The 72089-nt window shown below is 32.5% G+C and overlaps 1 protein-coding gene across 3 annotated transcripts; it reads left to right on the top strand.

The window, feature by feature from the left end:
* Positions 1 to 1059: 1059 nt before the first annotated feature.
* On the top strand, positions 1060 to 54507 carry LOC124365166. 3 transcript variants are annotated; one of them, XM_046821119.1, is made up of 3 exons: positions 1060 to 1168; positions 2188 to 2325; positions 54259 to 54507. In XM_046821119.1, the coding sequence occupies exons 1-3, from the start codon at positions 1093 to 1095 to the stop codon at positions 54354 to 54356; spliced, it is 312 nt and encodes a 103-aa protein (XP_046677075.1). In that variant the 5' UTR covers positions 1060 to 1092; the 3' UTR covers positions 54357 to 54507. The 3 variants fall into 3 exon arrangements, with proteins under 3 accessions (XP_046677075.1, XP_046677074.1, XP_046677077.1); XM_046821118.1 differs by lacking the exon at positions 54259 to 54507 and adding an exon at positions 3026 to 3239; XM_046821121.1 differs by lacking the exons at positions 1060 to 1168; positions 2188 to 2325 and adding exons at positions 52762 to 52899; positions 53909 to 54042.
* Positions 54508 to 72089: the final 17582 nt, after the last annotated feature.

Genomic DNA, 72089 nt, shown 5'->3' on the forward strand with positions numbered 1-72089 from the left:
TGATAGAGCCGGACATTACCGTATTGTAGTAGCACTAGTCCTTTTGGAGCTAAGTAAATGATTGCTCCGTTGGGGTATCTCTCACTTCTATTAGCATAAGTTATATTTTGAGTGAGCATTGAGTTAAATTTGGAGTTTAAGAGTTAACTACATATTTAAAGATAATATGATATGAACATTTATATGAACGTCATGTAATAAATGTAAAATGTTGAGAATATATATATTCATTCATTGAAAGATTCATTAGTACCAGCGGTATAAGCATTTTCCCATATGAATCCAGCTTGACCCTCCAGTACGCACCCAGACCCATTCATAACAAAATTCCATCCATTCATTAAAAAGCCGAATTGTGTATCTATTATATTCATGTAAATTATTATTATGATATAATTTCATATTTAATTGTCATTTTGAAGGATGAGTAATTTTTAAGCCGTTTTCATATTTTAAACTCGAGCTTAATTTGGTTACCACGTTCTTCTTAGCACACAACAATGGTTATTTAAAGATAACAAATACATAGTTATGGTTCCAATTATTTTCCTGTTACTATATTGTGATCAAAACTGTAATGATGCAGAAAAGATATAGAGTTTTAGACCATGCAGTTCCAGAAAAAATTAGTATCTCTATATGTATGTGATATTTTATTTTAAAAAACTGATTACTTGATATATTATTTCATTATATTTCCCTATCTCTCATCAGGTATCCTGAAATAAAAGGTATCGTGTTAAAACTCGTTAAAATAAGCTATTTTTGAGTATAAATCAAATTTAGTTTTTTAAGAATATGTGAATACATTTTTAAAGCAATAACCTAGAAGGATTAATTGTTGGTTTTGTTTTATAAAATGCCTTTTTACCTGGTATCATCTTTAGATTCAAAACGAAAGACGTTCTATTTAACACAAGTGGTTGAGATGACACAGCCTTTTACACGTGCACTTACAAGTGTAGCTTGACAGGTCAAGGATTTGTCTGACATGTAGACATTCATATGCATGAAGCAGCATAAGTTACGTGGGATTATAGCTCAAATGCAAGCCTGTTTTCGGTAGTCTAACCCTACAATATAGTTCGCAATATGTTATTTTTGCTATGTTTATGTGTCGGATTGATTCTTCCCGTATCCATCTCACAGGTGTACAACTGTAGACCAGGTAGTATTTTAGAGATAAAATATTTTAGTACATTAAAAAAAATCTGAATTCACACTGTAGAAAAACATATATTGAAAGCTAAAAATAAATTTATTTGTTTTATTATTTAAGTTTTGAAGAAAACTATATTTGATTTTTACTTTTAAACATCTCTAGTATTCTGTCGATAGTTAATTTAATAATGTTAAAAAAGTTTTTTTATCATTTTAAAGAGCCCTCTAACTCCATTCATTCAAAGATGTGAATAAAATATCATTCACTTACATTTTATAGCTTTCAATAACATGTCAAGATGTGCAGTGTAGCTTATATAATGGGAAAAGTGGGTGATTATTATAGACTATCAATAATAATGCCTCAACTTCATTTCATAGTTGACCTAATAAGTCAATATTAATATTGTGTTAACAATTTTATAATCAATTATCATCCAAGGTTTTAAAACCAAAACATGTTTTATTGTTTATATTTATGTAAACATGTGGTTGTATATTCTAAGCTTGGCTGAAACCTTTGCCCACTGCTAATTTTTAATTACATTTATAAATACCTTATAACCAGTCAGCTGATATGAAATTGATTACCGCTTGAGAATAACTGCCTGAGCAACACTTTTTTTCAATCAGGTGTTTTATAATAAGCAAATATAATCTCATAAGATTGTCACAAAATGGCCCAGAAAAGCCAGCATAGCCTAGATCTGTGGATTAAAGGAGATAAAAAAGATTAAAATGTAGTTTTTTTTAAGCCAAGCTGGGTGTATTTCAAATCCACAAATATCTAGTTTTGATAGAAGGGTTTTCTACTAATAAAAAATTATTATTCTAAATATACCACTACACAATTATTAGGGGTTATTTTAAATACCTTTAATCAATATAAATAATAAATAAACTCTTACTTTAGATTTAACATTCATAAGAGTACAAACCTAACTAATGCTTTTAAAGAAATATAAATACCACATGCTGCTTTAAATAAGCTTTAATAAAATCTCCCTATAACTTGGTCGTTCTCAGGTACGAGTCCTGCCTCCAACCCCTACATAACATTGATACCAATCCGCCCCCCTGGCTGTGGGGCATGCCCTCCTGCCGACTGTAGGACTCTGCCTCCCATAGTCTGGGGCTTCTGCTGTGGCTGTGCTCTCCCTTTCGGTAAGATCCCAAGTAAAACTCATTGCTTTAAACTCTGGCATTAAATAGGTATACAATAAACTTGTCAATCACAAGGTTTACAAATTAAAATATGTACTCTTTTAAAATAACTAATGTCTGTAATGTTCCAGATCGTGTTCCGATAACGTTTCCCGCCAACTGTTATATCCACCTCTGTCTCCTCTGCTGTTCAACTACAACTATCTCATATCTCTAATGTTCCAGATCGTTTTTAAATAACGTGACCCGGCAAAATGTTACGTCTGCTCCTCTCTGCTCTGCTGTGTCACAACTACAACTCTTATATCTGTAACGTTACAGATCGTTTTCAAATAACGTGACCCGGCAACATGTTATGTCTGCCCCTCCCTGCTCCGCTGTGTCACGGACTACAACTATCTATCTCTGTAATGTTCCAGATCGTCTTCCTATAACTTTCTCAGCTAACATTTTATTCCCGCCTCTTTCTCCTCTGCAGTGTCACGACTACAACTATCTCATACCTGTAATGTTCCAGATCGTTTTCAAATAACGTGACCCGGCAAACATGTTATGTCTGCCCTCTCTGCTCTGCTGTGTCACGGGCTACAACTATCTATGTCTGTAATGTTCCAGATCGTATTCCTATAACTTTCTCAGCCAAAATTTTATTCATGCCTCTTTCTACAACTACAACTATATCCTATCTGCAATTTTTCAGATCGTGTTCCGATAACGTGTCCCGCCAACATGTTATGTCCGCCCCTGTCTCCTCTGCTGTGCCATGACTACAACTATCTCATGAACTGCTGTTGTTGACATTGGGGATTTCTTTTAGTACACTATAATTATTGGAAATAGTTACAGCTATTTTAAGTAATTTTCTTCTTTTCAATAATTTATTTTATGAAAATTTACTTTACAAAATATTAAAATGTGGACAATATTTCACCTAAATATATTATATAAAATAAAGTTAGCAACACTACCAAGTTACTCACCAGTCCCCTCACCCCCCCCCCCTCGATCACAACAGCACAATTCGGAGACTCTTTATCATTATATCTTCTGCTTCTTCATTTTATCATTATATTTCTCCCATTATATATTTACTATGTACATCTATAACAAGATATTTAGCGCTGTAGACCATTGGTCTTTTGCCTTCATTTGTTAGATGCATTTATATATATATATGAAACATATTACTTATATTTATGTATATATGAAACATCATAAACACATTCAAAATGTATTATTTAATGGATGAATAATGCAACCCGCTTTAAAATATCGCTCGTTATTTGTTTAAGATTTATTATCGGCAACGAACACTATTGTTTCCGGAGTATCCCATTTAGATATACCTAATAACAGGTTAGATATATCTAATAATAACATGCGGAGTCACAGTGTGGCTTTAAGAAATTCTCATAGGATAAACCAATAAAATCAAAGACACACCCCCCTCTATTTATTCCGCCCCCCTTTTCTGCCATATCACCACTTGCTATTGGTGGTGGTTCGGCAGTCACATTTAAGCTGTTTGTCTCAAGATTAAATGGGAGAAATGGCTTCTTAGCCCTAATTTTGCATGGTAATCAAATCCATTACTTTACTTCACAATACGTTTAGTATTAAAAAGTACTATGCGGGCAAGCAACTACACAAACTTTTAAGCCTCACTTCATGTATTTGTGAAAACATAACTTTAGTAGGAACGTACAAGTGTTTAGAGATAACAGCAGATACCAATACCACATTGAAAAAAAACAGAAAATGAATTTTTCGTGTATTGCTGTATTTCGTAGGTTAAATAAATATTGAGAACACATATCAGAACACCTACGGAAACATAAATATCTTACGTCCAGTATGCATTGTTCAATTACATACATAAACGCTGTTTCATATTTTATTTAAATTCCATATACCGATTCTTTGTTTAAAGGTTATTTTTGACGATGCAAGGATTGTGAAGGAAACAGGGTTTTTCCGGACATTTGCCATCGTTCAGTGAAACAAGAAAACAGTAACACTACGTTTCGAGATCTGCAATCTGATCTCTTCTTCAGGTAAATAACTAACCTAATACATAATTACAAACTAGGTTAAAATAAACAAATCTTACTACAGCGTTGTGGCACGCCTAAGTCAGGAATCACAACCTACATGTTGTTGTCAACTTCACTAACACTAAAGACATGCACTTAATACAAAACTATACAAAACACTAATCATTAAAACTAAACTACGGAATACAGGTCACAATACGTCTTCACTCGTCTACAAACCACCTACGACTGACCATAGGGACTAGCCAATGGCAATCGTGACGGCTGGCTAAAACAAGATGGCGGAAATACAAGGGAAGGGGAACAGGAATGGGCCCTTTCGTTATTATTAGTTCATGCGAGATGAACTTCTTAAAACCATATTGTGACTCCGCATTGGTTTATTACAAATATCCGATCCGTTTGATACTTTTGGTTTTCTCTTTAGTTCATTTTTTAGAATTGGCAACCAAAGCAGATCTCGAAACGTAGTGTTACTGTTTTCTTGTTTCACTGAACGATGGCAAATGTCCGGAAAAACCCTGTTTCCATATACCGGACGTTCAAAAACGCTTTAGTCGCATAGAAAATAACGTATTGTGGACTCACCTAGTGCATTGATGTGTATAAACAACAGTTGCCTGGTGATTAGGCACGTAGTGAGGTGTTAATGTGTAACTGTTATGTCAATTTGGCAACACTTACGGTTATTTGATCATAGAAATGATGTTTTTAATCTTTCTATTTGCAGTGAAATCAGTAAACAACAGTTGCCTAGTGATTAGGCACATAGTGGTGTGTTAAATGTATAACTGTTATGTCAATTTGGCAACAGTTACGGTTGTTTGATAATAGAAATGATTTTTTGTATTCCTTCTATTTGCAGTGAAATCAGTAAACAACAGATGCGTAGTGATTAGGCACGTAGTGAGGTGTTAAGTGTGTAATTGTTCTGGTAATGTGATAACAGTTACGATTACTTGATAATAGAAGTGATGTTTTGTAATCCTTATACGTGCACTGAATTCTATAAACATCAGTTGCCTGATGATTAGGGACGCATTGATGTGTTACACGTGTAATAGACGTGGTGTTATGTAATCCTACTAAGTGCAGTGAAATCAGTACACAACAGTTTCCTGGTTATTAGGCACGCAGTGAGGTGTTAAATCTCTAATTGTTCCTGGTAATGTGGCAACAGTTACGATTGTTTGATATTATAGGTGATGTTATACCGACTATCACCTACTATGCAACACAAGTGTAGCACAAGTAATAATATAATGAGCCATATAAACTATACCGTTATGTGATTTATAAAAATACTGTAAAAGAAAATAGTTAAAAAAAATTTCAATTTTATAAAATTCAAATGGTGTGCTGTTTCTTTAAAACATATCGCTTGAAGCAAATTCAGTACAAATTTCCTTTAACTTATATATAGACTATTTACTATTTAGGGTGAAAATGTATGAACCCCCTTAGCATAATACTATTAACGGTATTTAATTTGAATTAAAAAACACTTAACTTATGTAATACCCCATTTTTCTTATTTCAGATGTTAAACGTACAGTTATACAGTTTAACTTATATTAAGAAAAGTTTTTAAAACACATGCCAACAAGTGTTAAAATACATGTAAAAACATTTTGTATTATTAGATTTCTACTTTAATACTCTAACTTGGAGTGAACAAAGTCCTTTTTTATATTTCCCTGTATTTCGGAAAATTATTGTATAGGGACTTATATTTAACAAAGGAAGAAACCCCTAAATTTACAGCATCACCTGAAATAAAGCACGCTTTAGATATTAGTATAAAGTTATAACATAATTTTAAAAATTTGAATATTTTTTTTATAGCGGTATATTTTGAAATTGTATCAAAAAATTTAAAACTCACTATGATAGTAAGTTTCATAGTATTGTAAATATGTGGTATGAGTTTATAGATCTAAGCAGTTTTAGAGAAAAGTTTTCAAAAAATAAATAATTAATATGTCTTCAGGTCCTATAATAATTTGTAAATAAGTTTTACATGTGATAACGTAGTCCTGCTTAAAATTCAAGACGTACAGAATAATTATACAGGCCTACAGGCTAAATACTAAAGGAAGTTTAAAACTGTTATATACATTATAGTAATCAAGCTTTTTACATTTTAAGTATCTAGAGCTAAAGATGACATAAAGGTGGTGAAGTAACGTGAACCATTTACCTTGCCACAGCGGAGAGGCTTTGCAGTAGTTCCAACATTAAAGAGGAGTAGTGACGTTTGCAGTAATGGAGGGTTCCGGCTACCGTCTACCCGTTGATCGTATAATGCGTGCACTTAGCTTTGTCCCTTTCAGGAGTACAACCAACGTGATAAAGATAAATATAATAATATAATGCATTTTATAAGCTGAAGAATTCTTTAACTAAAACATTTTATCGTTGACTTTGAACTCTCCGGCAAGTATTAATACTGATTGTAATACCTTCACTTGGGATGTTACGAGTTAAACTACTTAGCTTTTATTTAATTTACTGCCGAATTACAATAGGAAAAATTTTATTTGGCAGCTTTATTGATTACAATATTGTTGCCAAAAAGTTATTTTGAACTTTTAAACGAACACAACTTTATATGGGATGAACGTTTTATGAATCACCCTATAAGGAAATGGGGAACTTGCGTAGATTATGCGTGTCCGTACTCAAAGTCCACTATTTTCTGACAATGAGTTCCTTATAGTGGTTATAGTAAATTTTTCATGGTTTTCAAAAGAACGGTGTCTTTATCGTCTGTTTCTTTCAATAAGATAGTCTCTCTTAGAAACGTAAAATCTGACATACAGTTAAATTTTTAACTTTTCCAACTAGTGACTTACGGAATCTTTTTATTTATTACACTGATATAAACATTTACAATCGGGCTACACTGTTCCCTCTCACTTTGAAAAACATAGCTATATTTGTTCACAGTCACTGAAGAAGATTCACGTTTTGAAATAACTGAAAAAAGTTCAAGATATTAACACTGGAACTGAATTTTACTCTTTACACACGCTAGAAGTACTGGAATAAACGTATACGTGTTATAGAGCTCACTGAAAGTAGATATTTTTACGTGAAAACGAAATATAAATAATTAATTATACAATTCAACTACGCCATTATAAAATTGAATAAAATTTTACTGGCTAAGTAAAACAAATGAAGTAATTGATAATACAAGCGTCTGAGACCAACACCGAAGTGCGAGTGACTCCTCGTGAACTGAAAACGCCGATATTCCAGGAACTCGCACGGGAAACGAGGAGTTTTCCTGGGTTCCTTTTCCCAATTGGTCTTAACCCAAGAGTCTCAATGTGTCTTACATACTGAAAAGTCACACAATTCTCGTATGCAAAATCCTAACTTATAGGTCATCTCTATTTTGTAATATAATACAGGAAATACGATTGCAAATTAAAGTTTAATAGCAATGTAAGACATATAAGCTGTTTATTTTAAGACACTCTACTCAAACCACTACGTAATGAAGATGGTTTTGATTGAAATAAGGCTGAAGAAAAAAATACAGTAGTTAAGATTCAAGTTCTCGAAACACTGAAATCTTTATTAAGGAAGTACCCAACATGCAAATATTCTTCATTTACTGTTAGTATTTTTACTATTCTTATGCAGGAGAAAATACTTAATTGACAGTTTTGATTTATTCGTTAGTAATACTATCCTAATAATATTTAAAATGCGAAAGTACCTTGGTTTGTTTGTTTTTCTCTCACGCATAAAACTTTTCATCCGATGGTACTGAAAATTTACGTGGACACTAGTAGAGTCCCTAAGATGAACATAGGCTTATTAACATGTCGTAAATACTTCTATGCTACGCCCTACTGGTCTTCAAAGCAAAAAAATCCCATCTTGGTCTTTAAAGTTGTGTGATGTGAATTCAAAGAGCCAGTTAAATGTATTTAAATGTTATGGGTAAAAATTGCATTATGCTCAATTATTTTAACCAAAACTTTCAATATTTTTTCATCTATAGAGTGAAAGAATAACAAAGTTAAACAAAACTTCTTATTTTAACAACGTGGCAACAAGGCAAACCAATGTATTTACTCTGGGTCAGAGAGCAATACACGAGTCACTAAATGCAATTTTTATGTCAGAAAATCGTCGAGAGGACATCCATTTCTGAGTGATAAGGTATACAATACTGATTGGGTATATAAATACTGATTTAATTCATAGACTAGACTAAGAAATAGTATGATATAGCGAACTTGGATTGGAAAGGAAGAATTTTACTGTATAGCAATATAATTACATATGGATGGCAACTGTCATAATGTCAGTTTCAAAATGTGTTCGTATTACAAATTTTGATTTTTAGATCATTAGAAATAATAAATATCACATTACCTAAGAAAGGTTTTGGTAAAAAATAAAGTAGTAAGATTTTGCTGACATAGACATATAGTATATATGTACATATAAATGCATTAGTATCTATATTAGTTTATAATTATGTAACGATTTTAAAACACTTAATGAAAAATTTAATGGTAAATTATATCAGGTTGCACAGCTAATTTCCTACTACGCTCAAATTTAATTTATTTGTAAAACCAATTAAATTGTTAATCTTCTAAGTTATAATGAACAATACAACTCAGCATAAAGATGGTTTCGTTATTGAGTTATATCATTAGTGAACCTAAATATATAAAATTAGAAAACATTTCTCCCAATATAAGCGTTGTATTATCCGGGTTACCTTTTGAAAGTAGCTCACTTATTATTTAACCCATACATTTAACATAGAAAACAAATGATGATTTATTGTTTTCAAACAATAAGAACTCTATTGAAGTATGTATGAATGTGATAATCTTCAAGGGACGCATGCCACACTCTGAGATGTTTGGTCACCAGAGTAAACTGTTTTATTCATTTTTGACAGCTTTTCAGGCCGCCATGAATAAAACATCAGCAGAACCTGTCACTCGGGGGAAATTCTGCCACTTCTTATGGGAAACGACTGCGGCTTAGAACTTATCATACTTTCATATAATAACACATATCAAAGGAAATCTTAGACTCTCAGAAGTAATTATTATTTTTAATATATAAATTTATCAAAGCTAAGTAGACGACTAATTCATTATTTGCTTAGCGTCCGTCGTTTTTGCATAAAAAATATTGATTTCCAAATATACAAAGTGTAAATAAATCAGGCTCTATAAAAGTACTACTACGTGTTTTTGTACGAAATGCACACTCTGCCTTTGTACATACGTCAATTATGAAAATATTCTTTTGACATTACAATTAAACATTAAACTGGCAGTAGCTTTTAAATTAATCCGTTAAAATATTATTGCATATGATTATTGTTCTGTATATAGTATATTATTGTATGCTTTTGATGACAGATTGCAGTCATCTCTTCAAAAGTCCTACGAATGTACCTTGATCGAGGACTAATTTGTAATAAGCACATTGATCATGTTTGCACTAAAATCTACTGAGGCATCTTAGTTCTTCATTTTTGTTAAGGCTTTTAGCAACATACTGCCCGAGTCAAGTATTTATTACGCTATTATGGCTTGATCTACCCCCATCTTGCTTGTGGAGATGTAGTTTGGGGAGCTTGCGCAAACACTTAATTCTAAACAGCATTCAAACTCAAAAAAGCAATTACAGTCATCGCAAAAAAACTCCGAGATTCATGCAGCCAAGCATTTAAGAAATTATGGCAGTTGACACTGCCATGCCTCTACATATTACAAACAACCTTATTTTGAGTGAATAAATGTGTTTTAACCTGAGGTCAAGACATACGCATGTATGAGACACGTGGCAGATCAAACTAGCGAACTGGGAGACACAGAACGGTGGTTTATGAACGCCTGCTCTTGCAAGTGCTCCTGGGTGTTCAATTCCTAAACATACTGCCCAAATCAAGGTAAAGATGCTCCAATTCCTAAGACTAAGTTAAAGATTCGCCTAAAACACTTTTTTGTGTGTCAGGCATTTTATAATGCAGGTGAGTTTTTGGCTTTAAACTGGGAGACCGCCCAAATCTGGGTCTGACCCCAAGTGTGTTGCATTGAATGAAAGAGGCGTGATTGTAAAGATTATATGTATGGATGTGTATTGAATTATGTGTAATGAGAGAAGTTTTAGGATATACTTATTAATTGCCGTTTGCAATATAATGTAATGTTATGGCAGAAATAAAAAGATTTTATTCGATTTGATAAATTACAGTGCATGACTTACAATTAATTGCATGTGCAATCCAGTGATAATATATTTTACTTACGATTAAATATTATTGTTTTATATTACTGTGCAGCAACTTAATTGTAACTAGCCAATACCTTTATAGTTTCAGTAACAATAATTAAACTCAAGAGACTGTTAAATGAGTATCAGTTTGATTTATTAAGCGTGACCCTCATTATGATTTCCCCTGGAGACCCTTCCACAACAGTAATCAGAACTGGCCTTTCTTTAGAGGTTACTTTTTCAAGTTACTTTAATTGAGACAATAACTAGTTAAAACTGATTACTGTTTTCATTAGACCCATACTATTCAAATTAAATTTTTATTTGGAAACAAAAATCTGGTGAAATTTGTGAAGGGATGGCTGAATAAACAACAAAAATAAAATGAGAGTAGTCTATGTAGGAACTAACACAGTAATTATAAATAGTCATATCTGTGTAATAATTTTATATTTAATTTTTTATTGCGAGGAAGTTTTAATACAATATCAGGGAAATTTAAATTATCATATTGCAATTATGCTGATATTAAAAATATTATACAATACACAGTTCAACTTAATATCTAAATACATGTTTTAAAACCGTGCTATTTTCGTCCTCCAAATGACAACACTAAAAGTAAGTTTTCTCCCGTTCAGACTTTTGTACTCAGGTCCTCGGGCTAATGTAATAGTCTGGGTGTTAATAAAAGTTAAATTTAAAGTTTATGTTTAAATTAGCCAAAGTATAAAATTATGCATCGATAACGTAATTGGTTGAAGGAAAACACGATAATAAAAAAGTGGGGAACAGGAGTGGTCATTAACCTTAAAATATAAACTTTGGTTAAAATAAGTTTTCTCGTCACCCTCAAGCCAGCCTGAAACAAAATAAAGACGTAAGAGAGAGAGAAATTTAATAGAGAATAATATAATAATATAGATAACAATAATAAATAATATAGATAAAAGATAGAAAAATAAAAATTCTTTCTGAGAGTCCAAGATTTCTGTTGGTATGTGTTATTGTATGAAAATATGATAAGTTCCAAGCCGCAGTTGTTTCCCAAAAGAAGTGGTAGGATTTCCCCCGAGTGACAGATTCCGCTGATGTTTTATTCATAACGGCCTGAAAAGTTGTCAAAAATGAATAAAACAGTTTACTCTGGTGACCAAACATCTCAGTGTGTGGCATGAGTCCCTTAAAGCTTATCACATTCATACATATGTCAATAGCGTGTCATTATGTGAAAAAAAAAGATTAACATGTTTTTATAGGTCGTATGTATAGGTAAAATAATAACTGGGCTACTTTCAAAAGGTAATCCGGATAATAAACTTCTTACATTAGGGGAAATGTTTTCTAATTTTCTATATTTATTGCAACTAATAATATAACCCAATAACCAAGCCATGTGTATGCTAAAGTGTATTGATCATTATAATTAGAAGATTCTAATTTTCTTAGGTTTTAAAAATAAATTAAAACTGTTTGGTTGAGATACGTGATGACATTACGTGTTAAAACCGTGAATATTTGCTACTTATTCGGTACCTTTTGCGCTAGTTATAATAATAATAAACATTGCGAATAATAAACATACAAAGTATAAACATAACTATACCACGTATCTTAAAATACAACTTTCATTTTTGGTATTGTTGTATAATCAAACAAGCAGTGTTGTAAACATTTATAGCAATTTGGAAATTGTGTTTTAGATTTACAGGGGGAGTAAAGCAAAACGTTCTTATATTATTTTATATGATGGTTTGAAAAATAGGCCATGAAGCCTACTATTAGTAAACTCTTTTAAATTGCGTACCTTGTTATTCGTAATTTTACCTCCTTCTTCTCTGATGTTAGCTAAAATTAAAACTACTACATAATAGAATTGATTTATACTAAAGACGACTAATTAAATGACTATTCTAAATCTTTCCTGTTTCCCCATTGAACTGTTGTCTTTAGTTTTACTCCTATATTCTTTATTAGGAATTTCTGGCATTTTGATTTTCAAACACAACTTAAAATTAAAAATCCAATCTTTTTGGGCTTTAATGGCTTATACGTTATAAATCCTAAACATAAGAAATAAATGTCTAGCCACATATAAAAGTGCCTAAAATATTGTTTGGTCCAAATTTAACCTTAAAAATTGCTTTTAAAGATATATTATAGAGTTTTAAGAATAAAAAAAATTGAGTTAATTTTTTCGTTTTACTTTCATGAAACACTCATATGATTACCCGTTTATGTAACTAATTATTCGCAAGAACAACATTGGAAAGAATACTTAGACACCTCCTCCTACAATAATTTGTAAGTCTACTGCGGGGGTTGACTCTAGGTGTGGGGACTGAGCCATTCTCTCTTCGTGTTAAAGGCTGGTGCTGGATTGGACATGAGGGAGTGCTATTCCCCTGTCCCTCCTAGAATGAAAGGTGCTTTGCGAAGTTGACATACTATCCCTCCTCATAGATCTCAACATGAGGCGGCCCCTAACCCAACCTGACATGTCATGAATATTTTATAAGTGCAAAGGAGTAATACTTAAATTGGGCTTATCCCAAAACACAACGTAAAACCAAAATCCAATGTTTTTGGATTTATAAGTTTTTAAAATGTTTGTCTTAGCCTATGGACTGCATTGATCAGTATTGATATAGGTTTTTACAAACCTTCAGTCAGATATTTAAAAAAATACTATTATGTTTCAAGTTTCAAGTGATTGATAGTTTAAAAAATTGCATGACCTAAATAGTATAAAATTAAGTTTTTAATTCCAGACAAAATTGCCGAATACTATGGTGACGATGTGACATATAATAAATAAATTGGAATATAGCTTGTACAAAGATCACATTACTCCCTTTCTCTTTTAATATTAATAATTTTAGGTCATCTTTTAAGTACACTCAAAACGTAAATCATTATTCACAGTAGAATATCATGTTACTTTTTACATCCTAAAGGTACTCTTAAATTTAAATACCTCCTTTGATTATTGATGCAGTTAGATTATAATCTATTATAATATAGGACATTGTATAAGCCTTGGTCATAAATATAATATATCCTTTATGACAACTTATACCAATGTATAACTACTTTTTTTAAATAACTGACTAGACGTTTATTGCGATGTGGATGGTCAACGAGTGTTTATAAAACACAAACATTTGACTTTCTATAGCAATATAAATTCAACCAAGAATTTTGTAATAAATAGCAAAGTAAAGCTGCACGCCTCAGTGGCCACAAACAGCTAAGTAACATTGTTAACTTACTTTGCCACTTGAGAAATTGTTAAACTTCGCCCGAGGAATGCTCAATCTTTCCCTCTGGAAGTTTGCAGCTCTTAAGAATTTATATCAGGAACTGAAAATGTTTTATAAATATTTCCGCATAAAGTAATTTTGTTACAGTCATAGCCATTGAACCTTATATTAAATTCAAATACATACAAATTATACTGATAGTTGCTTCTAAAAATTTGGACTTTTCGAAAGTTGCCACCTTTTATTTTGGTATCTTATGTAAATATATAAATATTTAAAACAATTCTTTTTTATCATTTAGACTATAGCTACTGAAAGATTATCCTTGACAATGTTAACGTAGGCTATGTAATTTTTGGCGCTTTAACGAATCTAAATAATGTTTAAGAGGATACGTAAAATTATTCAACTTAGAGAAAACTTCAGAGTCTTAGCAAAGTCTTCTATATGATTCTTTTCAACTTCCTTTACTGTTTTTTGCCTTTTCTGGTCTCCTTCATGCAATTTGCCGAATCTCATGCGCCATCCGACGTATTGTGCCTTTCGGATAAACTATTTTTTGTACAGAGCCACCTAAATATTTAACACTGCTTCTTTACAACTGCCACTGGTTAAATTCAAGATCCTAACTGATTCTACCCTTTTGGTGTTACCCGTGATAGGTCCCTTTGTTAGATGATACCTAACAAATATAGATGGTCTGATGAAATTTTGTTTTAATTAAATAATAAATCCCAAGTGCCTCATTGATTATATGACACACTATTTTCTGCCAAACACAGTATGATTCATCCATATGCGTGTCTTGTGTGTTTGGGGAATCCCACCCTGCGCGCTTTGTTAGTTGTCATCTCGACTCGGAACCGACCGCGTTAGTGCAGTTGTTAGACGGCATCTACGCTTGTGACCGATTCCGTTCGTGTTTTGTATTAGAGCAAGCGTGTTAGTGTCAATACAATATTTAGTTCGATATCGTTATTTCACTGTGTGTGTGTTTGTAACAAACTTTGTTGACTATGCATTTTATTTAGTTTAATATTATTATTATTATTGCTATTTAAATGTCAACAAATTGGACAGCATTATTATAAGTTGAATTGAAGAGGTTGAAGGATATTTTTTCACAATTTATGGTAGTGATAACGAATCTGATAATCCGTCAAAGCAATCAACATGCAATACGAACATTGAAAATTCTGGTGAAAGTGATGGGGATTCATAACGTTTTGCTTCAATCTTACAACCCAAATGCCATGTCAGGAAAGCCAGACTTTTTAAGGTCTACATGCAAGGAAAATATGCAACGAAAACTATAAACTGGCTCCATAATTGTGCAACCGAAGAAAAATGTTTATTCTGCATTTGCCTTTGTATTTGCTATACAATTTAAAATATTTTATATTTAATTTATAGTATTAATAAACAAAATTTGGCTTGGTAAATAAGTTAACTTTATTTAATTATTATTGTTAATTAAATTGTATTGTTTATTTACACTAGAATAAGTATAAACTCATAAAACACACATACAATACATGTAATAAATGTGAAATGGAATTTAGAAGCACAAAAACAAAGGTAACATATAAAAAAACAATGTTAGATAGCAGCTATACGGGGGACCTGCTATGGATGTAAATAGCACGGGACTTCTCACGGGTTAACGGAGTCAAAACAAAGTTTTTAGTTTCAAAATTATAGGAATGCTAAAGAATGATTTTATACTTACGGAAAGATCTTACTCTTTTACCAAACGGTATATTTCAGCTACTTATATTGAGTTTTATATTCAGAATTAATGTTATATTGATATTTGCTAATTTAATTTATCAGTTACTAGTAAGGGAAACTAACTTTGTCCGTCGTAAAAATAACAAACCGTCTCCATTCGAGTGATAAAAGTCCTTATGAAAGCAAAGGAAACGAGCCTATAACTCTTAGTGGCTAAGGAATTGCTCCTATACAAAGAAAAATCGATAAAGAAAGTCACTGCTTTTGCTGTAATACTTTTTCACTATTACATTAACTGACTTTTTTCGACGTTTATAAGAAATAGACTTATACTGTTTTGCATTCTTCACTAATATTTTACTGGAATTAAGAAATGTATGCGATAAGTGGGTTAGGCATTTGTCACTATTTTTTAATACAGACTATGATAAAGTTATACTTTAAAATAAAAAGTATAAGTGAACTGGAAGGTATAGTATAAAACCCATTTACATTTTAATTCATTGTGTATCAAGTAGTAGTCCTAACATAACCTAACCTATCCTAAACTAACCAAACCTATCCTAGCATATCCTGACCTAACAGAACTATCGGGTAAGTTTAGTTTAGCAGATAATTAAAGCCCAATTAATGATATATAAAATCTATCAGTGATAAATATACTTTCTTTATAATGGGCTGCAAAATTTTCGATAACTGATGGTACTTACTTTATAAGTTTTCATTGCTATTTATACTATGAAAAAAATTAAACTAATAAACGAATAGTATTTATGTTATCAGCAGTTACTCAGAGTTTTACTTTTCAGCGAGGGTGATTTTATTTGAACCCGAGAATGGAATGGTGTAATATTACGTTGTTCTTAAGAGAAACGCTGATGTAACTAATTGAAAAAAGTAACATTACCTTTTTAAATTTCATTCAAAATAATTTTGAAATATGTAAAGATTACTGAACGATATTCTAATTATTTTCTTTATTTTAAATTTACGTTAAAAAATGGGATTGTTGAATTACAGGTTGGAGATATAAGTACCTCAAAAATTCTAGAATATCTGTCTTATATTTTGTGGCACTTTGTTAAGTAGTTCAAATTTCAGTGAAAATAGAACTATTTTAGGCCAGAGCGGAAATATCCTGAGTTTAAAGGCAGCGTAAACCCGAAATCTATAGATTTTCACTTTACACACTTACGATATAAAACATTATGAGATTTTACTCTGGTTTATTTAAATACCTATTAAATCAAACCCAGATAAAGAAAAGCTTCTACGTGAAAAATTAATGTTGTAAAGAATAATTTTGATAGATAAATAACAGCAATCACTTACTAGCACCTGTTTAAATTTGTGTACATCCTTATATGTATGATGGAGTCCATAAATACAATGGATAAATGCCAAGGTAGCTTTAAAGACTAGTGAAGCATAGCCCTGAGGGATATTGTAGACTGAGACTCAGACTTCAGATTTTTATACATTATTATGGATAAAATATAAAAGGAATATTAGTAGTACTATTAATTAACAACATAATATGTACATTTTTATGACAAAAAATTATGTCTTCTAATATTTTCTTGTTGCTACCATATTTACCCATATAACCTCCGTAAATACCTAATACTCAGCCACATTCGAGGGATTCACATGCGTCACCATCGACTTCAGTTTTGATTATATAACAAATTCAACCTTATGCAAATTTCCAAATAAAATCTATCCTCGAGAGCTAGCCTTTGCTGATGCTCAATCTAATTTATTTATATATAAAGATCTTTCAATAAGTATGGCAAAACTGCATGCTTTGTGAAATCGGCTCAGCAGTTAGGATGAACAAATTAATAAATATATAATATTTATGGTTGTTAACTTGATATTCTTAACTTTTATAATATCTAGAGAAGAAGACTCTAACCCACATTCCTTAATTCAGCCGTGGTAACATTTAAAAGCTGTCATATAAATTGCTTCGTCACCAGTTGTAATTTGTGTTATTAAAACCGAAATATCGTTGTGTACTGTACTCGCACTGGAATTTCTATATTCTTATGACTAAAAATGGGAAATATGAGTTTTTTCATATTTCAGTGATCTCTGAAAATTTAAAACATATTTGTTTCAGTCCATGAGGAATATCATTTGAAGTAGAGAATAAATTAGAATCTGATACACATGTTCACTCAATGCTTGTAACTTATTGAATCAAGATGATAGGTTAAAATTTTCCATTCATTTTGAAGTTTCGTCTTTTCTGGATGTTCCTTGAAACCTTTTCTCTTGATCATGAATATTTAAACTGGGTTAAGACCAAATTTATCTTCAGAGTATCAAAGTATTTATAAAACATTACAAATATTACGTCATTCATGTTTTTTTGGGAAAAGTATTACAAAGTAGACGTTCACAAAGAAAGAGCTTTACATGATACGTTTCAGATGGATTAGTTTGATGACAATATTATGTTTCCGAGAATAGTAAATGAATTGTAACGAAAACATCCTTTGTCAGCGAAAACAATATCATTCTAACAGGACTCACGTTTTATTACTTCCTTTATACAAATACTATATTTGGATACAATGAAACCTTTTAAGGTTTTAGGAAAAAGAAATGTATATTTATTTCTTTGTAGGTTTGGATACAAATATTAAATTTGAAAATGTTGGAATGTAAATAAATGCGTATTAATAAATATAAATAAATGTCGTTTCACAGGTATTGAGTATTTTGATCATATGTTAGTTTGGTTATTTAAAGACATATGTGACAGGAACGGCCAAACATAAAAAAATTTAATCGTAAATAATGAGGGCTTTGTGGTGTAGTGGTTGCGAACTTGCCGGGAGAATGGAAGATCTAGGTTCGAGTCCCTGCAGAGCAAGTACTTTTATGATTTAATGTTTATTGATATTAAATTAGACTATGCTAGTTACATTCACAATCATCGAGATATGAGTACAAAGAGACGGGAACGTTTGACAGCTTTTTCGTCAGTAACAGGCTTCGCAAGCAGTCATACAATAATTTTAAATATTATGAAATAATCCATATGATAACAAAACAATTTGTAAAAGCCGATTGTAATCATAAGATTTATTTATTTTTCAGTAATATTAATTATTTTTATTTCTTACAACATATTCTTAATATTCTCTTGGAAATACGTAGGGCTAGGGTAAAAAATACTAGGGACTTGCAGCCCTTTCACCCCAAAATACAAGGATCATTTATTGTCCAAGGCTGTGTGTTCCAGACTAATCACAGAAGATCATCGCTCTCCTGCAGCCCGTCTATTGTTCGTTTTCTAACGACTTGTTTCGAAATATTAAGACAAAAGCCAATTAAAATATTTTTTTAAGAACATTGACAAACTTCTGAGTTTTTGACCTCAGAAGACCTCAGGGATAAAATGTTTCTAAAGCAACCACTGCACTGCGGATTTTTCGTAACGATGAGTTGCAAAAAAGTTTTTATAATTTTAGAAAATACACAAAAGTTTAAAATTAAATACATTTTTTGATTTTATAAAAGACTCAACGACAGAAGACGGAATCAATGAACTGACGCAACCTCGCCGAACACTTGTTCTCTCTAATGATCTAAATGGGTTCCACAGCCTCCATTACAGGCAATACACTTATCGTGCTCTCTATTACTCTACAGGGTTTAGTCTCTATGCATTTGGCTCATGGAGCTATGAGACTGAACTTTGGAAATAGTATAACATAGAAATATTACAAAGAGTTTGATCTGTTTTTGGTATGTCCATGTCAACATTCTGATTTATTAAACCTTAATATTTTTTTTAATTACTGATTTATAACTTAGAGCAAATTTAGAAAAAAACAATTATAATTACTTGATACTATTTAAAAATTAAAAATATAATATTAAAGTTGTTTTGTTGTTTTTACGGAAAACTGCATAAAATTATATGTGATTGATTCAAAATCTTAAATTTTGGAGGATTAATTCAAAGTAATTTATACATTTTTATTTTCATTAGCTGGGCGTTAGCGAAGCCTATCAAATGAGGCGATGGGGAAAACGTATTTGTTTATCTGGCTGTGCGTCCACAAATTATTTTAAAAACAAACAGACCTTTATACTTTAAATATTACATGAAGATTTATTTATTTACAAACAACTCTCATTTCGATGACGGTGCTTATATATCCATGACACTTAGTGAGTATTAACGAATATGCTTATCTTGCTCTTATGGATAACTATGATGGAAGTGATAAAAAAGAGAGTAAATACATTTTTGAACAAACTCGGTATACTCATATAGGTTTTAAAAATGACTTTTGAACACATGTAGCCTAATTGACACAACCCATCCCACATAATTTTATGTTCGTATATGGATATAAATATCCTGTCCCACCAGTATAGGTGAAATGGAACACCATCAAGAAAATCAATATCGTTACTTATTACAGCCTCGCAGCGTGTCATCTGAAACACCTGACGAAGAGGGTAGATTTTAATCCTCGAAACGTAGTGTTATACATTTTGTGACATATAACAATGGTAAATGTCCAAATACGTATTATCCTTCTTATTATAAAAAAACTTCTTATTCCTTTTTAAACATAAAAAAATATAAATTTATATTTTTATGGTTTAGACCTATTGTCGCAATATGAGCCATAGATACTAACTTGTCTGAATTGCTAGGAGAGCAAGAAAATTCTGTTAAATGAATTTAAGTATAACGAACAAAATCAATATTTTTATAGGACTTTTCGTTACACGTTTACGACGTCATCATTTTTCTGGACTTAATATCCGTCAAATTTTTAATACGGTAAAAACCATAAACGGTTTTTGACGTCAAATGTAAATCTAAATTATAACGTAAAAAGGTATTGTAGGCTTCGCACTTTTTCATAAAAACAACTATTTCATTATGTTTTTTTTTTTGTGTACCCTAAGGCGTAGCTATAAGCTTATGTATCTTAAAAATTAAGCAATCGTACACCTCACAGGGCACACTATAGTGGGAGGTATTTATTCAAGCGCGGGAAAAAATTTTTTAACAAACCACGAAGACAGGCAAACAATAAAAATATAACACATAATTAAATGCATAGCAACGAGTACCCCATCGGGTGCAATGGTGCACTTTACAAAAGTCCGGTGTGTACCTGGTTTGTTACACAACGGCACTTGCGTAAGATCTCGTGTACCTGATAGTCTTGGACGTGTTAATAATATTCTAATCTCTGTAGTTACAGCTTCCTGAAGTATTATCACACACTTTGTGGTATAGTGTTGAAGAAGGTATACAATTATAAAATTAGAAGATGAGAATAATAAAATAATAATACAAAGTGCATACGCTGAATAACTACGTACAAATCCATTGCATAAAAGGCCTTACATGACAAAAACTCTCTGCTGGACACTTGTGTCATATTTATTTGATTATAACTATATTTTGAGAAGCACACAAAGAAACTAGAAACATGTCTCAAGGCTGAGTTATTTATATAGAGATATGGTATGGATAGAGCCAGACATTACCATATTGTAGTAGCACCAGTCCTTTTGGAGCTAAGCCAATGATTGCTCCGTTGGGGTATCTCTCACTTCTCTTAGCGTAAGTAACATTTTGAGTGAGCATTGAGTTAAATTTGCAGTTTAAGAGTAAAAGAAATATTTAAAGATAATACGATATGAAGATTAATATGAACGTCATGTAATAAATATAAAATGTTTCAAATGTAAAGTATATATATATATATATATATATATATATATATATATATATATATACACACACTGTATGCAGAAAATAAATGCTCAGAGGCTTCTTTAAACAATATAAGAAAAATACTTCATATAAATCCTTTAATATTTCGACTATATTGTCGTTTTTAAAAAGGTACCTATAATATATATATATATATATATATATATATATATATATATATATATATATATAGACTTTTGTGGTGACTCATTGCAACATTCATTAATACTAGCGGTATAAGCATTTCCCCATACGACTCTAGCTTGACCCTTCAGTACGCACCCAAACCCATTCATAACAATATTCTATATTTTCAAGCCGAATTGTGTATCTAGTATATTCATGTACGAATATATTATTAATGTGATATAACTTAATATTTCATTATCATTTTGAAGGATGCGTAATTTGTAAGCCGCTTTCATATTTTAAACTCGAGCTTAATTTGGTTATCACTTTGTTCTTAGCACACACCAATGGTTATACAAAGATAAAAAATACATGGTTACGGTTCTATTTACTTTCCTATTACTATATTTTGATCAAAACTGTAATGATGCAGTAAAAATATAGAGATTTTAGACCATTGAGTTACAGAAAGAAGTAGTATCTCTATATGTATGTGATATTTTATTTTTTTTTTAACTGATTATTCGATATATTATTTCATTATATTTGCCGATATCTGTCATCAGGTATCCTGGAATAAAACTATCGTGTTAAAACTCGTTAAGATAAGCTATTTTTGAGTATAAATCAAATTTCGTTTTTTAAGAATACGTGAAAACATTTTTAAAGCAATAACCTAGAAGGATTAATTGTTAGTTTTGTTTTAGAAAATGTCTTTTTACCTAGTATCATCTTTAGATTCAAAACCAAAGACGTTCTATTTAACACAAGTGGTTAAGATGACACAGCCTTTTTACACGTGCACTTACAAGTGTAGCTTGACAGGTCAAGAATTTGTCTGACATGTAGACATTCAAATGCATGAAGCAGCATAAGTTACGTGGGATTATAGCTCATATGCAGGCCTGCTTTCGGTAGTCTAACCTTACAATATAGTTCTCAATATGTTATTGTTGCTAAGTTTATGTGTTGGATTGATTCTTCCCGTATCCATCTCACAGGTGTATAACTGTAGACCAGGTAGTATTTTAGAGATAAAATATTTTAGTACACTAACAAAATCTGAATTCACGCTGTAGAAAAACATATATTATTGAAAGCTGAAAAATAAATTTAATTGTTGTATTATTTAAGTTTTGCAGAAAACTATATTTGATTTAAAACATCTCCTCTAGTATTCTGTCGATAAATAATTTAATGATGTTTAAAAAGTTGTTTTATCATTTAAAGAGCCCTCCATTCATTTAAAGATGTCAATAAAATGTCATTCGCTTCCATTTTATAGCATTCAATTAATCTTGACATATGCAGTGTAGCTTATACAATGGGAAACGTGGGTGATTAGTATGGACTGTCAATAATAATGCCTCATCTTCATTTTATAGTTGACCTAACAAATCAATATTATTATTGTGTTAACAATTTTATAATCAATTATAATCCAAGGTTTTAAAACCTAAAACATGTTTTATTGTTTATATTTATATAAACCTGTGATTGTATATTCTAAGCTTGGCTGAAACCTTTGCCCACTGCTAATTTTTAAATACATTTATAACTACGTTATAACCAGTCAGCTGCTATGAAATTGATTACCGCTTGAGAATAACTGCCTGATCAACACTTTTTTTTCAATCAGCTGTTTTATAATAAGCAAATATAATCTCATAAGATTGTCACAAAATGGCCCAGAAAAGCCAGCATAGCCTAGATCTGTGGATTAAAGGAGATAAAAAAGATTAAAATTGGAGTTTTTTAAGCCAAGCTGGGTTGTATTTCAAATCCACAAATATCTAGTTTTGATTACAAGGGTTTTCTACTGATAAAACATTATTCTTCTAAATATACCACTACACAATTATTAGGGGTTATTTTAAATACCTATAATCAATATAAATAATAAATAAACTCTTAATTTAGATTTAACATTCATAAGAGTACAAACCTAACTAATGCTTTTAAAGACATATTATATAAATACCACATGCTGCTTTAAATAAGTCTTAATAAAATCTCCCTATATCTTGGTCGTTCCCTGGTACGAGTCCTGCCTCCAACCCCTACATAACATTGATACCAATCCGCCCCCCTGGTTGTGGGGCATGCCCTCCTGCCGACTGTAGGACTCTGCCTCCCATAGTCTGGGGCTTCTGCTGTGGCTGTGCTCTTCCTTTCGGTATGATCCCAAGTAAATCGCATTGCTTGAACCTCTGGTATTAAATAATTATACAATAAACTTGTCAATCACAAGGTTTACAAATTAAATGTACTCTTTTCAAATAACTAATGTCTGCAATGTTTCAGATCGTGTTCCGATAACGTGCCCCACCAAAATGTTATGTCCGCCCCTGTCTCCTCTGCTGTGCCACGACTACAACTATCTAATGAACTGCTGTTGTTGACATTGGGGACTTCTTTTAGTACACTATAATTCTTCGAAATAGTTACAGCTATTTTGAATCATTTTCTTCTTTTTAGTAATTTATTTTATGAAAATTTACTTTACTAAATATTAAAATGTGGACAATATTTCATCTAAATATATCATATAAAATAAAGTTAGCAACACGTTTACTCACCAGTCCGCTCCCCCCCCCCCCATCAACACAATTTGGTGACTCTTTATCATTATATCTTCGGCGTCTTCATTTTGTCATTATATCCTTACTATGTACAAGTACATCTGTACACAACATATTTAGCGCTGTAAACCATCGGTCTTTTGCCTTCATTTAATAGATGCATTATATATATATATGAAATATATTATTTATATTTATGTATATATGAAACATCATAAAAACGTTCAAAATGTATATGTAATGGATATATAATGCAACCCGCTTTAAAATATCACTCGTTTTTGTTTGAGATTTAGTATCGGCAATGAACACTATTGTTTCCGGAATATCAAACAGGTTAGATATTTTTCCGCCCTCCTGTTTCTGCCATGACATCAGTACTTGCTATTGGTGGTGGTTCAGCAGTCACAGTTAAGCATTTTGTCTCCAGATTAAATGTTAGAAAGGGCTTCTTATCCCTAATTTTGCATGGTAAACAAATTCATAAATTTACTTCACAATATGTTTAGTATTAAAAATTACTATGCGGGCAAGCAACTACACAAACTTTTATGCCTCACTTCATGTGATTGTGAAAACATAACATTAGTAGGAACGTACACGTGTTAAGAGATAACAATAGATACCATTACCACATTGAAAAAATCCTGACTATGAATTTTTGTGTATTGCTGTATTTCATAGGTTAAATAAATATTGAAAAAAACATATCAGAACACCTACGGAAATACAAATATATTACGTCCAGTATAAATTGTTCAATAAAATACATACACGCTGTTTCATATTTTATTTACATTCCACATGCCTGACGTTCGAAAACGCATTAGTCGCATAGGAACTAACGTATTGTGGACTCAGTAAGAGCAGTGATGTGAATAAACAACAGTTGCCTGGTGATTAGGCACGTAGTGAGGTGTTAAATGTGTAAATGTTATGGCAATTTGGCAACAGTTACGGTTTGTTTGATAGTAGAAGTGATGTTTTGTAATCCTTCTATGTGCAGGGAAATCAATAAACAATAGTTGCTTGGAGATTAGGCACGTAGTGAGGTGTTAGATGAGTAACTGTTAAGTCAATTAGGCAACAGTTACGGTTGTTTGATAATAGAAGTGATGTTTTGTAAATCCTTCTATGTGCAGGGAAATCAGTAAAAAACAGTTGCTTGGTGATTAGGCACGTATTGAAGTGTAAAATGTGTATTTTTAATGGCAGTTTGGCAACAGTTACGGTTGTGTGATAATAGAAGTGATGTTTTGTAACTCCTTCTATGTGCAGTGAAATCAGTAAACAACAGTTGCTTGGTGATTAGGCACGTATTGAAGTGTAAAATGTGTAACTGTTATGGCAGTTTGGCAACAGTTACGGTTGTTTGATAATATAAGTGATGTTTTGTAATCCTTCTATGTGCAGTCAAATTAGTAAACAATAGTTGCTTGGAGATTAGGCACGTAGTGAGGTGTTAGATGAGTAACTGTTAAGTCAATTAGGCAACAGTTACGGTTGTTTGATAATAGAAGTGATGTTTTGTAAATCCTTCTATGTGCAGGGAAATCAGTAAAAAACTGTTGCTTGGTGATTAGGCACGTAGTGAAGTGTAAAATGTGTAACTGTTATTGCAATTTGGCAACAGTTACGGTTGTTTGATAATAGAAGTGATGTTTTGTAAATCTTTCTATGTGCAGTGAAATCAGTACAAAACAGTTGCTTGGAGATTAGGCACGTAGTGTGGTGTTAAATGTGTAATTGTTCTGGTAATGTGGCAACATTTACGATTGCTTGATAATAGAAATTATGTTTTGTAATCCTTAAACGTGCACTGAATTCTATAAACAACAGTTGCCTGATGATTAGGGACACATTTGTGTGTTACATGTGTAATAGACGTGGTCTTATGTAATCCTACTAAGTACAGTGAAATCAGTAAACAACAGTTTCCTGGTTATTAGGCACGCAGTGAGGTGTTAAATCTTTAATTGTTCCTGGTAATGTGGCAACAGTTACGATTGTTCAATACACGTGTCGCACAAGTAATAATATAAAGATCCATATAAACTATACGGGTATATGATTGATAAAAATACTATAAAAGAAACTAGTTTAAAAAATAACAATTTTATACAATTAAAATGTTCTGCTATTTCTGTAAAGGATATCGTTTAAAGCAAATTCAATATAAATTTCCTTTAAATATAGACTATTAAGGGTGAAAATGTATGAACCCCTTTTAAAGCCTATTATTATTAATGGTCTTTAATTTGAATAAAAAAAAAGGTATTTCCAAGAGATAATATTTTTTATTTAATTTTGGACTCTTTACAAAACGGGAAGTGTTTAAATAGCAACGTTATATTTTCCAACACAAATTCCTCTCTGTTGGCAGAAAAAAGAATATGAACAAAATATAAAATCGTCAAAACGATAATATGTATTAACTTGTGACTTGTAAAACTCTTAAGCTGTTGATTTGTATATTGTCACTTTCAGTTTATAACTATAATTAACTGACTCTGATAATAATATAATTTACTTACTATTTAAAAGTTGGTTCCTGTTGTGTCAATATAAAACAAATATGTCCTGTGAATTGTTTATCATTTGCTTCTTTTAATCTGTACTGCCTTCCAATTTCGCTCTTTTCAAACCACTGCTTCTATTCACAACCGATGTCGTCCTCAAAGGAAAGTAGTCAATCGATTTCGCATATTAAAATACTGTGTATGCAAGATGTACCATCAGATGGCAAATAGTTATAAAAACTCGTGTCAATATTTCCTGCAATACTTTATAATAGGTTAGATAATTTGGTAACGAAATCCATCCATGGTTTCAAATCCAAAGGTCGAAGATCTGATCTCAACTCATCAATCTTAGAAAGTTAAATGTATCATTATAGAATTTCGCCCATAAGTTAACCAAAATATCTAATTTTTTAGTTATATGGGGTACATTAATATATAAAAAAAGAATTTAACACGACACATAAATTAAAGTAAAATTAATACAAATCGAAAATCTTATGTTACGTACTGTGGGAACTATTGCTATTCAATAGGGAAAAAGCTTTTGGTATAAGGTTATTCAATGCTAACTGTTATAATAAACATCTCTTTATTAAAGTAATAGAAGATACCTGGGGCTTTGCACGTAATTTCGTAACGAAAGAGGGAGAAAATGAGCATATTCCTCTTAAATTACATTTAAAACATTTCTGTTTCGAGTTAATTATATTTCCGACGCCATTGATGAAATTTCCTTGTTGCCACGATCAAGAAGTCGTGTAAAACGTGTATATTTCTAACCATTGTAATTTTCTCTGATTTAAGTAATTTTTTGACATGGTTGATTTTATCTTATTTCCCCGATCAAAAAAATATACATACAACATAAGTCTTAGAAATCTACTTTGGTCACCAAGCGTCTTTTTTTGATCATTTTAATGTACATCCAGAATAAGATATTTCCGTTGCCAACAATTTAAACGTTGCAATGATTATACTGAATATATGATTACATTTAAAATGGTCTTTCCGTAATACAATTTGCTTGATTTAATATATTTCTTATGGGGATTTTCGTAACTTTATAGACCAGTGGTACATAGACCGGTGGGATAATTTTGAAAAATGTATAGGCTTCAAAGTTAAACAGGGATACTAAAAATGTTCACGAACAGACTTATTATTATAATTTATATAATTTAAAGAACATTTTTAAACTAAATTTACTACAATTTAATAGATTTTTTATCTTATCTAATAAATGCTAGGATTGCATTATGCGTAAAAATGTTTGAAGGTCTACGTACTAGTTAAATAAACTTGATTGAAGCATTATTTAAACGAAGCAAATATTTATACCTATTCTGCTTTGGCTTCAAAATGCATTGAATTTAAAACTATTACTTTAGTATTGTAATGCTTTGAATATACGAATATATTCATTTGATGTTAACATAACTTTAATGAAAATACAACAGTGAGGAATAAAGCCGCCATAAAGGTAATTAAGTGAAGGTAGTTAGATTTTGGCACTACCTTGTTTCGGCGGAGAGGCACTGCAGTAGTGCCAACATTACAGCGGTACAGTGTCGTTGGCAGTAATGGACGGTTTCGGCACTTAACCAACGAGTGGTCTTAAACTTCTCTCATCCGAATACACTAGCATTCTTAATTGAATAAGTCAACACTTCTTTTTTCAAAGCCCTTCATATTACTGTACGTGCAGAATTCGTATACAAATATCGTGTGCATTCTAATACGTTGACTGTTGTACGATTATGAACTCAATAAATACGCAAGGGAAACATGTTTTGGCGAAGAATGGCTTGATTTTCCTAAGGACGTGCTGTTGTTGTTTTTGTCGTCGCCCCGGGCACACAATGGCAGTGATTGGAGACTATCGGGTAGGGTCACACAATATATACAAACAAGTCCATTGGAGCGAAAACACCCCTATTACTACCGATCCAATACAAAACAATGTCTATAATGAATAACAACTGGTGTGAATTAAATTACTCATACGATACATATTAGAAACTTCTTATTTAATGGATTTTATTAATTAATTTAAGTTCAAACACTGAAATAATAATAACATTTTATTTTTGTGAGGTCTATCGTTTTGATTGGAACATCTTTAAATCTACATAACTGAAACAAAGTGGTTACAGTATCAGTTATAACAAATTTTGTTTCAAATAAAAATATTTCATTAAAAATCAAGAGACGTAATGCTATATACTGTGTTGTACATAAAATTTAATGGAATTTTATCTTACTAAATGTATACCGTATAAAACCAAAATCTAATTTGTAACTATATAGTTATAATAACTGAACTATAGCTTAAAATATAACAATTAGAGTCACTAAAATATCACATATTTTTCCAAATTTAGGAGATTAACCATTTACTTATTTCCCTATTAAGTTTTATGTATAAACGTTACTAAGGTTCCAATATTATTCTTCTAAACATACACAAATTAAATTTTTAATTAATGTTTATAAGTATTTTTGAACATGCATAGGCAACAAAATCACTAACATAAATAAACAGGAATTTAAATATTCAAATTTTAATTAAAATTAAAGAATTTGCTGCAACAAATTTCAAATTCCAACAAATGTCCAATTGCTTGTTTTTATCCTTTTTATCCAAAACTTTATCCTTCTAATATAAATATAACTGTTGTCTTAGATTTTTTAATTGCTGTTAAGTTTCCTGCAAATTAAAATATATCTTTTAATTTTGCCATGAACTATAATTTTAAATAAATTATGATGTATTTAACGGTGTATTTAATGATGTATACTCAAAAACGTGCTAAGTAAGTTCTAAAAATATAATACCACCCTAATATATTTCTTAAAAAACCACGTGTATTTGCCTGACTTACGGTTACGCTTGACGTTGGCGTTATCTTTTTCCAATCAATACGTCAGCAATTGCAAATAAGTTTCCTTCAATAGCATAACTCATAAGATTACAGTTGTTAATTACTTTCTACCTTAGGTCCAGCCTCGATTGATTTAATAAGGATGAAACACTTTGATTATGCGAAAGGAAACTTTGCCAAGTTTTGTAATATTATGCATAAATTGTGTTCTGTGTAGTGATTGCAGATTGTCATTCGCACTAGTACTCTAAATATTCGAAGCATATCAATTGATGGACAGCCAACCAAATCTTCTAGTTTTATGTCTTACTAATGTTCATTAAAACTTGCAAAACTTTGCTTTAATCAATTGGGATTTGGTTTTCATGTTTGTTGTTTTTAATAAATAATAATCTGTCATCATAAGAAATCACGTACAGAAATGTTTATGCTTTTTGATATATTATATATTTACATTACATTTTTTAAGTATTTACTTAGTTTAACCGTGTTCCTATTCTGAAATAACTGCGAAATTGATATTAGGAGTCTTTCAAGAGGTGGTTTTTTTGACAACACCAAATATTACAGATCCATGCATTTTGTGATTGGTGCTAAAAACGAAACGGTTTGGGACAAAACGTATTCAAAAGTGATAGATAACGTTTGTTTATTTTATTGTATCGACACTTTTAAATATAATATAGGTGTATTGTTGTGCTGAAAATAACATAAATTAGACTGATTAGCCGAAACTATATTGTTTTATTCTGACAGGCTAACTGTTCTGGCTCGTTCACTAGGCCAGTGAAAATCTGGATTTCCATTCATTCAACGATATTTTGGACAATATGATGATAAGACCAGTGAATATCATTCCTATTGATTAGACACGTACCGATAGTCATGAAGCGTGATACGGGAAATGCTTCCTGATAATGGTTATACAATCACAGATTGTATCAATAATCACTGTGAAACATGTATAGCAGTGTCTTTTACTGTACTAACAAGCATGCTATAACCAAGTACAGAAATATTCCCTTTATGTACTTAACATTTCGTCAGCTTTGATAATCGCATTGATGGTTCTGTTGTACGAGTAATATATTTTCCACAAGAAGACAAAGTTGGAGCATACCCATTGAAAAAGGATCATAGCTGATGTAATATCTACTTGACATATGCTATCATTAGGTATCAATTTCATGTTTTATTCTTGAATTTTAATAGATACTAAAGGAATGCTCTAAAAATAGGTTGCAGTATGCATAAAGTTTCTATAAGACCATCCATACTATCTAATATTTTATGAACATATGTTCCCACGTGTTATCGTCATAGAGGATTGTTAGTTGGCTGATTATTAGCAAAGCGTATATTTCGAGAAAAATTTCAATTCCGTCTGTCAATTTGTTTGTGTATTTGTCCGCACAATGTCTGGAGAAATAGATTATTATACTTTGTATAAACATGTTATACAAAATTTTACATTAAATGGGATATTTCTGCAAGAAAGGATTATAATATAATGAATGTTTTGTATAAACATTATTCCCAGAAAAAGCAGCAGGAATCTGGCATTTTAACTTAAAATCTAAGACGAAATTCAGTTTTTCCTTTAATAATACGATTTTGTAAGCATTTTCCTCGTCCAATTTTTTTCTCATATAACGGTTGTTGGAACTCTTCTCATTCCAAAATTCTTTTAGACGTTTGTTGATTTATGGTTTAAGTGCGTGCTAAACACAGAACAATATTCACATACGACTGGAATCTTTCTAAGTAAACTGTGTTGGTGGTTTACAATGTTCTTATAAGTTATACCATTAATTAACGAAGTACAAAAATATAAACTTGTTATATCTGCTTGTATATTTACGTGATATATTGATCGTTTGATTATTAATATAGTATTACTTGAACAATGAGGATCTACCAGGGGCCAATGCACTGTAATTGTTTTGTCTGCTTCCTTTTTTGTATGGCATGAACTGTGTACCACTACTGTTTGTAGGAATAGTAGTTTTAACAGTTGTTGACGAGACCTATTGTAATTTTCATAATTTATTAATGATCAATAAATATACAATCTCATTTATATATATATATATATATATATATATATATATATATATATATATATATATATATATATAAATGTGTGTGTGTGTGTGTTTGTCTGCCTGTTATCTTCATAATATCTTTGACATATCTAAGACATAACATTTTTGCAGTAATTCTACATTTAAGATAAAATCGACTCTTAATGATGAATGTAAGTCCATGCTATTTTATTGGCTGCTATTAAAGGGATATCTCAGAGGGATATGTCGAGAATTAATTGAGTTAGGGGCTTGACATCCTGATAATATCTTTATTAAGGAACCAAAAGGGCCTTCGTAAATCAATGTCTTTCTCTGTCTGTCCTCTGCCTGCTACGTTTTATAGAAAGGTTCCAGAGACATGAACCTTGGCATATACATACTACGTGTTGCTATGCGTTATTGAACACTGGACATTGATATTATGGGTAATCATTTTCTTCATCCAATGTTTTTCTCATAAAACGGTTGTTGGAACCCTTCTCATTGAAAAACTCTTTTAGATTTTTTGACTTATGGTTTAAGTGCGTGCTAAACACAGAACAATATTCACAAACGACTGGAATCTATCTAAGTTAACTGTGTTGGTGATTTACTATGTTCTTATAAGTTATACAATTAATTAACGAGGTACAAGAATATAAACTTGTTATATGTGCTTGTATATTTATGTGATATATTGTTCGTTTGTTTAGTAAAATAGTATTACTTGAATAATGAGGATCTACCAGGCGCCAATGCACTGTAATTATTTTGTCTGCTTCCTTTTTTGGATGGCATGAAATTTGTACCACTTCTGTTTGTAGGATTAGTATTTTAACAATTGTTGACGAGACCTATTGTAATTTTGGTAATTTATTAATGATCAATTAATATATTGTCTCATTTATATCTATGTGTCTTCTTGTCTGTCTGTTTTCTTAAGAATATCTTTGACATATCCAATACTTAAAATCTAAGACATAACATGTTTGCAGTAATTCAACGTTTAAGATAAGATCGACTCTAGATGTCGGATGTAAGTCCATGCTATTTGATTGGCTGCTATTAAAGGGATATCTCAGAGGGATATATCGAGAATTAATTGAGTTAGGGGCTTGACATCCAGGTAATATCTTTATTAAGGAACCAAAAGGGCCTTCGTAAATCTATGTCTTCCTCTGTCTGTCCTCTGTCTCCTGTGTTTGATAGACAGATTCCAGAGACATTAATCTTGGCATATACATACTAAGTGTTGCTATGCGTTATTGAACACTGGACATTGATCTCATGGGTAAATATTATAGGAACAATACAATGATAGAACATAATAATGTTAAATAACACAGGCCAACGAAACATTTTTTTGTGAAAACTTTTTTTACTTTAATAGCTGATTTTTATAGATTTTTATGTGCTGAATCCAAATCTGGCCTTAGTTTTTTTGTATCACCCATAGTTTTTTCTGCAATTTGGGTTTTTATGTAGTATAAATTTTTATGTAGTTTCTTATGTAGTATAAATACGGTATATGGTGAAATTAATGAAACATTATGTTACATCATAATTATGAATATATTAATACAATAGGTTACTTGAAAAAGTTATACATGTGGTATAATACAGGTTCCATTAGTCATCTGGGATTGGTTTGTATTTTCTTTCCCTTTTTTCTTTGAAACTTCTTGTGTAGCTTTTTCTACGATGAGTCGCCTGCTGAACTTCTCTGTGAAGTGACCAACAGTAGTCCCCCATCATGTTAGTGTTCCAGCGGCCCTGATAGCGTTTTTCCATCAGTTTAATGTCCTGGTGAAAACGCTCTCCTTGCTCCTCACTTACATCGCCCAAGTTTTCCGGGAAGTAATCAAGATGACTGTTCAGGAAGTGAACTTTCAGGCTCATCACACATCCTAACTTTTTAAAGTTCTTTAACATGTTAGCAACAATAGCAACATATTCTGGATCTTTTTTATTCCCCAAGAACTTGGTAACCACTTGCTTGAATGACACCCATGCTTCTTTCTCATTTGAGGTCATTGTCGATTCAAAGTTAAGGTCTAACATCATTTTTCTAATGTCTGGTCCGACAAAGACGCCTTCTTTCAGTTTAGCTTCTGAAGGGTGTGGAAACTTTAGGCAGAGATACATAAAACATGGCCCATCTTTAGGCAAAGCCTTGACAAACTGTTTCATGAGGCCTAACTTTATGTGAAGAGGTGGTAGGAGCACTTTTTTGGATCTACGAGGTTTTTGCGAAGAATGTTCTTTTCACCTGGTTTTAAAGATTCCCTAGCAGGCCAGTTCTTTTTGCACCAATGTTGATCTCTAGCCCTACTGTCCCATTCACACAAGAAACATGGAAACTTGGTAAAACCACCTTGTTGACCAAGTAGCATACATGTTACTTTTAAATCACCACATATCATCCAACCATGATCACAATAGCCTATTTTATTCATCACTATTTCTAGGTTTTCATAGCTTTCTTTCATGTGTACAGAATGACCAACAGGTATAGATGCGTACTGGTTTCCGTTGTGTAATAAAACAGCCTTTAAACTTCTTTTGAATGAGTCAATGAACAGCCTCCAGTCTTCCTTTTTGTACTCAACACCAAATTATTCATTCATCAGACCTGGAATGTCTGTACAGTACACCAAATCACCATCTTGTTCAAAAAACTTTGAAAATTGTTGCTCTCTCTTTCTATACACATAAATGCTGGTTCCAGCACCCAACAAGTTCTTTTCTTTTAGTCTAGAGCCAAGCAATTCAGCTTTTTCTTTAGTTAAGCCTAGATCCCTAACCAAGTCATTAAGTTCAATCTGAGTAAACAATTTAGGCTCTAAATTTTCTGTAATACATCGAAATTCTTCATCATCTTGTTCATCTAACTCAGATTCTACATCATAAGATGGTTCAGTTTGAATGGAATCCAAATCATCTGGAGGTTCAGGGACCAGCAAATCTTGACCGTGTTTCACTGGTCGGATGGCAGACATAAGGTTAGGGTAGCTTATTACCTTCTTATTTTTTGAGTTGTGACCAGTTAAATCAACACTGCAAAAGTAACAATCATCAGAATGATTTCTTGGCTCTCTCCATATCATAGGAACAGCAAATTTGAAGGATTTTTTCTCCTTTTTTGACCATTTTCTTAGATCTTCAACACATACATAACATACCTTATGCGGCGCCCAATATTTATCCTGATCTCCAAGTAAAGTTCCAAAGTATGATCGATAAACCTATTTCACAAAGTCCGTAATGTTTCTTTGGTGTTTTTTAATCACAAACTCACCACAAATATAACAAAAACTGTCAACAGAATTTTTACAACCGCGGTTAGACATTGTGTTGAGCACGTGTACAAAAACCGTGAAAGTGAGGTTAGATTGACAGTAAACAAACATCAGCTGTTAACGTTCAAATGGAATCTACCTTTTTTGATCTTTTAGTGTGTTTCAGCAGTGCTACCAACACAATTTAAGTCCATTACCTCTACTTTTTTGATTATATTTAAACTCTGTAGAAATCGCTTAGTTCAAAAAATGTTACTTAAAATTGTGAAGAAATTGTGGGTGATACAGCTTTGTAAGCATCATATTTGGATTCAGCGACCTAAAAAACATTAGAATAAGGTATTTTTAGTAAAAAAAGTTTTTTCATCGTTGGCCTGTGTAATTACAATGCAGTCATATTAAATTTAACAAATGACATATTGATACATATGTCCTACCAATCTGTATATTTGAAAAATTTCATGAAATCTTAACCTCGTCTGTTGTGACAAGTGGTGTTGCGTACCATTATGTTGAAATTAAGAGACGCATTGTAAAGGAATATCATTTTTTGTATCTATCATTACTGTTTTTATTTGCTTACACTCATAGTTTCCAATGTGAGATATATAATAGCTGTTCTTAAATGTATAGAGTAAGAGTTTCAGGAGTACTAGTAGAAAAATCACGTCCTGTACTAACCTTATACGACGACTGTTGTAGCAGTGTAATGGTCACTTGGCCCTCCTTAACATCACCTTAGTGACCACGTCCACTATGTGCACGGCACTACAGTAAAGTCCAGATTATCTTTCTCCAGTTAGATCTCTCAGTGTAATGCTTACTTTAGACGATGACTGTTGTAGCAGTGTAATTGAGTCTTGGCCCACCTTAACATCACCTTAGTAACCATGTCCACTATGTGCACGGCACTACTGTAAAGTCCAGATTATCTTTCTCCAGTTAGATCTCTCAGTGTAATGCTTACTTTAGACGATGACTGTTGTAGCAGTGTAATGGTCACTTGCCCCACCTTAACATCACCTTAGTTGACCATGTCTACTCTGCGCACGGCACTAATGTAAAGTCCATATTATCTCTCTCCAGTTAAATCTCTCAGTGTAAGTCTTACTTTAGACGATGACTGTTGTAGCAGTGTAATGGTCACTTGCCCCACCTTAACATCACCTTAGTTGACCATGTCCACTCTGTGCACGGCACTACTGTAAAGTCCATATTATCTCTCTCCAGTTAAATCTCTCAGTGTAAGTCTTACTTTAGACGATGACTGTTGTAGCAGTGTAATGGTCACTTGCCCCACCTTAACATCACCTTAGTTGACCATGTCCACTCTGTGCACGGCACTACTGTAAAGTCCATATTATCTCTCTCCAGTTAAATCTCTCAGTGTAAGTCTTACTTTAGACGATGACTGTTGTAGCAGTGTAATGGTCACTTGGTCCACCTTAACATCACCTTAGTTGACCATGTCTACTCTGCGCACGGCACTAATGTAAAGTCCATATTATCTCTCTCCAGTTAAATCTCTCAGTGTAAGTCTTACTTTAGACGATGACTGTTGTAGCAGTGTAATGGTCACTTGCCCCACCTTAACATCACCTTAGTTGACCATGTCCACTCTGTGCACGGCACTACTGTAAAGTCCAGATTATCTTTCTCCAGTTAGATCTCTCAGTATAATGCTTACTTTAGACGATGACTGTTTTAGCAGTGTAATGGACACTTGGCCCACCTTAACATCACCTTATTGATTATGTCCACTCTCAAAATGGACAATAAAAACAGAGTAGTGCTAATTGTTTCCCTCATAATAAATTGTTTAGCCTCTTAATCGTGCCAAACGTTTACTCAGGTGTTGGCACATTTGGGGCCAAGAATTTATGATAGGTTCCTTAGTACTCTTATGGTATTTATGTAGTGTTCCATTAAATAACTCCAAATTTTTCAATTGTAAATGTAATATGTTTACAAGTGAACATACAACTCACTTACGAGTATTCCAATCTAAAGCGTTGTTCCCCAGAATAGTGCGCGAGGTTACTTTTACTAATGTAGGTCACTGGTATTAAAACTCAGATAGCTTAGATATGCAAAACACCTCTTATGTAAGTACGTAAATATTCACTCGTTCTTATATAATATTTCTTATGTTATTGCATGAATATAATTGGCTCAACTTAAGTTACTTGATAGTATAGGACAGTTTTATTTCCATGTCCTCATTTGTCTTTTGCTGCGCACAATATCTCGAAAACTTAATTAACTACAGTTTTCGGATTTTGCATTACGTTTGATTTTTATATGACCAACACTTACTTGGATGATGTGCAGGTAAATCCATGGGTTTTGGTTGAGTTTTGGCGAACATTTTCCATTGGTTTTTAGGTAATTATAATGACAATGAGAGACGTTAGTAATAAATAAACTTGTAAAAAAATCTGCATACAAATGAGTTAATTAATTTTCTGAGATATTTATTCATAGATTAAAACGAAAAAAACTGAGTTGAAACTCAACCATTTCCAACGTCAATTTCTTTTACTTTAGGGCACTATTTCAATATAGTATCCTCCATAGCCCACAGAAAGTTTTGCTAGGATTGCCTCAAAGATGTTTTCTCATGGCATTACGTTTCTTTCGAATTTACCTTTCAAACGATATGTCACAATATAGGGTTTGTAATTTGAAACCCTTTTCTACCCGCTAAAATCGGGGGATATTTTTTACTTTCTAAAAGTCAAAAAAGTATTTTAATAGATGTGGTGAAGACTTTACATCGATAACTCAATCCGTTAGGAATACATCTAGTCGTACCAGGACTTAATACACCCTGTACATCCCTGAATGCCGGATTCAATGCTGCCAGCATCGGAACGCGTTTTTCACTTCGTAGTTGTACTTTTGTCTGCTAGATTGCAACACTGAGGTAGGCACTAAACATACTGTGCATTCTTTCTAATCTTTTGTATAATGTACAGATTAAAAGTGGAATATTTTTAGTCAGCTGAGATTTTATGTTATTTTATTAGTGGAATATAAATACCGTTTACATAAGATCATTAGAAATAATAAACATCACATTACCTAAAAAAAGGTTTTGAAAACAATAAAGTGGTAAGATTTGCTTACATAGACATATCGTATGTACACATAAATACATTAGTATGGTTATTAATTTAGCCCTTTAATAATAAATTTGAAACGCTGAATGTAGAATGTTAATAAAATGGAAAATTAATTTCCTACTTAACTCAATTTTAATTTATTTGTAAAACCAAAGAAAATTAGAATCTTCTAAGTTATACGGTCCAATAAAACTCAGCATATAGATGGATTGGTTATTGGGTTATATTATTAGAGGCCCTAAATATATAAAATTTGAAAACATTTCTCAAAATGTAATATATGTATTATCCGGGTTACCTTTTGAAAGTAGCCCACTTATTATTTTAGCAATACATACAACATAGACAACAAATGTTGATTTATTGTTTTCAAACAATAAGAACTCTATTGAAGTATGTATGAATATGATAATCTTCAAGGGACACATGCCATACACTGAGATGTTTGGTCACCAGAGTAAACTGTTTTATTCATTTTTGACAGATTTTCAGGCCGCCATGAATAAAACATCAGCGGAATCTGTCACTCGGGGGAAATCCTGCCACTTCTTTTGGGAAACAACTGCAGCTTAGAACTTGTTATATTTTCATGTAATAACACATTTCAACGAAATCTTAGACTCTCAGAAGTAAAATTTATTTTTAATATATATTTTATCAAAGCTAAATAGATGACTATTTCATTATTTGCTTATGTCTGTGACATAAATCTCACAACGTTTTTGCATAAAAAAATATTGATTTGTAAATACACAAAGTGTTAATAAATCAGGCTCTTCAAAAGTAGCACTACGTGTTTTTGTACTAAATGCACATTCTGCCTTTGTACATACGTTAATTGTAAAAATATACTTTTGAAATTTCAATTAAACTGTCAGTATTTTTTTAAAATTAATCCGTTAATATATTATTGTATATGATTATTGTACTGCATATAGTATATTATTGTATGCTGCTGATGAAAGATTGCAGTCATCTCTTCAAAAGTCCTACGAATGTACCTTGATCGAGGACTAACATGTAATAAGCACATTGATCTTGTTTGCGCTAAAATCTACTGAGGCATCTTTGTTCTTTATTTTTGTTTAGGCCTTTAGCAACCTACTGCCTGAGTCAACTATTTATTACGGTTATTATGGCTTTATCTGCCCCCATCTGGCCTATAGAAAGGTCGTTTAGGGAGCTTGCGCAAACACGTTTAAACAGCATTCAAACTTAAAAAAACAATTACTACAGTCATCGCAAAAATCAAATTCCGAGAGTCATGCAGGCAAGCATTTAAGAAATTATGGCAGTTGAATCTGCCGCTATGCCTCTTCATATTAGAAAAAACCTTATTTGGAGTGAATACATTGTGTTTTAACCTCAGGTCAAGGCATACACATGTATGAGACACGTGGCAGAGCAAACTAGCAAACTGGGAGACACAGAACGTTGGTTTATGAACGCCTGCCCTTGCAAGCGGGTGCTCAATTCGTAAACATAATGCCCAAATTCAGTCAAAGATGCTTCAATGCCTAAGACGTTAAAGATTCGCCTAAAACGATTTTTGGTGTCTCAGGCATTTTATAATACAGGTGAGTTTTTGGCTTTCAACTGGGATACCGCCCATGGAGGTCTGACCCGAAGTGTGTTACATTGAATGAAAGAGGCGTGATTGTAAAGATTATATGTATGGATGTGTATTGAATTATGAATGAGAGGAATTTTAGGATATACTTATTAATTGCCTTTTTCCATACAATGTAGTAATATGACAGAAATAAAAAAAGATTTTAATGATTTGATAGATTGCAGTGCATGATTTATAATAAATTGCATTTGCAATCCAGTGATAATATATTTTACTTACGATTAAATTTTAGTGTTTTATATTACTGCAGCAACTTAATTGTAACTAGCCAATACCATTATCGTTTCAGAAAGTATAATTTAATTACACGCAAGAGACTGTTAAAAGTGTTTCAGTTTGATCCATAAACGTGATTCTCATTATGATTTCCCCTGGAGACACTTCCACAACAGTAATCAGAACTGGCCTTTCTTTGGAGGTTACTTTTTCAAGGTACTTTAATTGAGACAATAACTAGTTAAAACGGCTTAGTTTTGTCATTAGACACATACTATTCAAATTAAATTTTTATTTTGAAACAAAAATTTGGTGACATTTTTGAAGGGATGGATGAATAAACAACAAAAATTAAAAGGCATTTGTCTATGTAGGACCTAACACATAAATGATCATATTTGTGTAATAATTTTATATTTTATTTTTTATTACGAGAAAGTTTCAATACAACATCAGGGCATTTTGATTTATCATATTGCAATGTTGCTGAGATTATAAATATTATACTATACACAGTTCAACTTAATATCTGAATACATGTTCTTATATCGTGCTATTTTTGTCCTGCAAAGGACAACACTAAAAGTAAGGGTTCACCCGTTCAGGGCTAATATTATAGTCTAAGTGTTAATAAAAGTTTTAGTTAAAGTTTGTGTTTAAATTATCTAAAATAAAAACCTATGCAACGTTAATTATTTGGTTGAAGAAAAACACGATTATAAAAATTAAGTAGGGAACAGGACTGCTTATTTAGCTAAAAATAGAAAATTAGGTTACGATATGTTTTTCTTGTCGCCGCAATCCATCCTGGAACAAAATAAAGACTTAAGAGAGAGATAGATTTAATAGAGAATAATATAATAATATAGATAACAATAATATATAATATAGATAACAGATAGAAAAATAAAAATTCCTTCTGAGAGTCCAAGATTTCTGTCAATATGTGTTATTATATGAAAATATGATAAGTTCTAAGCCGCAGTTGCTTCCCAAAAGAAGTAGCAGGATTTCCCCCGAGTGACAGATTCCGCTGATGTTTTATTCACGGCGGCCTGAAAAGCTGTCAAAAATGAATAAAACAGTTTACTCTGGTGACCAAACATCTCAGAGTGTGTCATGTGTCCCTTAAAGCTTATCACATTCATAAATATTTCAATAGTGTGTTATTATGTGAAAACAATAGATTAACATGTTTTTATATTATGTCGTATGTATAGGTAAAATAACAATTGGGCTACCTTCAAAATGTAACCCGGATAATAAACTCCTTACATTGGGGGAAATGTTTTCTAATTTTATATATTCATTGCAACTAATAATATAACTAAGTAATCAAACCATGTGTATGCTAAAGTGTATTGATCATCATAATTAATAAGATTCTAATTTTCCTAGGCCTTACAAATAAATTAAAATTGTTTGATTGAGAGACGTGATTACATTACGTGTTAAAACCGTGAATATTTGCTACTTATTCGGTACCTTTCGCGTTAGTTATAATAATATTAAACATTACGAATAATAAACATACAAAGTATGAACATAACTATACCACGTGTCTTACAATACAACTTTAATTTTTGATACTGTTGTACAATCAAACAAGCAGTTATAAACATTTGTAGCAATTTGGATATTGTGTTTTATATTTACAGGGGGAGTAAAGCAAAGTGTCTTTATATTATTTTATTTGATGGTTTAAAAAATAGGCCATGAAGCCTATTATTAATAAGCTCTTGTAAATTGCGTACTTTGTTATTGGTAATTTTGCCTCCTTCTTCTCTGATGTTAGCTAATATTAAAACTAATACATATTGGAATTGATTTAAACTAAAGACAACTTATAAAAGGACTATTCTTAATGTCTTTACCGTTTTCGGATTGAACTGTTGTCTTTAATTTAACTTATATATTCTTTATTAGAAATTTCTGGCTTATTGATTTTCAAACACAACTTAAAATGAAAAATCCAATCTTTTTGGGCTTTAATGGCTTGTACGTTATAAATCCTAAACATAAGAAATGAATGTCTAGCCACATATAAAAGTGCCTAAAATATTGTATGGTCCAAATTTAACCTCAAAAATTACTTTTAAAGATATATTATAGAGTTTTAAGAATAAAAAAAAATATTTGAGTTAATGTTTTCGTTTTACTTTCATGAAACACTCATATGATTACCCGATATTGTAACTAATTATTCGCAAGAACAACATTGGAAAGAATACTTAGACAACTCCTCCTACAATAATTTGTAAGTCTACTGCGGAGGTTGACTCTAGGTGTGGGGAATGAGCGTTGCTGTCTTCGTGTTAAAGGCTGGTGCTGTATTGGTCATGAGGGAGTGCTATTCCCCTGTCCTAATACGTAGAATGAAAGGTGCTTTGCGTTCAAGGTGACATACTATCCCTCCTCATATATCTCAACATGTGCCGGCCCCTAACCCAACCTGACATATCCTGAATATTTTTCAAGTGCAAAGGAGTAATCCTTAAATTGGGTTGATCCCAAAACACAACGTAAAAGCGAAATCCAATGTTTTTGGATTTATAAGTTTTAAAATGTATGTCTTAGCCCATGGACTGCATTGATCAGTACTTAAATAGGGTTTTACAAACCTTTAGTCAGATATAAAAAAATATACTATTACGTGTCAAGTTTCGAGTGATTGTCAGCTTAAAAAATTGCATGACATATAAAGTATAAAATTGAGTTTTGAATTCCAAACAAAAGTGCCGAATACATTATGGTGACAATTTTAAAAATAAAAAATATATTGGAATATAGCTTGTACAAAGATCACATTACTCCCTTTCTCTTTAAATATTAATAATTTTAGGTCATCTTTTAAGTACACTCAAAACGTAATTCATTATTCACAGTAGAATATAATGCTAATTTTTACATTATAAAGGTACTCTTAAATTTATAAATACCTCCTTTGATTATTGATGGAGTTAGATGATAATATATTATAATATAAGACATTTGTATAAGCCTTGGTCATAAACATAATATATCCTTTATGACAACTTTTACCAATGTATAGCAATTTGTTTTAAATAGTTGACTAGATGTTTATTGCAATGTGGATGGTCAAAGATAGTTTATAAAACACAAAAATTTGACTTCCTATAACAATAGAAATTCAAAAATTAAAGCAACAAAGAATTTAATAATAAGTAGCAAAGTAAAGCTGCACGCCTCAGTGGCCACAAACAGTTAAGTAACATTGTTAAGTTACTTTGCCACTTGAGAAATTGCAAAACTTCGCCCGAGGAATGCTCAATCTTTCCCTCTGGAAGTTTGCAGCTCTTAAGAATTTATATCAGGAACTAAAACTGTTTCGTAAATATTTCCGCATAAAGTAATTTTGTTACATTCGTAGTCATTGAACCTTATATTAAATTCAAATACATACAGATTATACTGATAGTTGATTCTAAAAATTTGGGATTTTGGAAAGTTTTCCACGTTTAGTTTTTATACCTTATGTAAATATCTACATATTTAAAACAACGCTTTTGTAAATATTTAGATTATAGCTATTGAAAGATTTTCCTTGATAATTTTAATGTAGTTTATGTAACTTTTTGCGTTGTAGCGAATGTAAATAATGTTCATGAGGATACTTAAAATTATTCTACTTAGCAAAATCAAACAGTTGTCTTTCATATCATTATTTTGAACTTCCATTACTGTTGTTTGCCTTTTCAAGTCTCCTTCACGCAACTTACTTTATCATTTACACAATATGATGCGCCATCCGGCGACGTATCGTGCAATTTGGATAAATTATTGTTCGTTCATAACCACCAAATTATTTAACACTGTGAATTTTCTTCGATTATATATTATGGACAGATCCCTCAGAAGTGACTTCTTTACAACTGCTCCTGATTAACTACAAGCTCCTGACTGATTCTACCCTTTTTTGTTGTTGAGGTCACCTTGTTAGATGATACCTAACAATCACAGCGTCGCTAGGGGGGTTTGCCGCTCACTGTGTACCGACGGTGTTGACGGCGCTTCCTCAGGAGACATAGCGGACTCTATCAAACCAGAAATCTGAATGAAAAGGTCGTTGATTTCGTCTTGATCCGTAGAAAGTCTTTTCACGGACAATTCTTCGTTCGTTGCAACCTCCACGATCCTAGCTAAATTAGCTTCGAAGTCATTCCGTTTTTTGGAAACTTCGCTCAGGTAGCTGTTTAACGTACGTTGAACAACATGAGTTAAAGGGATTTCGCTCTTAACTATTTTTTCAACTTCTTTTAGAATTTTGGTAAATCTATTCTTAACTAGTAGCGTCAACCTTTCATAGGTACTGACTTTGATTGGAGCCATGATTGGTTAGTGAATATTTAACTTAAAATATGAAACTACTACAGCAAACTAAATAACTAACTAAATTATAATCAATAACAATTATGACAAATTAATTAACCCTTGATAATGTAACAATATTTCAAATAAACGATACACAATAAAAATCATCAATCACCAATGATAGTTGGTTACATAATATTTCCAGAGACGTTGTAGTTAAACACTAATACAAGATATTTCAATTTCCTCTCATAATAAATTCTTACTTAATTATTATGACAATCACAAATGAGATACAATAGTTGGCAAAACAATAAATGTTGCAAGTGTAATGCAATGTAGTGTATAGACAATGGATGTAAGGTATAAGATGTGTCAATGTTTGTTTACAAACAATGCGTTTAAAAATGTAGTGTGGTATGTAAGAGTAGTGGGGGATGAGTGTTCAAGATGGCTGCGCGTCGCTTGGGGACGCTAAGTTTTGGCGCTACAAATACTAGTCTCTCACACAATGGAAACACAATGTCTTATTTTCCAACACCAAATAAAGTTTATTTATCCATAGTCTGATGAAAATCCGGGTCGACAGGACCAAAATTATGTTAGATCCGGCTCGAAGGACCAAAAATTATGTTAGATCCGGTCAGAAGGACTCAAACTATGTAGGAGATCCGGCTTGGCGGACCGCAATTATGTTCGAAGGACCAATAAAATGTCTAATATTAAACTCATACTTCGATAGCTGAGCAGGTGGAGCCCATACGTTGATTTTCTAAGAATAAATATTAGTCGAATGGGAAAAATAAAAATACAAAATGAGCTCACAAAACATAGTATTAGAAAAAAGGCACACCATTACATCAAGAATACAGGTGTTAAAATGATTTTCGTTTTCTATTAAAAATGTCCAAGAATGTCCGAATTAGTTGAGGATTTTTAAATCTTGGTTGAGAAGAAAATTGTCTTTAGTTGCGAAGGACCATGATAAGAATGATGATACACTGTTACCTTGCACTGTCCATTGTCTGATACCTCGACTTAAATGAAGTTGGGTTGATTGCAGTTCGACCTGGGTTGCTTCCAAGGAACGTTGCACTGGTGGAGTCCTTGTTGATGGATGAAGATTCCACCTTCACTTGACACTGTTTTCGGTTCACTCACGAACGCTGAGACAAAGTTACTTTTGGCTCGTTAACAAAATAATGTCCGGCAAGGGGACTGCTAATTGCCATAGAAAGGCTTACGGTTCACAAAAAATACAAGACAAGGGGGCACGGCCCGAACTTAGTTAAAGCTGGTGTTGACGTACAACCTAGCAGGACGGAGTCTTTAGAAGAACTGGAGAGATGCCTCGGAGGACTTTTCTTGTCTGCGTCCTGGACGCCTGATTAGTCGACAGAAGTCACCTCATACCACGTGACAATCGGACCACTATAGATTTGGAATGCAGGTGGGTGTGTGTGTGTGTGTGTGTGTGTGTGTGTGTGTGTGTGTGTGTGTGTGTGTGTGTGTGTGTGTGTGTGTGTGTATGTGTGTGTGTACAAAGATAAGGGAAAATGGCTTGCTTATAATCAAAATGGTATCGAACAATGGTGGACAGAGAGCAGTTCTAAATAACATACAAAATTTTGATTATTAGTAAAAAACTATATTAATGCGTAAATTTTGATTAATTATTATAACTAAATTTAAAAACCTAACAGTAGTTATTTACACCAGAATAAGTAAATACTTATCAAAAAACACATACAATACATGTAATAAATGTAAAGGGAATTTATAAGCATAAAAACAAAGATAACATATAAGAACACAATGTTAGATATCAGCTATACAGGGAATCTGCTATGCATGTGGATAGGACGGGACTTACGGTTAACGAAGATCGGCAATATATGAAAATAGAACACGTTTTTTGCATCAAAATTAAAATACTACTAAAGAATGATTTTATATTTACGTAACAAATCTTACTCTTTTACCCAACAATATATGTCAGCTACATTGATTGCGTTTTAAATTCTGTATGAATGTTTTATTCATATTTGCTATAATTCAGTCTAAAATTTATATCATTATTAGCGAGGAAAACTAACTTGGTCGTCGTAAACATAACAAACCGTCTCCATTCGAGTAATAAAAGTCCTTATGAAAGCAAAGGAAACGTCGAAATGGAGCCTATAACTCTTAGTGGCTAAGGAATTGCTCCTATAAAAAGAAAACTCGGTAAAGAAAGTCACGATTTTAACTGTAATACTTTTTCAGTATTTTATTAATTGCTTTTTATCGACGTTTATAACAAATAAACTTATACTGTTTTGCATTCTTCTTTAACATTTTAGTGGGTGTAAGAAATGTATGCGATAGTTAGTGAGGCTTAGGCATATATGATTATTTTTTTAATATAGACCATGCTGCAATTCTGTTTTAAAAGATAAGTTTAAGTCAACTGGAAGGTGTATTATGAAGACAAAAATTCACTTTCATATTCACTGTGTATCAAATAGTAGTCCTAACATAACCTAACCTATCCTAAACTAACCACACCTATCCTAGCACAACCTGACCTAACTATCTATAATATATGAACTTTAGCAAGGTAGTTGAAGCCCAATTACTGATATATTTCACCTATCAGAGATCAATATTCTTTCTTTATAATAAGCTGCATAATTTTCGAAAACTGATGGTACTTACTTTATAAGCTTTCTTCACTATTTAAAAGATAAAAAATGAAAACTAATAACCCAATAGTATTTATGTTATCAGCAGTTACTCAGAATTTTACTTTTGAGTGAGGATGATTTTATTTAAAACCGAGACACGTACTATGGTGTAATATTACTTTGTTCTTAAGAGAAACGTTGACGTAACTAATTGAAAAAAATAGCATTATGTTTTTAAATGACATTCGATACAAATTTAAAAAAGGGGAAAATTACTAAAAGATATTCTTATCCTTTTCTTCATTTTAAATTTACGTTCAAAATGGGGTTGATGAATTCCAGGTTGGATGTGGTTATCTAAGTAACTGTAATATCCTATAATTTATATCCAATATTTCATGCTATTTTGTACAATAGCTCAAATTTCAGTGATAATTGAACTATTTTAGGCGATATTGGAAATATTCTAAGTTTTAAGGCAGCCTAAACTATAAGTCTATAGATTTTCAGTTTACACACTTATGATATGGTAAATTATGATAATTCAATCTAATTTATTACAAACCTAGTTAAAATAAACTTAGACAAAGAAATGGTTCTGTACGTAACATGATATTTGTACAGTGCAATTGACTGTGACAGATAAGTAACATCAAATATTTACTATCACTGTGTACATTTTTGTACATATTTATACGTATAATTAAAAACACATTTAATATTTGCAAATTAGGCCAAGTCCATAAAACATAACGTATAATGGAGTGATAATATAGCTATAAAGCGTAGCCTCAAGGGATTTTTGAAATGAGGACAGGCTTATATATAGTATTTTACCTAAGGAACCCTAAGAATGTATACGCAAACTTTTAGTACAATCGGTCTACTTGTTTTTTTGTGGTTGAGTAACACACATACACACAGACACCAACACTGTATTTTTACATACATAGACTCATTGTGTAGATTTTAATATTATATTATGGATCAAATATAAAAAAAATATTAGTAATACTATTAATTAACAATATAAAACGTAAATTTTTATGACAAAAATAATAGCTTCTGCTGTTTTCTTTTTATTAATATGTTTACCTATTAGACGAACGTAAAACAAATCACTAATACTTAGCCACATTCCAGGCAGGTACATGCGTCATCATTAAATTCAGTTTTGATTACATAACAAATTTAGCCTTATGCAAATTTTCAAACCAAAACGACATGCAGAAGTAAAATTGTTCCCGCTTCTCGAGAGATAGCCTTTGCTGACGCTCAGCCGAATTTATTTATATATAAAAATGTTTCAATAAGTATAGCAAAAATCTATGCTTTGTGAAATTGGCTCAGCAGTTAGAATGAACAAATTAATAAATATATCATATTTTTCTTTTGAATGGTTATTAACTTAATATCCTAACCTTTCTGATATCTAAAGAAGGTGACTTAATTCCACATACATCAATTCAGCCACGGTCACATTTAAAAGCTATCATATAACTTGCTTCGTCACCAGTTGTAATTTGTGTTATTATAACCAAAATATAGTTGAGTACTGTACTCGTACTGGAATTCCTATATTCTAATGACTAAGAATGGGAAATATGAGTTTTTTTCGTACTTCAGTGATCACTGAAAATTTAAAACATATTTGTTTCAGCCTATGAGGAATATCATTTGAAGTAGTGAATAAATTAGAATCTGATATACATGTTCATTCAATGCTTGTAACTTATTGAATCAAGGCTACAATTTTTCTTTCATTTTGAAGTTTCTTCTTTTCTGGATGTTCCTTGAAACCTTTTCTCTTGATCATGAATATTTAAACTGGGTTAAGACCAAATTTATCTTCAGAGTATCAAAATATTTATAAAACATTACAAATATTACGTTCATTCATGTTTTTTTGGGAAAAGTATTACAAAGTAGGCGTTCACAAAGAAAGAGCTTTACATGATACGTATCAGATGGATTAGTTTAAGATGACAATATCATGCTTCCGAGAATAGTAAAAGAATTGTAACGAAAACACTCTTTGTCAGCGGAAACAACAGCATTCTAACAGGACTCACGTTTTGTTACTTCCTTTATACAAATATCTATATTTGGATACAGTGACACATTTTAAGGTTTTAAGAGTAAGAAATATATATTCATTTCTTTGCAGGTTTAGATACATACTAAATTAAATTTGACAATGTGGCAATGTAAATAAATTTATATTAAAAGATTTTGTTTGTCAGGTATTTATTCTTTCCATCATGTGTTAGTTTGGTTATTTAAAGACATATGTGACAGGAACAGCCAAACATAAAGTAACTGAATCGTAAATAATGAGGGCTTTGTGGCGTAGTAGTTGCGAACTTGCCGGGAGAATGAAAGATCTGGGTTCGAGTCCCTGCAGAGCAAGTACTTTTTTGTGATTTAATGTTTATTGATATTAAATTAGACTATTCGAGTTACATGCACAATCATCGAGATATGGGTACAAAGAGAAGGGAGCGTTTGTCAGCTCTTTCCTCAGTAATAGGCTTCGCACGCAGCCATACAATAATTTTAAATATTATGGAGCAATCCAAATAACATAAAAATTTAAGCCGATTGTAAGCAGAAGATTTATTGATTTTTCAGTTAATAATAATTATTTTTATTCCTTACAACATATTCTTAATATTCTCTTGGAAATAGGAAATACGTAGGGCCAGGGTAAACAATGCTAGGGACTTACAGCCCTTCCACCCAAAAATGCCAGGATCATTTGTTGTCCAAGGCTTTGTTGTCCAGACTAATCACAGAAGATCAGTGTTCTCCTGCAGCACGTCTATTGCTCGTTTTCCAACGACTTGTTTCCAGATATTAAGACAAAAGCCGATTAAAATATTTTTGTAAGAACGTTGACAAACTTCCGAGTTTTTGACCCCAGAAGACTTCAGGGGTAAACTTTCTTTTAAAGCAACAACTGCACTTGGGTAGCGTAACGACTATTTGTAAAAAAAGTTTTTAACATTTTAAAAAATACACAAAAGTATAAGATAAAATCGATTTTTCGATTTTATAAAAGACAACGACAGAAGATGGAGTCAATGAACTAACGCAACCTCACCGAACACTTGTTCTCTCTAATGGTGTAAATGGGTTCCACAACCTCCATTACAGGCAATACACTTATCGTGCTCTCTATTACGCTACAGGGTTCAATCTCTATGCATTTGACTCACGGAGCTATGAGACTGAACTTTGGAAGTACTATAACTTATAAATATTACAATGAGTTTGATCTGTTTTTGCTATGTTCATGTAAAAATCTGAATTATTACACCTTAATAATTTTTTGAGTTACTGCTATATAACTTAATTGCATAAATAAATTTAGAACAAAATATTCATAATTCCACGATGTTATTAAAAAAGTCAAAGTGTAATATTACATTTTTTTTAACGGAAAACTGCATAGAATTCTCTGTGATTTATTAAAAATCTTAAATTTTGGAGGCAGTGATTTTTTTATTCACTCAAAGTAATTTATACATTTTTATTTGCATTGGCTGGGCGTTAGCGAAGCCTATTAAATGAGGCGATGGGGAAAATATATTTGTTTTTCGGTCTGTGTGTCCACAAATTATTTTAAAAACAAACACACCTATATACTTTAAATATTACATGAAGCTTTATTTATTTATAAACAACTCTCAGTTCGACGACAGTGCTTATCAATCCATGAGACTTAGTGAGTATTAGCGAATATTCTTATATTGCTCTTATGTATAAAAATGATGGAAATGATAAAAAAGAGAGAAAATACATTTTTGAACAAACTCAGTATACTCAGATAGATTTTAACAATGAGTTATGAACACATGTAGCCTAATTGACCCAACCCATCTAACATCATTTTATGTTCTATATGGACTGTAATATCTCGTCCCACCAGTATAGGTGAAATGGGACACACAAAATATCAATATCGTTAGTTCTTACAGCCTCGCAGAGTGTCATCTGAAACACCTGAAGAAGAGGGTAGATGCTAATCTTCGAAACGTAGTGTTATACATTTTGTGACATATAACAATGGTAAATGTCCAAAATCGTATTGTCCTTCTTCTTATATGAAAATAAACCATCTTAGAATTTTACATTTCATAAACAAAAAAATATAAAGTTATATTTTATGGTTTAGACCTATTTTCGCAATATGAGCCATACATACCAATTTATCTGAGTTGCTTGGAGAGCAAGAAAATTCAGTTAAATAAATTTCAGTAGCCTATAATGAACAAAATCAATATTTGTATAGGACTTTTTGTTACTCGTTCACGACGTCAGCATTTTTCTGTACTTAATATCCGTAAAATTTTTAATAATAATGGGAAAAACCGTAAACGGGTTTTTGACGTCAAATGTAAATATAAATTATAACGTAAAAACGTATTGTAGGCTTCGCACTTTTTCACAAAAACAATTATTTCAGTATTATTTATTTAACTTATAACTTATTTATCTTAAAAATTAAACAATCGTACACCTGAAGGGGCACGCGATAGTGGGAGGCATTCATTCAAGCGTGGGATAACATTTTTGTAACAGACCACCAAGAAAGGCAAACAACAAAAATATAATACATAATTAAACGCATAGCAACGAGTACCCCATCGGGCGCAATGGCACACTTTACAAAAGACCTGGTTTGGTACACAACGGCAGTTGTGTAAAATATCGTGTACCTGCTAGTCGTGGACGTGATAATAATATTGTAATCTCTGTAGTTACAGCTTCCTGAAGTATTACCACATACTTCGTGGTATAGTGTTGAAGAAGGTATATAATTATAAAATTAGAAGATGAGAATAATAAAATAATAATATAAAGCATACGCTGAATAACTACGTACAAATCCATTGCATAAAAGACCTTATATGATAAAAACTCTCTGCTGGACAATTGTGTCATATTTATCTGATTATAACTATACAAATGTTGAGAAGCACACAAAGAAACTAGAAACATGCCTCTATAGTTATTTATATAGAGATATGGTATGGATAGAGCCGGGCATTACCATATTGTAGTAGCACCAGCTCTTCTGGAGCTAAGCCAATGATTGCTACGTTGCGTTATCTCTCACTCCTCTTAGAATAAGTAATATTTTAAGTGAGCATTGAGTGAAATTTTGAGTTTAGGAGTAAACTACATATTTAAAGATAATATGATATGAACAATTACTCGTATATGAACGTCATGTAATAAATGTAAAATATTTCAAATGTACAGAATATATATATATATATATAATATATATATATATATATTTGGCCATTGGTATGGCCAAATACAAAATAATTGAATCGGAAAAAGTAAGCGCTCTGTGGTGTAATGGTAGCACATTCACCCGGCAAGTGAGAGATCCGGGTTCGACTCCCGGCGGAGCAAGTACTTTTTGTGATTCAATGCTTATTAAAATTATATATATATATACTTTTGTGGTTTTTGCTTGAAATATTCATTAATACTAGCGGTATAAGCATTTCCCCACATGACTCCAGCTTGACCCTCCAATACGCACCCAGACCCATTCATAAAAAAATTCCATTCATTCATTAAAGAGCCGAATTGTGTATCTAGTATATTCATGTATATTATTAATATGATAAAATCAAAATTAGTTTTTTAAGAATACGTGAAAATATTTTTGAAGCATTAACCCAGAAGGATAAATTGTTGGTTGTGTTTTAGAAAATGCCTTTGTACCTGTTAACATCTTTAGATTCCAAAATCAAAGACGTTCTATTTAACACAAGTGGTTAAGATGACAGAGCCTTTTACACGTGCACTCACAAGTGTAGCTTGACAGGTCAAGGATTTGTATGACATGTAGACATTCAGATGCATGAAGCAGCATAAGTTACGAGGGATAATAGCTCATATGCAAGCCTGTTTTCGGTAGTCTAACCTTACAATATAGTTCTCAATATGTTATTGTTGCTATGTTTATGTGTTGGATTGATTCTTCCCGTATCCATCTCACAGGTGTATAACTGTAGACCAGGTAGTATTTTAGAGATAAAATATTTTAGTGCATAAAAACAATCTGAATTCACGCTGTAGAAAAACATATATTGAAAGCTGAAAAATAAATTTAATTGTTGTATTAAGTTATGCAGAAAACTATATTTGATTTTAAACATCTCCTCTAGTGTTCTGTCGACAGTTAATTTAATGATGTTTAAAAAGTTTTTATCATTTTAAAGAGCCCTCTGATGTCCATTCATTTAAAGATGTGAATAAAATCTCATTCACTTCCATTTTTAGCAATATATATATACTTATATTGACATATGCAGTGTAGCTTATACAATGGAAAACGTGGGTGATTATTATGGACTATCAATAACGATACCTCAACTTCATTTCATAGTTGAACTAATATATAAATATTATTATTATGTTAAAAATTTTATAATCCAAGATTTAAAAAAATAAAACATGTTATATTGTTTATGTTTATATTAACTTGTGATTGCATATTCTAAGCTTGGCTGAAACCTTTGACCACTGCTAGTTTTTAAATACATTATTTTATAAATACGTTATAACCGATCAGCTGATATGAAATTGGTTACCGCTTGAGAATAACTGCCAGAGCAATACAAAGTTACTTTTCCAAACAGCTATTTTATAATACTCTCAAAAGATTCTGCTAAAACAGCTTAGATCTGAGGCTTAAAGGAGATAAAAAAGATTAACATTGGTGTTTTTTTAAGCCATTGTTGCAGATTCATTTAGCTGGGTGTATTTCAAATCCACGAATATCTAGTTTTGATTAGAAGGTTTTTTCTACTGATAAAACATTATTATTCTAAATAGACCACTACATAATATTATTAGTGGTTATTTTAAATACCTGTAATCAATATAAATAATAAATAAACTCTTAATTTAGAATTAACATTCATAACAGTACAAACCTAACTAATGCTTTTAAAGACATATATAAATACCACATGCTGCTTTAAATAACCCTTATTAAAATATCCCTATATCTTGGTCGTTCCCAGGTACGAGTCCTGCCTCCAACCCCTACATAACATTGATACCAATCCGCCCACCTGGTTGTAGGGCATGCCCTCCTGCCGACTGTAGGACTCTGCCTCCCATAGTCTGGGGCTTTGTGGCTGTGCTCTCCCTTTCGGTAAGATCCCAATAAAAACTCATTGCTTTAACCTCTAGCATTAAATAGTTATACAATAAACTTGTCAATCTGAAGGTTTACAAATTAAATGTACTCTTTTCAAATAACTAATGTCTGTAATGTTCCAGATCGAACGTTTCCCGCCAACTGTTATATCCACCTCACTCTCCTCTTTTGTTCCACGACTACAACTATCATGTGTCTGTAATGTTTCAGATCGTGTTCCTATAACGTGTCCCGCCAACATGTTATGTCCGCCTCCGTCTCCTCTGCTATGCCACGACTACAACTATCTCATGAACTGCTGTTGTTGACATTGGGGATTTCTTTTAGTACACTATAATTCTTGGAAATAATTACAGCTATTTTCAATAATTTTCTTCTTTTCAATAATTTATTTGATGAAAATTTACTTTACTAAATAATAAAATGTGGACAATATTTCATCTAAATATATCTTATACAATAAAATTAGCATCACGTTTACTCACCAGTTCCCTCACACCCCCCCCCCACCACCTCAGCACAACAGCACAGTTTGGAGACTCTTTATCATTATATCTTCGGTGTCTTCATTTTATCATTACATCTTTCTCCTATTATATGTTTACTATGTACATCTGTACACAACATATTTAGCGCTGTAAACCAATGGTCTTTTTCTTCATTTGTTAGATGTACTATATTATATATGAAACATATTATTTATATTTATGTATATATGAAACATCATAAAAACATTTAAAATGTATATGTAATGGATGAATAATGTAACCCGCTTTAAAATATCGCTCATTCTTTTTTTGAGATTTTATTATCGGCAATGAACACTATTGTTTCCGGAATATCAAAAAGGTTAGATATAATTAATAATACCATGTGAGGTCACAGTGTGGCTTTAAGTAATTCTCCTAGGATAAACCAATAAAATGAAAGAAACACTCCCCTCTATTTATTCTGCCCTCCTGTTTCTGCCATGACATCACCACTTGCTAATGGTGGTGGTTCGGCAGTCACAGTTAAGCTTTTTGTCTCTAGATTAAATATTATAAAGGGCTTCTTAGCCCTAATTTTGAATGGTAAACAAATTCATTACTTTACTTCACAATACGTTTAGTATTAAAAAGTACTATGCTGGAAAGCAACTACACAAACGTTTATGCCTCACTTCATGTGATTGTGAAAACATAATTTAGTAGGAACGTACAAGTGTTTAGATATAACAATAGATACCATTACCACATTGAAAAAAATCCAGAATATGAATATTTTTGTATTGCTGTATTCTATAGGTTAAATAAATATTGAGAAAACATATCATAACACCTACGGAAACATATATATCTTACGTCCAGCATAAATTGTTCAATTAAATACATAAACGCTGTTTCATATTTTATTTACATCCCACATGCCTGACGTTCGAAAACGCATTAGTCGCATAGAAAATAATGTATTGGACTCACTAAGTGCAGTGATGTGAATAAACAACAGTTGCTTATGATTAGGCACGTAGTGAGATGTTAAATGTGTAACCGTAATGTCAATTTGGCAACACTTACGGTTGTTTGATAATAGAAATGATGTTTTGTAATTCTTCTATGTGCAGTGAATCAGTAAACAGTAGTTGCTTGGAGATTAGGCACGTAGTGAAGTGTTAAATGAGTAACTGTTATGGCAATTTGGCAACAGTTACGGTTGCTTGATAATAGAAGTGATGTTTTGTTATCCTTCTATGTGCAGTGAAATCAGTAAAAAACAGTTACTAGGAGATAAGGCACGTAGTGAGGTGTTATATGTGTAAGTGTTATGGCAATTTGGCAACAGTTAAGGTTGTTTGATAATGGAATTGATGTTTAGTAATCCTTCTATGTGCAGTGAAATCAGTAAACAACAGTTGCGTAGTTATTAGGCACGTAGTGAGGTGTTAAATGTGTAACTGTTATGACAATTTGGCAACAGTTACGGTTGTTTGATAATAGGATTGATGTTTTGTAATCCTTCTATGTGCAGTGAATTCAGTAAACAACAGGTGCCTGGTGATTAGGCACGTAGTGAGGTGTTAAATGTGTAACTGTTATGGCAATTTGGCAACAGTTACGGTTGTTTGATAATAGAAATGATGTTTTGTATTCCTTCTATGTGCAGTGAAATCAGTAAACAGTAGTTGCTTGGAAATTAGGCACGTAATGAAGTGTTAAATGAGTAACTGTTATGGCAATTTGGCAACAGTTACGGTTGTTTGATAATAGAAGTGATGTTTTGTAATTCTTCTATGTGCAGTGAAATCAGTAAAAAACAGTTACTAGGAGATAAGGCACGTAGTGAGGTGTTAAATGAGTAACTGTTATGGCAATTTGGCAACAGTTACGGTTGTTTGATAATGGAATTGATGTTTTGTAATCCTTCTATGTGCAGTGAATTCAGTAAACAACAGGTGCCTGGTGATTAGGCACGTAGTGAGGTGTTAAATGTGTAATTTTTATGGCAATTTGGCTACAGTTACGGTTGTTTGATAATGGGATTGATGTTTTGTAATCCTTCTATGTGCAGTGAAATCAGTAAACAACAGTTGCGTAGTTATTAGGCACGTAGTGAGGTGTTAAATGTGTAACTGTTATGACAATTTGGCAACAGTTACGGTTGTTTGATAATGGGATTGATGTTTTGTAATCCTTCTATGTGCAGTGAATTCAGTAAACAACAGGTGCCTGGTGATTAGGCACGTAGTGAGGTGTTAAATGTGTAATTTTTATGGCAATTTGGCTACAGTTACGGTTGTTTGATAATGGGATTGATGTTTTGTAATCCTTCTATGTGCTGTGAATTCAGTAAACAACAGGTGCCTGGTGATTAGGCACGTAGTGAGGTGTTAAATGTGTAACTGTTATGGCAATTTGGCAACAGTTACGGTTGTTTGATAATAGAAATGATGTTTTGTATTCCTTCTATGTGCAGTGAAATCAGTAAACAACAGTTGCGTAGTTATTAGGCACGTAGTGAGGTGTTAAATGTGTAACTGTTATGTCAATTTGGCAACACGTACGGTTGTTTGATAATAGAAGTGATGTTTTGTAATTCTTCTATGTGCAGTGAAATCAGTAAACAGTAGTTGCTTGGAAATTAGGCACGTAATGAAGTGTTATATGTGTAAGTGTTATGGCAATTTGGCAACAGTTACGGTTGTTGGTAATAGAAGTGTTGTTTTGTAATCCTTCTATGTACAGTGAAATCAGTAAACATTGCTTGGAGATTAGGCACGTAGTAAGGTATTAAATGTGTAACTGTTGTGGCAATTTAGCAGTTACGGTTGTTTGATTATAGAAGTGATGTTTTGTAATCCTTCTATGTGCAGTAAAATCAGTAAACAACAGTTGCCTGGTGATTAGCCATGTAGTGAAGTGTTGAATGTGTAACTTTTATGGGAATTAGGCAACAGTTACGGTTGTTTCATAATAGAAATGGTGTTTTGTAATCCTTATATGTGCAGTGCAATCAGTAAACAACAGTTGCTTGTAGATTAGGCACGTAGTGAGGTGTTAAATGTGTAATTGTTCCCGGTAATGTGGCAACAGTTACGGTTTGTTTGATAGTAGAGGGGGTGTTGTGTAATGCTACTAATTACAGTAAAATCAGTAAACAGCAGTTGCCTAGGGATTAGGCACGTAGTGAGGTGTTAAATGTGTAATAGTTCTGGTAATGTGACGACAGTTACGATTGCTTCATAATAGAAATGATGTTTTGTAATCCTTATACGTGCACTGAATTCTATAAACAACAGTTGCCTGATGATTAGGGACGCATTTATGTGTTACACGTGTAATAGACGTGGTGTTATGTACTCCTACTAAGTGCAGTGAAATCAGTAAACAACAGTTTCCTGGTTATTAGGCACGCAGTGAGGTGTTAAATCTCTAATTGTTCCTGGTAATGTGGCTACAGTTACGATTGTTTGATAGTGTATGCTATGTTGTACTGACTATTACCTACACGAATGACAATGCAATACAAGTGTCGCACAAGTAATAATATAATGATCCATATAAACTATACCGGTATATGATTGATAAAAATACCTACACTAAAAGAAACTAGTTTCAAAGAAATAACAATTTTATACAATTCAAATGGTGTGCTGTTTTTTTAAATGATATCGTTTTAAAGCAATTTAAATCTAAATTTCCTTTAAGTTTAGACTATTTGGGGTGAAAATTCATGAACCCTGCGATGTTATTTTCGGGGCAAGCGAAAATATTCGCAACTTGCCATATAGCCAGTCGAGCTGGGTTAGAAATTTCCAGGGTTCGAGAATTTAATATAACTAGTATTTATTGTTAGGAGTCGAATCAGAGGGCCCTGCGGAAGAAATTGATACTTCCAAAATAACGTTGGGCTTACTTCATCACGTCAACTCCAATAAAATTTTGAAGACGTAAAAAATTAAAAAATAATCTTGCGCAGAAAAATAAAATATTTCTTGTTCTAGGAAAGTTATTGTTCAAGCGAGTTCGATTTTCGAAAACAACTGTATTGTTTATTAATACGTCGTTCAGTGAGGAATTACAAGTAAGTTGAGTAGTCTCCACTGATAACTTGGTCGGGGAGTCGTATACAGTAATTTATTGTAAGAGCCCGGGGTTGGAATAATTAATCGGTTAAATAATGATGGTTAGTAGAAGCAAAATACAAAATCAAAGCAAAATATGAATAGCAATGGCAAACAAAAGCAATATTCAAATAACACCAATAGCAAATATACAATCTTATAAATTAAAAATTAGCCATGCACCAATATCACAGTGCAACTACTACGTATATACATAAAGCAAGCACTAACCATTAACATAAAATATTTCTACGGGATGCAAAAGCTAGATGAATTTATAATATAAAAATATACTAAGCTGTATTTATTCTGTAGGCAAGTGTATAGCTCCAAAATAAAATATCAAGTTTACTTTCTCAGGCACATAATTTTGGAAAATAAAATAAAACAAAGTAATCACTTATAATACACCATGCAGAATTACCCTACCATATGCAAGCTAAGATAAAGGTAAATGATTTAAACCATGTAATAAGGCTACTAAGCTAAATTACTATAAATATTAGGGCTCTATGAATATCAAAGAAAAATTGAACACTCACCCTATCTGCACAGTTCACCAGAAAAATAAACTAAAATATCGTTAAATAAATATTTTGATGGAGGTTATCGGGGTGAGGGTGTCAGGACGTTCGCAAAAAAAAGAAAGGGTTGCGAGTCCCGAAATAGATAAAGGAGAAAAATAAAGATAATCACTTACAAAGGTATAAATAATTAATAAAATGAATATTAGATTGAACTTCAATAAGAAAGAAAAATATTTCCGAGTAGATTAGAGATTCGCCAAGAAATGTGATAATAATCAGACAACAGAATGATGATCGAGAAAACTTTATACCTAATATAAAAAATTTACATCGATTGATCATAAGATTTAGTTTATGAGGACGGGGTCGGTGGTAAGAAAGTATTTATAAAAGGAAGTCGTGGGCATAGGATGCCAGTACTATCGCCGGAAAGAAAGCAGTGGTAAGGCGAGTCCCGACTGTTATATTTTTTTCCGGGTAGGAGATAATTGGTAGGAAAGTTCGTAAAGGAAACTTGGGATGAGGTGTCAGATCGATCGCTAGGAAAAGAAATGCGAGATCTGAAAAATTTTAGAAAGGAAAATTTTAACACAGTAATTAAAATTTAGTCGAAATGATAAAAAAATATAATCTGATCAATTGGAATTCAAAATATAAGTTAAATTGAAGAAAAGAATAACTTTAGTAATTCTAGTTGAAAAAGTAATTAAAGTTTGAGTAAATTGAGAAAGTCAAATATATTCTATTTAAATTTATTGATACCCGTAAATATCAAATAAATTATTAAGAGTACATTTAAAATCACACAATTATCTTATCAAAATAAATCTATAACCATCAAACATTAATAATATATTTCAGATCGATTAATTTTCATAAATGACAAATAAAATATTAAATTCTGTTTCACATAAAAATTTGGAAGGATTGTTGACGGCGAAGATAAACACTTTAGTAAGGAACAGGGTCGTTGTTCCTTACCTGGTGCTGGATATCGGCGGCGTCGAGTCGCGATGTACAGTCGTTCAGCGAGCGTGGTCGGGGGAAGGGGTCGAAGTCGTCGTGGTGAGCAGCGGTCGTCGGCGGTATCGCGGTTACTGACTGTCTCTCCTGTGTCTTCAATCGGCCATTATTGTATAGGTTCGCGCGATCGCGAGGGTGGGGGAAGCCTTCTCCTCTCACCGTGACCGGAGGGGAAGCGGCGATATCCGTGCGGGCACGGACCTGCCAGATAGCGTCTGATTCATCGTCAGTAAATTAATTATTTCGCTCCTCTTTATGATAATTATAAAACTCAAGTCGTTATTCGTAATTGTTAAAAAAATGTCTGCTCTAATTTTACAATTTTACTAATAAATATTTTTAATTTAAATTTAATTTTGTATGTAAAAAAAATAACATGTTACAACCCCTTTTAAAGCCTAATACTATTAACGGTCTTTAATTTAATTAAAAAACAGGTATTTCCAAGAGATAATTTTTTTGGTTAATTTTGGACTCTTTACAAAACGGGAAGTGTTTAAATAGCAGCGTTGTATTTTCTAATACAAATTCGTCTCTGTGAGCAGAGAAAAGAATATGAACAAAATGTAAAATCGTAAAATTGATAATATGTATTAACTTGTCTACCTGCGTCTTGTAAAACTCTTCAAGCTGTTGATTCAGCTATTTGTATATCGTAATTTTCAGTTTATAATCTTGTGTGCAAGATGTACCATCAATGTTATAGATGCATATGTTGTTATAAGTAGTTATAAAAACTCATGTCAATATTTTCCGCAATACTTTGTAATAGGTTAGAGAATTTGGTAACGAAATCCATCCACGGTTCCAAATCCCAAGGTCGAAGATCTGATTAGAACTCATCAATATTTGAAAGTAAAATGTATCAATATAGAATTTTGCCCATAAGTTAACCAAAATATATAAATTTTGTATAATATGGGGAAGGTTAATATTTAAAAAATGAATTTAAAACGACACATAAATTGAAGTAAAATTAAAACAAATCGAAAGTCTTACGTTACGTACCGTGAACTCTTGCCATGCAATACGAAAAAAGCTACTTAGCTTTGGCTATAAGGTTATTTAATGCTAGCTGTTATAATAAACATCTCTGTATTAAAGTAATTGCAGGTACCTGGGGCTTTGCACGCAATTTTGTTACGAAAGAGCGAGACAATGAGCATGTTCCTCTTAAATTACATATAAAACATTTCTAGTTTGAGTTAATTATATTTCCGACGCTATTGATGATATTTCCTTGTTGCCACGATCAAGAAAACGTGTAAAAATTGTATATTTCTAACCATTGTAATTTTCTCTGATTTAAGTAGTTTTTTGCCATGGTTGATTTTATCTTATTTCTGCGATCAAGAAAATATACGTACAACATAGGTCTTAGAAACCTAATTTGGTCTACATTTTTAATATTTTAAATGTACAACTTTTTTTAATATATTTCTTATGGGGATTTCGCAACTTTATAGACCAGTAGTACATATACCGGTGGGATGATTTTGAAAAATGTAAAGGCTTCAAAGTTAAACAGGGATACTAAACATGTTCACGAACAGACTTATTATATTTTATATAATTTAAAGAACATTTTGAAACTAAATTTACTACAATTTAATAGGTTTTTTATCTTATCTAATATATGCTAGATGATTGTATTATGCGTAAAAATATTTAAAGGTCTATGTACCAGTAAAATAAACTTGATTAAAGCATTATTTGATGAAGCAAATATTTATACTAATTCTGCTTTGGCTAATGCAATGAATTAAAAAATTTTAGTTTAGTATTGTAATACTTTGAATATACAAGTATATTCATTTGATATTAACGTAAATGTAATGAAAATACAACAGTGAGGAATAAAGCCGTCATAAAGGTAGTTAAGTGAAGGTAGTTAGATGTTGGCACTACCTTGCTTCGGCGGAGAGGCGCTGCAGTAGTGCCAACATTACAGCGGTACAGTGTCGTTGGCAGTAATGGAGGGTTCCGGCACTTAACCAACGAGTGGTCTTACGTCTCTCATGTGAATACACTAGCAGTCTTAATTGAATAAGTCAACACTTCTTTTTTCAAAACTCTTCACATTACTGTACGTGTAGAATTCATATACAAATATCGTGTGCTTTCTAATACGTTGACTAATTAAGAACTCAATAAATACGCAAGGGAAACATGTTTTGGCGAAGAATGGCTTGATTTTCCTAAGGACGTGCTGTTGTTGTTTGTGTCGTAACCCCAGGCACACAATGGCAGTGATTGGAGACTATCGGGTAGGGTCACACAATATATACAAACAAGTCCATTGCAGCGAAAACACCCCTATTACTACCGATCCAATACAAAACAGTGTTTATAATGAATAACAACTGGTTTGAATTAAATTACTCATATGATACATTTTAGAAACGTCTTTTTTAATGGTTTTTAAAAGTTAATTTAAATTCAAACACTCAAATAATAATAACATTTATTTTTGTGAGGTCTATCGTTTTCATTGTAACATCTTTAAATCCACATAACTGAAACAAAGTGGTTATAGTATAAATTATAACAATTCTTTACCAAATAAAAATATTTCAATAAAAATAAAAAGAGACGTAATATACGAAACCAGCAATATGTGTCTAATGTAAATGTGAAAAATAAAATTAATATTAAATTGGAACGGTGAGTTTTGGAAAGGCCCAGGTTCTGTACTTCTTGAATTATGTTAACTCTTCTTTATTAAAATCATTTCATAATCAGCGAGGAATATCATATTTAGGATTTATTTAAATAAGGTTTCATACATGTTGTTATAAGTTGTATATACGAGTTCCACTGTAAGCCTCTGTAATTATATAAAGCTATATACTGTGCTGTACATAAAACATAATGGAATTTTATCTTACTAAATGTATAGTATAAAACCAAAATCTGATTTGTAACTATACTGTTATAATAACTGCACTATAACTTAAAATGCAACAAGTAGGGTCATTAAAATATCACATATTTTTCCAAATTTAGGAGATTAATCATTTACTTATTTCCTTATTAAGTTGCATGTATAAACGTTACTAAGGTTCCAAAATTATTTTTCTAAAAATACACAAATTAAATTTTAATTTATGCTTTATAAGCAGTATTGAACACGCTTAGTCAGCTAAATCACTAAAAGAAATAAACAGGAATTTAATTATTGAAATTTCAAATAAAATTAAAGAATTTGCTGAAACAAATTTAAAATTCCAACAGATGTCCAATTGCTTGTTTTTCAATGATTAAAATGCTTTTAGTAGTCAAAGCAATGTATTTAATTAACTTTAATCTTTCTTATATAAAAGTAAATTTTATTTGAGATTTTTCAATTGCTGTAAATTTACCTACAATTTAAAATATATCTTTTAATTTTGCCATGAACTATAATTTTAAATAAATTATGATGTATTTAACGGTTTATTACGTTAAAATACATAATCCTCAAAAACATGCTTATTAATTTCTACGATAGTCAAGAATTCTTATATCATTCAAATATATAACATTTCTTACTAAATTCAAACAAAATGATGTGTATTTGCCTGACTCACGGTTACGCTTGACCTTGGCGTAATGTTCGCAATCAATACATCAACAATTGCAAATAGGTTTCCCTCAATAGCATGCCTCATAAGACCTCAGCTGTTAATTACTTTCTAACTTAGGTCCTGCCTCCATTGAGTTAATAAGGATGAAACACTTTGATTTAGGAAACTGTGCCAAGTTTTGTAATATTATGGAAGAAAATGTGTTCTGTGTAGTGTTTACAGATTGTCACGCGCACAAAGTACTGTACATACTCGCAGCATATCAATTGATGATCAGCCAACCAAAGCTTCTATTTTTATGTCTTACTAATGTTCGTTAAAACTGGCAATACTTTGCTTTAATCAATTTGGATCTGGTTTTAATGTTTGTCGTTTTTAATTAATAAAAATCTGTCATTATAAGAAATCACGCACATAAATGTTTATGCTTTTTGATATATTATATATTTACATTACATTTTCAAGTATTACCTATCATTTACTTAGTTTGACCGTGTTCCTATTCTGAAATAACTGTGAAATTGATATTGGGAGTTTTTCAAGAGGTGGTTTTTTTTACAACACCTAATATTACAGACCCATGCATTTTGTGATTGGGGCTAAAAAATAAACAGCTTGGGACAAAATGTATTCAAAAGTTATAGATAACATTTTTTTATATTATTGTATCGACACTTTTAAATATAATATAGGTGTAGTGTTGTGCTGAAACTTACATAAATTAGACTGATTAACTGAAAATATATTGTTTTTATTCTGAAAGGCTAATTGTACTAGCTCGTTCACTAGGCGAGTGCGAATCTTGATTGCAATTCATTCAACGATATTTTGTACAATATTATGATAAGACCAGTGAAAACCATTCCTAGTGATTAGACACGTACCGAAGCGTGATACGGGAATTGCTTCCTGATAATGGTTATACAATCACAGATTGTATCACTAATCACTGTGAAACATGTATAGCTGTGTCTATTACTGTACTAACAAGCATGCTATAACCAAGTACAGAAATATTCCATTTATGTACTTAACATTTCGTCAGCTTTGATAATCGCATTGATGGTTCTGTTGTACGAGTAATAGATTTTCCACAAGAAGACAAAGTTGGAGCATACCCATTGAAAAAGGATCATAGCTGATGTAATATCTACTTGACATATGCTATCATTAAGTATCAATTTCATGTTTTATTCTTGAATTTTATTAGATACTAAAGGAATGCTCTAAAAATAGGTTGCAGTATACATAAAGTTTCTATAAGATCATACATACTATCTAATATTTTATGAACATATGTTCCCACGTGTTATCGTCATAGAGGATTGTTAGTTGGCTGATTTATTAGCAAAGCTTATATTTCGAGAAAAATTTCAATTCCGTCTGTCAATTTGTTTGTGTATTTGTCCGCACAATGTCTGGAGAAATAGATTATTATACTTTGTATAAACATGTTATACAAAATTTTACATTAAATGGGATATTTCTGCAAGAAAGGATTATAATATAATGAATGTTTTGTATAAACATTATTCCCAGAAAAAGCAGCAGGAATCTGGCATTTTAACTTAAACTCTAAGACGAAATTCAGTTCTTCCCTCAATAATACGATTTTGTAAGCATTTTCCTCGTCCAATTTTTTTCTCATATAACGGTTGTTGGAACTCTTCTCATTCCAAAATTCTTTTAGACGTTTGTTGATTTATGGTTTAAGTGCGTGCTAAACACAGAACAATATTCACATACGACTGGAATCTTTCTAAGTAAACTGTGTTGGTGGTTTACAATGTTCTTATAAGTTATACCATTAATTAACGAAGTACAAAAATATAAACTTGTTATATCTGCTTGTATATTTACGTGATATATTGATCGTTTGATTATTAATATAGTATTACTTGAACAATGAGGATCTACCAGGGGCCAATGCACTGTAATTATTTTGTCTGCTTCCTTTTTTGTATGGCATGAACTGTGTACCACTTCAGTTTGTAGGAATAGTAGTTTAACAGTTAATGACGAGACCTATTGTAATTTTCGTAATTTATAATTGATCAATAAATATACAATCTCATTTATATATATATATATATATATATATATATATATATATATATATATATATATATAAATGTGTGTGTGTGTTTGTCTGTCTGTTTTCTTAATAATATCTTTGACATATCTAAGACATAACATTTTTGCAGTAATTCTACATTTAAGATACATCGACTCTTGATGATGGATGTAATTCCATGCTATTTTATTGGCTGCTATTAAAGGGATATTTCAGAGGGATATGTCGAGAATTAATTGAGTTAGGGGCTTGACATCCTGATAATATCTTTATTAAGGAACCAAAATGGCCTTCGTAAATCTATGTCTTTCTCTGTCTGTCCTCTGTCTGCTACGTTTTATAGAAAGGTTCCAGAGACATGAACCTTGGCATATACATACTACGTGTTGTTATGCGTTATTGAACACTGGACATTGATCTTATGGGTAAACATTTTCCTCATCCAATTTTTTTCTCATAAAACGGTTGTTGGAACCCTTCTCATTCCAAAACTCTTTTAGATTTTTTGACTTATGGTTTAAGCGCGTGCTAAACACAGAACAATATTCACATACGACTGGAATCTATCTAAGTGAACTGTGTTGGTGGTTTACTATGTTCTTATAAGTTATACCATTAATTAACGAGGTACAAGAATATAAACTTGTTACATCTGATTGTATATTTATATGATATATTGTTCGTTTGATTATTAATATAGTATTACTTGAATAATGAGGATCTACCAGGCGCCAATGCGCTGTAAATATTTTGTCTGCTTCCTTTTTTGGATGGCATGAACTGTTTACCACTTCTGTTTGTAGGATTAGTATTTTTTCAATTGTTGTAATTTCGGTAATTTATTAATTATCAATTAATATATTATCTCATTTATATCTATGTGTCTTCTTGTCTATCTGTTTTCTTAAGAATATCTTTGACAGATCTAAGACATAACATTTTTTCAGTAATTCAACATTTAAGACAAGATTGACTCTTAATGATGAATGTAAGTCCATGCTATTTGATTGGCCGCTATTAAATGGATATCTCAGAGGGATATATAGATAGTTAATTGAGTTAAGGGCTTGACATACTGATATCTTTATTAAGGAATCAAAAGAGCCTTCGTTAATCTATGTCTTTCTCTGTCTTTCCTCTGTCTGGTACGTTTGATAGAAAGGTTCCAGAGACATGAACCTTGGCATATACATACTACGTGTTGCTATGCGTTATTGAACACTGGACATTGATCTTATGGGTAAACATTATAGGAACAATAAAATGATAGAACATAATAATGTTAAATAATTACAATGCAGTCATATTAAATTTAACAAATGACATATTGATACATATGTCCTACCAAACTGTATCTTTGAAAAATTTCATGGAATCTTAACCTCGTCTGTTGTGACAAGTGGTGTTGCGTACCCTTATGTTCAAATTAAGAGACGCATTGTAAAGGAATATAATTTTTTGTATCTATCATTACAGTTTTTATTTGCTTGCACTCATAGTTTTCAATGTGAGATATACAATAGCTATTCTTAAATGTATAGAGTTAGAGTTTCAGGAGTACTAGTAGAAAAATCACGTCCTTGTACTAACCTTATACGACGACTGTTGTAGCAGTGTAATGGACACTTGGCCCACCTTAACCTCACCTTAGTGACCATGTCCACTCTGTGCACGGCACTGCAGTAAAGTCCAGATTATCTTTCTCCAGTTAGATATCTCAGTGTAATGCTTACTTTAGACGATGACTGTTGTAGCAGTGTAATGGTCACTTGGCCCACCTTAACATCACCTTAGTTGACCATGTCCACTCTGTGCACGGCACTACTGTAAAGTCCAGATAATCTTTCACCAGTTAGATCTCTCAGTGTAATGCTTACTTTAGACGATGACTGTTGTAGCAGTGTAATGGTCACTTGGCCCACCTTAACATCACCTTAGTTGACCATGTCCACTCTGTGCACGGCACTACTGTAAAGTCCAGATAATCTTTCTCCAGTTAGACCTGTCAGTGTAATGCTTAATTTAGACGATGACTGTTGTAGCAGTGTAATGGTCACTTGGCCCACCTTAACATCACCTTAGTTGACCATGTCCACTCTGTGCACGGCACTACTGTAAAGTCCAGATAATCTTTCTCCAGTTAGACCTCTCAGTGTAATGCTTAATTTAGACGATGACTGTTGTAGCAGTGTAATGGTCACTTGGCCCACCTTAACATCACCTTAGTTGACCATGTCCACTCTGTGCACGGCACTACAGTAAAGTCCAGATTAGCTTTCTCCAGTTACATCTCTCAGTGGAATGCTTACTTTAGACGATGACTGTTGTAGCAGTGTAATGGTCACTTGGCCCACCTTAACATCACCTTAGTTGACCATGTCCACTCTGTGCACGGTAATACAGTAAAGTCCAGATTATCTTTCTCCAGTTAGATCTCTCAGTGTAATGCTTACTTTAGACGATGACTGTTGTAGCAGTGTAATGGTCACTTGGCCCACCTTAACATCACCTTAGTTGACCATGTCCACTCTGTGCACGGCACTACAGTAAAGTCCAGATTATCTTTCTCCAGTTAGATCTCTCAGTGTAATGCTTACTTTAGACGATGACTGTTATAACACGACGATGATGATGTTGGTATTGTCATAGAACTGACTGTAAAAAGACACTGGTAAGCCCAATAGATGCCAAGCTGGATACCATTCTCTCTAAGTTGTCTTCCCTTGCCACTAAAACAGAACTCTCAGAAGGACTACAACTTATAAAAAAAGACCTGGAATTGGTGACCTCCAAATTACTGGAACTTGAGCCTCGCTTAGCCTATGTTGAATCTGAAAATAAGCACTATCAAGGATAACAGGTAGCGGGTTGTGATCAGCAGCTTTTTTTGAGGATGTTTTATCCGAATGCAACGATCGTAATCGACGTGCCAAAAATGTTATTGTTACATAACATCCCCCGATTCAAACACAATCTCAAGAACTGGCGGATGCCGTTTTTTGTCCAGGATTTTCTTGCTCTCATTTGAAATCTAATGTTCAGTATTCAGATGTTCGTCATTTTAGATTGGAGAAAAAAAAGGACAAATCGTCCTCTCATGCTTTGTATGCCGTCTGAAGGCACTGCTATTCACATCTTTCAAAAACTTCAAGGAAAATGATGTTCCTAATAGCATGCGTGGAATATCAATCTCTCGTGACCGCACTCCCCGAGAGAAAAGACATCTGGAGACTCTTCGTGCCACCTTAAAGTCCAAACAGGATGCTGGTGATACTTCCCTAACGATTAGATATAAAAATGGAACGCCTTCTATTGTGCCAAAAAACGAATAGATTCCAACGGTAAGCAGCAGCATGTTTCTCTGAATGTTTACTGCCAAAATGTAAATGGTCTTCGTTCGAAGCTTATTGAGTTAAAAAATAGTTTATCTGCATGCCTTGAGGATGTTATTCTATTATGTGAAACAAATCTCTCTCCTGATATCCCCGACTCCGAATTGTTGGTGATACTGACTTCATTGTTCATAGATGTGATAGGTCTGCTGCTACAAGTCACAAAAGTTCTGGTGGAGGAACCCTACTTGCAGTTCGTAAGAAGCTTTTGTCTAAGCGACTATACTCTGGATTCAACATCGAAAGCGTCTTTACCCTTGTGAAATTAGATTTGGTTTTGATCTTCTTCTGGCCTGTGTCTACATCCCCCCTTCAAGTCCTCTTTCTGTTTACCGTGAATTCTGTGATGTGGTTACTGAGACAGTCGAATTGGCAAATTTCCCAAAGAAGACACTCATTTTTGGAGACTTCAACTTGCCTCACTTCGATGTCAATTTACCTGTATCTGGCCTCCCTCAACATTGCAGTGCGAATACCTCCGTGACATGTCTTCTCTGCACTCTCTCTTCCAGATAAATCATGTTCAAAAACCATAGAGGAGTAACATTGGACTTGGTCTTTCATTCTGATAGTGAGGTGCAAGTTAGCAGGGCTAATGATTGGTTGATTAAACCTGAAATTCATCATCCTCCTCTGTCCCTTACTCTTGAGTGCTATATGCCCCTCTACTTGTGACAACAGCTACAGCGGCTACAACTTGGGGAAATGTGACCTCCCAGCTGCTTTTTACAGCCCTACAGGAAGCAGATATGGGATTTATTCACCAAGCCGATCTCATTTGATGAAAAGTTCGACATTCTGGAAAGTTCCTTAGAGAAAATCGTCAAGAATGCAAGTCCGTTGAAGAAATTTGGTATCTCACGCTTCCCTAGGTGGTTTAATAATGACCTAAAAAAATGCATTATCGAAAAGAAAGCTGCGCATGCACGTTTCAAGAGAAGTTTCAATCTTGCCCATTATTATGAGTTTCTCGAGGCTGAGGGATGCTTGTAGGTCGCTGTCTCGTGAATGCCACATTCGATATTTGTCCAATGTTCAATCAAACATATCTTCTAATCCACGAGCTTTCTGGGGACTAGTTAAAGCTCAAAGAAATACTCCTGATATGCCATCTAGTCTGCATTTAGATGATGAAGTGGCCAGTGACACAACAGGCATTTGCCAGCTGTTCTCCAGTTTATTTCAACTCAGTCTACTCTCCCCTCGTTACGAGTTTTCACCTAGCTTTAGCTATCCCGTCATCGATTCTCTTTGTGACATAACAACCTCAACAGAAGAAGTTCTCAGCAAGCTTAAGAATCTGGACACTACAAAGGGAGCTGAATTGACAATATACCGCCATCTATGCTTCATCACTGCCGATCTCTCTTAGCTGAACCCCTCGCAGTGTTGTTCAATGAATCACTCAACAAAGGAATCTTCCCTAGCTCTTTAAAGTTGGGGCTTCATCATTCCTTTACATAAAGCAAATGATCCCAGCGACATACGGAACTACCGTCCAATCACTATTCTGCCGGCAATTGGCATAGTTTTTGAAAGTATCGTGGTAGATAGACTGAATCCTTTTCTATCCAAAATAATCCATCCTTCCCAACATGGTTTTATGAAGGGCAAGTCTACTGTCTCCAACCTCCTGCCTCTTTCAAGAATATGTTTTGTCTGCTTTTCGCAAGAACTACCAAGTTGATACAGCCTACATCGATATGGCAAAAGCCTTCGACAAGGTCGACCACACAATTCTTGTGTCCCTAAGTTGCTGGGTTACGGAGTGGCTGAACCTCTTTTGTCATGGATTTCTAGTTATCTTCAAAAACGTTCTCTGGTCCGTGAGGATTGGTTCCGCCACTTCCACTCAGTTCTCACCTTCTTCAGGAGTTCCACAAGGTTCTTTGCTGGACCTTGCCTTCTTCAATGTCTTTGTCAATGACCAACTAGACAAATTAACTGTAAAGGCCTTACAATTTGCTGACGACCTGAAGATTTTCATCGCTGTGTCTACACCAGAAGACTCTCAAGAAATTCAAAATAGCCTTTCCGGAATTGAGGATTGGTGTGTCAGGAATAACATGTCTGTAAATCCAAGTAAGTGCTCTGTATAACTTATCACTGCATCAAATCTCCAGTCATATACGTATACTCCATTTCTGGTACATCCATTCCACGGTCCCAGTGTATAAAAGACCTAGGCGTTATATTTGCCAGCGACATGGGATTTTCTGGACATATAGACCACATCAGTAGCAAAGCAAACAAGATGCTTGGTTTCATAGCAAGATTCTCCAGAGGCATCGACAACCCTTCTGCTCTTCGCTCTCTGTATTGTTCCCTTGTGAGACAGCTTGTGGAATATGCAAGTCCCGTTTGGTCGCCTTACACTGTTGGCAATAGGACGAGACTGGAAGCTCTACAAAGGCGTTTTCTTCGCTTGATTGGTGTCCGGCTGGGTTTTGGCCTATCTTGATGTGCCTGTGGAGGAACTGTCCAGCAATCTGAACTTGTCACCTCTTGCCCTGCGACGTGACGTGGCTGATGTTTTCTTTCTCTGGAAGATAGTGAATGGTCGCATGAACTGTCCAGATCTCCTAGCTGAAATCGACCTCAGAGTTCCGGCTAACACAAGATCTCGAGATCTGCTGGGTCGAAGATACCACTCAACCAACTTCGACTTCAACAGTCCTTTCGCAAGGTTTATTCGCCTGGGAAATCAGGTTGCGTCTGGGTGTGACCTGTTCTTCGATGGACTTCACCAGGTTCGCCGGCAGGCCTTCTCTCTTCTCTCTGTGAGGGACTAGTGACTAAGACCTACAGTAGTTAGCTTAATTTGTGTTAAGTGCATGGTCATTGTATTATATGTTGTAT

Source organism: Homalodisca vitripennis, chromosome 6, assembly GCF_021130785.1.
Source record: "Homalodisca vitripennis isolate AUS2020 chromosome 6, UT_GWSS_2.1, whole genome shotgun sequence".
NCBI classification, from domain to species: Eukaryota; Metazoa; Arthropoda; class Insecta; order Hemiptera; family Cicadellidae; genus Homalodisca; species Homalodisca vitripennis.

Excerpts from the sequence above, each read along its gene's own strand:
- LOC124365166 (XM_046821119.1), top strand. The coding sequence starts at position 1,093 with ATGTTATTTTTGCTATGTTTATGTGTCGGATTGATTCTTCCCGTATCC. Across the intron at positions 1,169-2,187 it reads GGTGTACAACTGTAGACCAG|GTACGAGTCCTGCCTCCAAC; the intron begins GTAGTATTTTAG and ends GGTCGTTCTCAG. Across the intron at positions 2,326-54,258 it reads TGGCTGTGCTCTCCCTTTCG|ATCGTGTTCCTATAACGTGT; the intron begins GTAAGATCCCAA and ends GTAATGTTTCAG.